The sequence below is a fragment of the Momordica charantia genome (assembly GCF_013281855.1).
Source record: "Momordica charantia cultivar OHB3-1 chromosome 2 unlocalized genomic scaffold, Mcharantia_2.0 BLBB01000002.1, whole genome shotgun sequence".
Lineage (NCBI taxonomy): Eukaryota > Viridiplantae > Streptophyta > Magnoliopsida > Cucurbitales > Cucurbitaceae > Momordica > Momordica charantia.
The window spans coordinates 17,255,454-17,327,542 of NW_028275160.1; the positions used below are offsets into that span (position 1 = coordinate 17,255,454).

At 38.9% G+C, this 72,089-nt stretch overlaps 2 protein-coding genes and 1 long non-coding RNA gene across 4 annotated transcripts; 1 reads left to right on the plus strand and 2 right to left on the minus strand.

Annotated features, from left to right (window-relative positions):
- Window positions 1-3,918: 3,918 nt before the first annotated feature.
- On the minus strand, window positions 3,919-4,569 carry LOC111022005 (uncharacterized). Its single transcript, XM_022299152.1, has 2 exons — window positions 4,437-4,569; window positions 3,919-4,358 (listed from the first exon to the last, which is right to left on the minus strand). Exons 1-2 carry the CDS (start codon window positions 4,567-4,569, stop codon window positions 3,919-3,921), a joined length of 573 nt encoding a protein of 190 aa, XP_022154844.1.
- Window positions 4,570-16,856: 12,287 nt separating this feature from the next.
- On the plus strand, window positions 16,857-46,574 carry LOC111022003 (WAT1-related protein At5g64700). The gene is made up of 7 exons (XM_022299149.2): window positions 16,857-17,037; window positions 17,144-17,206; window positions 17,576-17,692; window positions 29,078-29,321; window positions 29,699-29,857; window positions 45,850-46,001; window positions 46,183-46,574. Exons 1-7 carry the CDS (start codon window positions 16,865-16,867, stop codon window positions 46,358-46,360), a joined length of 1,086 nt encoding a protein of 361 aa, XP_022154841.1. The 5' UTR covers window positions 16,857-16,864; the 3' UTR covers window positions 46,361-46,574.
- On the minus strand, window positions 20,184-43,229 carry LOC148212931 (uncharacterized). Of its 2 annotated transcripts, XR_015789314.1 has the most exons (4): window positions 38,602-43,229; window positions 34,299-37,996; window positions 27,384-27,531; window positions 20,184-20,407 (listed from the first exon to the last, which is right to left on the minus strand). It is a non-coding gene; the product is annotated as an uncharacterized LOC148212931 (long non-coding RNA). The 2 variants fall into 2 exon arrangements; XR_015789313.1 differs by having other exon boundaries at window positions 34,299-43,222.
- Window positions 46,575-72,089: the final 25,515 nt, after the last annotated feature.

Below are 72,089 nucleotides of genomic sequence, written 5' to 3' on the forward strand. Positions count from 1 at the left end.
TCCACCACTAACTCCACCTCAGAACGGTCCAACTCGTCTAATACTGGTCTAGGAGGCACTGCCGGGGGTGCTACGCTCGATGCCCTTCTACTGAGTGCATCGACCACCACATTCGCCTTACCCGGATGGTAATTAATCTCACAGTCATAGTCCTTTACCAGCTCTAACCACCTCCTCTGCCTTAGGTTAAGTTCTTTTTTAGTGAAGAAATATTTCAAACTTTGGTGGTCGGTGAAGATTTGAATCCTTTCCTCATACAGGTAGTGTCTTCATATATCTTTAAGGCAAACACCACCGCAGTAAGCTCCAAATCATGGGTGGGGTAGTTAAGCTCGTGTACGTTCAAGTGCCGCGAGGCATAGGCAATGACTTTCCCATGTTGCATCCGAACGCAACCCAACCCCCTCCGTGAAGCATCACTGTACACCACTAAACCTCTCGTCCCATCCAGTACCGTTAGCATCGGGGTCGTGACCAAACGCTCCTTTAGTTCTTGAAAACTATTCTCGCATCCATCGCTCCAAGCGAAAGTGGCATTCTTACGGGTCAACTTTGTAAAGACCCGAATTTCTGATACGTTTAACGAAGTAACAACCCTATAACGCTTAGTGAACCCTTCTATTTAAGGTAACGAAAAATGTAATGTTCTCTTAATGCAACATACAAAATGGAGGTACACAACAATGGTATATCCAGAAATAATAACCGCCTCAATGGTCAGGGATCCAATCAAAAGAAAATAATCGTTTTGTCTAGTAAACCAAAATACATCAGTAATTCGAATAGTAAAAATATCCATAAAGCAATAAGAGAAAGTATCCTTTGAGTTAACCCAATGTCTAATTCCCCTTTTAATTCATAGTAATAAGATTTTAACGATATCTGCAATGCACGACATTATTCCCTATGCTAACCAACACAGCTAGTGATCCCTCCTCAGTAAATCCTCCTCCACGTCATCACCACGGTCAGCCCTGTTCACACCTGAAACAAATAAGGTAGAGGGGGGTGAGTACATAAAATACTCCGTAAGTAGCCTACCCTAACTAAACATAACAACACGCTCGTAATCACAACCACATCAAAACAAAACAATAGCAGAACAAAAAGATAGGCAGCAAGGGATAATAATAATAGCTTAACATTCCCATACAAACAACCCAACGCCTAGACTTCCGGGACTTCAGCCACACGACCCACTAGCCTTTGTCCCACTTGAACTAAAACTCGCTCTACACCCTATGTTGGTACTCCAAGTCTAACTTTTCGAGGCGTAACGGCTCTTGACATTTATCCCCAAGATACCGACCTCCCTCAATGCTTGGTGTTCGACCTTGCCATTTATTCCCAAGGTCTTGAACTGATACTCATAAGCACCACTCCACGTTAGTCCTCCGAGTCTAACTCTTCGAGTCGTATTGGTTCTTGACATTTCTTCCCAAGACCCCAATACTTCTCCATAGAACCTAATGTTCGGCCTTGCCATTTATTCCCAAGGCATCCACTCAAGGCTTTGAATAACCAAACGACTAGTATGCATCTTCAATTCAGACAACCCCTAGGTTAACGAACCACTAACCCGACCCATCACTCTTGACAATTCCCACTAATCCTCCAAAGACAACCTATAAGTAAGTCTTCCACATTTCAATTCACAGCACAATATACCAGCATGCTTTTCATCATACCAAACAAAACACTAACCCAACAGCTTCCAACAAAACAATACAAAACTAGATAACAGGCTATCAACACATGCATTTCATCTCCGACCTGTTTACAAACGTCATGGGTTAATTACTCCCAACCACAATAATCAGAACTGATCAATCACAACCAACGATAAGAAATCATGCATTCTCATAATGTCTAACAATGACAACAGTAACACGTAACTCAACAACAATCACTAAGAGTTCACACAACCAAGACTAACAATTTCTAATGCACGAAATAAATTATTCTAACTAAAAATCAGCACCAAAACCATTTTGTTAACACTAAATAACGCACACACTCGCCCCGGTGCTACTTACACACTGCTATGCTCCTGTATCTTGCGTCAATTCACCACCTAACCAACAATAAACAAACGAACTGATTAATACGAAGTTTCCAGCCGTCTAAATTCATTCTAAGAGATCTTGCAATGTCCATTACCGCAAAAATCGACTTCGTCTAGGTGCGGGTAACTCAGGCCTAACTCGAATAAATGTGGGTTGCGTATATCGAGCCTCTAATGGTTATGGGTAGGTGTCCTGTCCGGACTATTTAGCAGTAAAAAAACTGACCAAAACGATACCCACGATGCTGTATGCAGCAAGGACCCGCGCCCCGACCCGCTGCTACCGGAATTCGCGCACCACCGCTGCTGCCCAACACCCGCGCACCGCTGCTGCCCGACGCCCACAAACCGCTGCTGCCTGACACCCGCGCACGCCTGTTGCTGTCGGAAAACCGCGTACTCGTCGCTGCCCGACGCCGCTCACCGCCGCTGCCCGGAATCGCCCGCCGTCGTTGCCTGCCGCGCCGCCTGCTGCTGTCAATCGGAGAAGGTAAGCCGCTACGTCGGAGGTCGCCATCCGTCGAGTGCTTCGGGGAGGGTTGAGGCGCCGGTAGAAGAAAGAAAAAAACTAAAACTAAAACGGGGGGGAAAAGAGGTGCTTCACGATTGGGAGGGGTTTTGGGGGCTAGGGTTTTCTTCTTACCTTTCTTTTCTTTTTTACAAAGAAGGGACCCACTTGGGTTAGGGTTTCTCCTTTTCCCTCTTGTTTTAAAACAAGGAAGGCCCACTTACCTAGATACTTAATTTGGGCCCAACAAACAAGAACAATTGTAGAGAAAACAATTTCCACAATAATTAGATACGTAAGTACACGTCAACACTCATAACAATTACCACAGCAGCTTGGAATAAAATGAAATGGAACAATTAAATTAAATAAAAAGAAATTTCTAAGAAAGGAGGCCCCGAGACTCGAGGGTAAACTAACCTGAGTAACGCGGGGCGTTACAATCTTAGTCAAAGGCGCCGCCAATCGGGAGAAATCTTGGACGAACCTTCTATAATAGCCGGCTAGTCCGAGAAAACTGCAGATTTCGGTCACTGTACGAGGTCTTGGCCAACCACTGACCGCTTCTACTTTGGCCGGGTCCACGGCAATACCCTCCTTGGTGACTATGTGGCCAAGGAAGGCCACCTTATCCAACCAAAACTCGTATTTTGAGAACTTCGCATACAGGCTGTTCCCCCTCAAGGCGATAAGGACCTGTCGCAGATGTCCTTCATGCTGTTCTGCTGTCTTGGAGTAAATTAAGATGTCGTCGATAAACACAATCACAAATAGGTTCAAAAATTCCTTAACAACCCGATTCATGAGATCCATGAATGCCGCAGGGGCATTGGTGAGTCCAAAAGACATCATGGTAAACTCAAAATGCCCATACCTGGTCTTGAAGGCTGTCTTTGGTATGTCGGCGTCCTTAATTCTCAACTGGTGGTACCCCAATTGCAGGTCTATCTTCGAGAACACTCTTGCTCCTTTTAGTTGGTGAAAGAGGTCATCGATGCGAGGAAGGGGTACCTATTCTTTGTTGTCACCTTGTTCAATTCTGGGTAGTCAACACAAAGTCGCATAGATCCATCTTTCTTTTTCATAAAAAAGCACTGGAGCACCCCAATGAGACACACTTGGGCGAATGAAGCCCTTGTCTAAGAGCTCTTCTAGTTGTGCCTTAAGCTCCTTAAATTCCGCTGGAGCCATGCGGTACGTTGCCTTTAAAATGGGGGTTGTCCCGGGTAATAAGTCGATGCAAAAGTCCAGTTCACGGACAGGGGGTAGCCCCGGGAGGTCTTCAAGGAACACGTCTGGGAACTCTTTGACCACGTGGACGGAGTCGATACTGGGTGGAATCTTACTAGTGTCGACGACACTGGCCAAATAACCCCAGGCGACGCCTTGCCTTCAATGTCGAAACTGCCTTTGGAACTCCACCCGTAACTCCTTTAAACGTAAAGCTCCGACCCGAAGGTAGTTGGAAGGAGACTTCCCTCCTTGGGCAGTTAATGTTGGCTTGGTTGGTAGCTAGCCAATCCATGCCCAATATGACGTCAAAATCCCGTATGTCCAGCTGGATCAATCTTGCCTTTAGGGTCTGATTGTCAAAGGATAACTTGTCTGCTCTCACCATTTGACTAGCAATCATAACTGTTCCTGATGGCGTAGAAACTGACAACAAAATCCCTAACAGCTCTATTTTGAGGGTTGCCTGACGAACAAACGCAGTGGAAATAAAAGTGTGACTTGACCTAGAATCAAACAATGCATAAGTAGGCACATTATGGACTAAGACCCTACCTGGAAGATAATGCAAATGTAAAGACATAGACCCCGCACGCAATACCCAAAAAAAAACCCAGAGTGAGAAAGAAATACCTGTGACAATGGTTTCGGCATCCGCCGCTTCCTTGCGGGTAAGTGCGAAGACACGAGCCCTCTTGTTACCTCCCTGCGTCAAAATTGTTGAGGGAGCCCTCTGGCCTAGCCTCTGGGTATTCGCGGTTGACATGGGACACTCCCTTGTAAAATGCCCTTCTCTCCCGCACCTGAAACAGCGCTTATTTTCAGTCCAACACTGCCCCACATGTCTTTTCTGGCAGAAGGGCACACGGGCCGCATGCCCTTTTGCTGAGCCTGGCGCTGGGGTGCTCTAAATGCCTGGTCGACATAAGTCAGGGGGGCTTTCCTTTTTACACCTAAAGACGAACTGACTTCTAACAGAGGTTGGGCCTTGTTAGAGACATCCTTATCCATAATTAAGGCGCCCCTAACTGCCTCAGCGTAAGTGGTGGGTCGCTGAAGGTCCACTGGTCCTCTGATCCCCCTACGCAAGCCTTTAATAACAATAGCCGCAAAACATTAGTTCGCCTATGAAGAATGAATAAAGAAAAAGAAAACGTTCCGTGAGTCAACCCAATGTCTAGTACACGCCTAACTATAAGTTTCTAACGCTGCTCGCAATGAACGGCAGTTTCCACCATCCTAACCAACACAACTAGTGATCCTTCCTCGGTCAAGCCTCTTCCACGTCATCACCACGGTTGGAGGTCCTGTTCACACCTGAAACAATTAAGGTAGAGGATGGGTGAGAATATAAAATACTCCATAAGTAGCCCTCCCTAACTAATCACAACAGCATGCTCGTAATCACAGCGACATCAAACACAATAGCAAAAACAAACAACCAGGCAACAAGAGATAATAACAGTAGATTAACATTCCCATATAAGCATCCAAACACCAGGACTCTCAGGACTTCGACTACACAACCGACTAGCCTTTGACCCACTCGAGCTAAAATTCGCTCTACCCTCTACGTTAGTACTCCAAGTCTAACTCTTCGAGGCGTATCGGCCTTTGACATTTATCCCCAAGATACCGACCTCCCTCTACAAAAGCTTGGCGTTCGACCTTACCATTTATTCCCAAGGCCTTGAACTGTGCACCAGTCCTTGACATTTATCCCCAAGGTACCAATGACTACTCTACGTATTGGTTCTTAACATTTATCCCCAAGATCCCAATATTCATCTATAGAAACTTGATGTTCGGCCTTGTCATTTATCCACAATGCACCAATGACTATCGGCGTATTGGTCTTTGACATTTATCCCCAAAACTCCAATACTCCTTTATAGAAAACTTGGTGTCCGGCCTTGTCATTTATCCCCAAGGCCTTCTACCCCCGGAGCCTCGACATCTAGTAGGAACTTAATCGCCTCGTCCATTGCCCACGAGGCCACAACACCGGTACATCCACTTTCATTACACGATAAACCACGGATTCGCAACATCGTCATTCGCTAAAACTTTACCACATAACCCCCAAATCATCCACTACAAGGCCTTGAATAACCCAACGACTAGTATGCGTTTTCACTTCCGACAACCCACATGATAACAACAGCTAACCCGTCCCATCACTCTTGACAACTCCCACTAACCCTTCCAAGACAACCTATAAGTCACCCACATTCCAAGTCACAACACAATTTTCCAGCATACTTTTAATCGTACCAAACAAAACACTGCCCAACAGCTTCCAACTAAACGACATAAAACTAAATAACATACAATCAGCATAAGCATTTCATCTTAACATGTTTCCAAACGTCATAGATCAATCCCTCCCAACCATAATAATCAGAACTGATCAACCACATTCAACCACAAGAAACCATGCATGCTCATAATGTCTAATAATAGAATTAGTAACATGTAACTCAACAACAATCACAAGGCAGTCACAAAATCAAGACTAACAATTGCTATATGCACGAAATAAATTATTTTAACTAAAAATCAGCACAAAACCATTCCATTAACATTCAATAACGCACACACTCGCCCCCTGGTGCTACTTATACATTACTATGCTCCTAGATCTTGCGTCAATTCAACACCTAATCAACAATAGACAAATAAAAATAATTAACACAAAATTTCTAGCCAACGAAATTCAATATAAGGGATCTTGCAACGTCCGTTACCGAAAAAATCGCCTTCGTCTAGGTACGGGTAATTCCGGCCTAAGTCGAATAAATGTGGGTTGCGTAAATCGAGCTTCTAATGGTTATGGGTAGGCGCCGAAAGCAAAAACTGCTGCTGTCCAAGCTACTTTATCAACAAAAACTCACCAAATCGATACCCACTACGCCTGTGTACAGCAAGGACCCGCGCCTCGATTTCCAACCACCAAGGGAGACTGAACCCGCTCACGGGGGGGGGGGGGGGGGATGCGCTGCCGAAAACGCCCCGGAACCGCACCGCCGCCGCCTGCTGCTGCTCGACACCGCACGCACGCCCGCTGCTGCCCGAAGCCACGCGTCCATTGCTGTTCGATGCCACGCGCCGCCTGCTGCCGTCCGCCGGAGATGGGCGCCGCTGTGTCGAGGTTGCCGGCCGTTGAGCTCGCTTCGAGAAGGAATGAGTTGACGTTAGAAGGAAGAACGGAAAGAAGGAAAACGGGGGGGGGGGGGGGGTGGGTGTTTCACAAAGAATGTGGGTTTGGGGGCTAGGGTTTTCTCTTCCCTTTTCTTTTGTTTTAAAACAAAAACCCACTTGGGCTAGGGTTTTCCCTTTACTTCTATTTTGTTTTAAAATAAGGAAGGCCCAGTTACCGAATTACTCTTTGTTGAAACAAAACAAAGCCCACGAACAATAAATTAGAATCATATATCCAACATCATTAAGTTTAATTATATCCAAGAATAGAATTATGTAGTTGGTCCAACGACCCAGGACAATTGCCAAAAAAGCGTACTCCTCGTTAAACAGTAATTAAATAAGTACATACACGCCAATAACTCACAACAATTTCTGCAGCAGCTCAAAATAAAATGAAATGAAACACTTAAATTAAATTAAAAATATTTCTAAGAAAGGAGGCCCCGAGACTCGAGAGTAACCTAACCTGAGTAACGCGGGGCGTTACACTATACTAAGGACACATTCCATACGAGTACAAATGACCTTCCACATCGCATGGTTGTTTCCATATTAAGTTTTGGCATTTCCTACATGGGCAACGTGTAAACCCTCTCTTATCGACAATTGAACGAATGATCTAATTTCTTCCGTATATTCTTTACTTAACCTATCCGGATTTTTTATCCAATTTTTATCCATAACATTTCCTAGTCAAAAGTATAATACAATTAATCACTAACATAATTAAAAAAATGAAAGTACAAAATTTATATGAAAAATATATCACAACAAAAGTATAAATCTAACAATCCTAAACTTTTTTACTCCAACCCTATACAAATTCTAATATATTTAAGGTCATCGATCATTTTCTACCAAACAAAAGCAAATATATTAGAAGTATAATTTAAAGCAAATTTTAAACAACAAAACTAATTTCAAACATATTTTAAAGAAAATTTCATTATTCCAATTAAAAAACCTACAAAGAATAATTTTAAAAAGAACTCTAAACAAACATATTTCATTAAGAATTTAACTTAAAAATAACTTGATAAGAACATTCTTAAAATTAATTCAAAGCAAATTCTAAATAAAATTTTATGCCTATTGTTTGAATTTATTTATATATTACGTTTGAAATTTAAACTAAATTTCAAACCTAATATATAAATAAATTCAAACAAAAGGCATACTTTTTCAATGCACATGAACGATCTTAAACTTAATTCCAATCAAAGTCTAAACAAAATCAAAAGTAAATTTTAAACATATATGTTTAACACAAATTTAATTATTGGACCCTAAACAAAACATGCATAACACAATAAATCAATTGAAACAATAAACCTACTTTAAATAAAATGAAAAGAGAAAAGTTTGTACCAATATGCTAAATCCTTCAATGCAAAACAAGGATCGATGAAAGAACTCCGGCGAAAAGAAGTTCCAAACCGTGAGGGTCGATTCACATACAAAATAGAGCATATAAGGTATAAATGAACATAAATGAAACTCAAAAACCAAATATACTTACCTAGGTATTGAAACGAACCAACGGCCGACGATTTTGTTGAAGAAACCGGCGGCAAGGACGACCTTTGAGGCGGGCGGCGACGTTGGAACACGAAAATGGGGGAGAGAAATGGAAGAGGCAGAAACGTAACAAATGAGGAGAAAGGGGAGGGATGGGTTGTTTTGGCGCCCACTTCAATTTTGCGACGAAAGTATTTTCCTTACTTCTCCAGCGACGCAAAACCATTTTCGTCGCTAGTTTGCGACGATAAATTTATTTTGTCACTAATTAATGTCGCTAAAGACCTTTTTTGTTGTAGTAGTGTTTGGAGGTATGTTGAACCAGGCTGGACTGAGAATTGTGTTTGAGGTCAACAAGGTTATCATCACCATAAATTGTGACTTTGTTGGTAAAGACTATTTAGCAGACAGTTTGTTTGTTCTTGACACTTCTTCTATACTAATAAAATTGTTTCTCGTTCTGCTTACATCATTGAGTCTCTTGATATATGGCATGGTAGATTGGGACACGTGAATATTGCATCAATTAAAAGGCTTAAAACTCTAAATTTAATAAATGCCTTTGAATTGTCTGGAACTGTAAAATGTCCTACTTACGTAGAAGCAAAGTTCGCTAAAAAACTTTTTAAACCAATCACTACAATGAGTAGTAAACTACTAGAATTGATTCATTTTGATTTAGTTGATTTCAAAAACACCACTAGCAAAGGTGGGTAAAATTACTATTTCCTTTGTTGATGGTTTTTCTAGATATACGAAGATATATCTCCTAAAATCGAAGGATGAAACAAGTAGTACGTTTCTAAAATTCAAAGCTAAAGTAGAAAATCGATGAGATAGGAAAATAAAAAGGTTAAAACAAAATAGAGGTAGTGAATATAATCATAATTCTCTTAAGGAATTTTGTGAGTCAAATGGAATTATACATGAATTTACTCATCCTTGTTCACCTCAACCGAACGGAATAGTTGAACAAAAAATAGAACATTAAAAGAGATTATGACGGCCATGCTATTAAGGCTTTGAAAAGGATATTCACCAAACTTGAGCTACTTAAGAGTGTGGGCGTACTTAGCAAGAGCGCACATCAAGCATTCAAAAAATGTATGGTTGGATCTAAGACATTTGATTGTATTTTCATTGGTTATGATCATAAAAGTTTTGCATATAGACTAATGTGCTTATGTGATAAATCAATCTGTGAATATAGAAATGCTGCATTTTTTTAGAATATCTTCTGCATGTGTCTGAGCTTTCGTGTTATTTTTATCTTGAGATTTAAATTGGGCCTTTGGATTTTTTTTCCCTAAGCTAGTAATTAAATTCTTGGATTTTCTAAATTCAGAGTTCTAATTGTGGGTAAATTCGAATTTAAGTTTAATATATTAGATAAGATAAATTAAGTTTTCGAATTATGGAGAAGATTTTTAATTAAATCTTTAAACCAAGGTTTTGGAAGTTAATTTTAACATATGGATTTTATTTTTACATCTTAAAAATTAAGTTAATATCTTAAATTCTTTCCACTTTTAGGATTTTAATTGGGTTTTAATTTTGAGGAAAATATTGGGAACAATATCTTCTTCTCATTTTTAAGTCATTAGCCTTATTAGTTTGTTCAATCACCCTTTTTTTTTAATGAAAAAAGAAAAAAGAAAGAAAATGCAAAAGAAACGGTAAAATCCATCTTCTTCTTCCCCTCTTGTAGCAGCTGCCTACCCCCCTACCCCGTCTTCTTCTTCTGCTTCTGTAGCCCTCGTCTGCGACACTAGTGGCGACTCGAACCAGCAGCAACGACAATGTGTGTTTTGGATGGGTTCTCGATGTCCTCCGGCCTCGGACTCACATATCTTCAACAACCCATGTGATTTCAGACCTCACCCTTTGCTAATCGGAGTTGTTGGAGTTTAACGGCCGGTGGCAATCTCTGATTAGAACGGGGGCACGATGACACCTTTACAACGGTCCACAATAGTTCGAGCTCTGACCCAGAAGCGGCGACGTGTTTTCCTTCACAACCCGACACTACTAGCTCCTGTCGACGAGGTTTGGCGAGTCTCCGACGGCCAGTGGTGTCTTTGTTCAGATTTGACGTCCCACGAGCAAATTACGTTCAGCTGTAGTGTTTTCTTCTACCCACGATCTACAAACCCGTAGCCAGCACATGATTCAACGCTTGGGCAACCCATTTTGCGATTCCAACGTGAACAGTAGCATTCTGGTGACTATCGATACTGATCCACCCTTGTTCGGAGCAGGTTTTGAGTTACCCACCCTTCAGCTTCTTTTCGGCGCTTACCCACTCTCAAACGACGATCGATTGAGTTACACATTACTTTTCAGTGTAGGACCAGCAAGCCCGGACCCCTTCGACGTCGTTTCTACAGTGTCGAACCCATTCGACATTGATCCAGCAAAGACCCACTCGTTTCAGTAGAGATCAGTGGATAACGACCTTCTTGAACATCATTTAATAATTGTTTGTTGTGGTCAGAATTTAATTATAACATGCAGTTTTATTTTTGTTGCATATGGGTTGAACCAAACAATAGCTAGGAGCCCTTTGGCGTGTTTGTATGTAAGTAGTACCAGGGGTGGGTGCGTGAGTGATTGTGTGTTGATGTTATTGAATAAGTCCTTGCATTGTTGTTTTCATTACTCTAAACTTGTATGTCTGCTTTTATTAATCGTTGCAGCTTTTGTGCCTTGTTGTGCTTGACTCTGGAAATGGTCCTATTATATTTGTCAATATGGGACTTGGTTTTCTTAATTGTTGACTGCTATTGTTGAGCTAGGTTAGTTGTGGTTAGCTAGAATGTTGTGAGGCATTCGTTGGATCTTATGTTTTCTGAGTGTGACTGGTGTGTCGATTTTCTTGGATATGAATGATGATCCGTTATGGCTATTCCTAGTTTGATAATATGTACTAGCTTATTGTGGGTTAGTGTCATGGAATGATCGCTGGACATAATGCATGTATTATACTCGTCGGTTAAAATATGTTGGGTTTGCTTCATCTTTTAGCATGATGGAAAGTGGTGTGTTGTTGCTAAACATGATGGAAAGTGGTGTGTTGTTTCAAAACATGTAAGTAGAATGCCTAATATTATGGAAAGACTGATTGTGGTTACGTTTGACTTGATATAAACATGTCATATTTTCTTGCTTTGACTAGCATGATGTGATAACTTGTGCGAGGATCCTTATTGGAAACTAGGATTGGGATGTCGGTGTTAGTTGCTACGAAAAGGATCTTGGATCAGTATTAGGGTCCCTAGTGAAAAAGGTCGGGGACTGATACGTCACTATTGGGTGTCGAGGCTCCGGGTGTAAAAGGTCGGGGGTCGATACACCATTTTTGGTAGAGATTAGTGTTGAGGCTCCGAGTACTAAAGGTCGAGGGTCGTCATGATGAGTCTATTTGATGATGAGTATTGGATCTTGACGTGGTGGCCGTCAAGGACCAATACGCTAGTCGTCGAGGCGTTGGGTACAAAACGTCAAGGGTTGATGCACAGTTCGAGGCCTCAGGGGCAAATGGTCGAGGCTGTTACGTCACTACTGGGTGTCAAGGATCCGGGTTCAAAAGTTCGGGGGTCGATAGGCCAGTCTTGGTAGATATGAGTATTGAAGCTTTGGGTACAAAAGGTCAGGGGTCGGTATGGTGAGTTTATTTGATGAGTAGTATTGGGTCTTCACTTGGTGGCGATCAAGGACCAATATTCCTAGTAGACGTCGAGGCCTTAGGTACAAAAAGTCAAGGGTCAATGTACAGTTCGAGACCTCGAGTATAAAGGTCAAAGTCGAACAACATGCTTTTGTAGATGAGTGTCGGGGCCATGGGTACAAAAGGTCAAGGGTCGATACCATCTGATGAGTTAGACTTGGAGAACTAACATATTGTGATGGGTTAGAAGTAGCTTGAAGGAGCTAGAGACCAGCGGTCCTTGTGGTCGAAGTTATGCGAGTCTTGATATTTTGGATGCCTGTGTGTGTGTTGATTAATCGTTATGACCTATCGATGCATGGGTACTAGTTATCTCATTTTAATGATTGATGTGAATACGAGCATGTTGTTTGGTATATAGTTAGTGAGGGCCACTAGCAGGCCTTATTGTCGGGGTTTCTTTAACTACATGTGTGGGTTAATGAGTGTTATGATTTATGGATGTTTGGAGGATAGTGTAATATTTTGTAACGAATGTTGTGTGCTGAGCATGTTGTTTGTGTTTTTTGTGGTGGTTTTTATTTGCTTAGTTGATTCGTTATTGCCTTGTAGGGTTATGCTTTTGTCGAGTAGGTTGTTCATCTATCGTCGTTTACTTGTTTTGGCTTTGCTTGACTTAAACAGGTGAGTTAGGTGTCGCTTGTCCACAAATGACAAGTTATTTTGTCCATTTGATAAGTGAAATGTTTACAGGTTTAAGTTGAGCAAATAAAAAAGTTGAATTATCTAGGTTCATTTAGTAGTCTTTATGCATTGGGAGGAAGTTTAGCACTCGTACGTTTAGTAATGTTTCCCATGAAAGTTACAAAAGGTCGGGGGCATTACAATATGATTAAAACTACTGGTGAATTTAGTGGGATTTCAAAGCAAACATGCATGTCTATGCCTTATACTTATAATGATAGCAATAGATAGGACCAATGATGCAACTGATTTTGAATCTTGGAAAAGTAAAAGACAAAAGGTTAGTAAAAGTTCCAGACTTGACTTCCTAACTATCTAATTAGTGCAAAACTTTGACAAGATCTGATAGACGAATATACTAAAACCTACCAAAAAGCTATAAGTTCTTAAATTCTAACTTATGGAAACAAGCAATTAAAAGTGACTACACTCCATAGTTATGAACCAAACCTGAAAAGTGTAGACTTAGCCATGGGAAACAACCCTATTAGGTGTAAATGGATATTTAAAAGAAAAATGAGACCAGATGGTACGATAAAAATGTACAAAGCTAGATTAGTGGTTGTGGATTACACACAAAAATATGGTATTCATTACTTCGATGCGTATTCTCATGTAACCAAGATATCTACTATTATATCTCTGATAGATCTTGCTATTCTTTGTAGCTTAATTAATACACTAGATGGATGTAAGAAGGACATTTCTTAATGAGGATTTAGAGAGATCTATATGACACAACCTGAAGGCTTTCTAGTTTCTGGTCAAGAAAATAAAGTATGTAAGCTTAAAAGGTCTCTCTATGGTCTTAAACAAGCTCCTACACAATGGTATGAAAAACTTAATGGGTACATTAATAAATAATGTTTATAAAGTAATTTTTTTTAGGAGCTGATTGTGTGAGTATCTGCTTATATGTTGATGAAGTGCTTATTTTGGGTTCGAACATAGATGTCATTAATTAGACCAAGTTACTCAGATCTTTATATTTTGAAATGAAAGATTTAGGAGAAGCTGATGTAATACTTGGTGTAAGAATAAGGAAAAATGACAATGGATTTACCTTATTGTCAATCACACTATATTGAGAAAATGTGTTGAAGAAATTTAATCATTATGATAAATCACCTGTAAAAACACATTATGATACTAGCATGAGTCGTAACAAGAATCAGGACGATAGTATATCTTAATCTAAATATGCAATTTTTTGAATTACAATAGACCTGATATTGCATATGCTGTGAGTATATTGAGTGGATTATACACATAGCCATGGCAAAGAACATTGGACTACTTTACATCGTTCATTAAGGTATCTTAGAGGTACGATGGAATATTATTTGTATTTTAACAAGTTTCCTTTTGTGCTAGAAGGATAATGTGATACAAATTAGGTTACAGATAACGATGAGGTAAGCTCCACTAGCGGGTATGTATTTACTTTTGGAAGAAGAGCTATGTCATGGAAATCAGCAAAGCAGTCCTGCATTGCTCATTCCACCATGAAATATGAGTTCATAGCACTTGAACTAACAGGCTAAGAGGTTGAATGACTGAGAAGTCTTCTTGGAGACGTACCACTATAGGCGAAATTTGTACTTGTATCCCTACACTATGACTCACAATCTGCCATATGGATTATCAAAAACAGTGTATACAATGACAACATATGCCACATACTCCTAAGACATGAAGCTTTGAAGCAGTTGCTTAAAGATGAAATTATCTCCTTGAAATACTTGAGGTTAAGAAGGAAACTAGCAAATCCCGTCACTAAAGGCAAAACGAGGAGGGAAATTATGGAGTCCTTATGAGGTATGGGACTCAAACCATGATATTTCTCACTTATATGAATACATAGCCATTATTTTGGGTGGTCCAGGTATGGACTTGGTGGATGATTGTGGAGCATTATGTCAATCCATAGTCGTTTTTGGATAATTTTCATATGGACTTCATGGATTCAGTGAAGCATTATGTGAATCCATAGGCTCTTCTTTGGGTTGTCCATGTATGGACTTGATGGATAACACTTGAAGAAAGGTTTTATAAGCAGAAACATTGTAGTGGGCTTATAAGCTTGGTTTGGGGTAAGTCCAGACCATGACCCACACTCACGCTCTACCAGGCAATGATAATTTTCTTGACTGTTCCAATTTTGACCCTACCTTTTCCAACAATGTTTAACTTATAATTTTGGATCCTGAGCTTGGAATGCCTATATTTACTTCGACCATGGCAAGAACGTCGATGTTGTTAACTAAAATCCAACTATCTCGATTTTCAACAGATGAAACACAAATCTTGTTTGAAGTTGTTGCTTGATCTAAACACAATCAATTATGATGCTCGGTAGTTCCAAAAGGTCGTGTCCCTCCTCTAGTATGCCTCTTTTAAATCCTTATTTTCATTTTTTTTTCCTTGTATAGAGTGAAGACAAGGGAACTTAGCTACTCATATTCAATGTAAGACAACAAAGTTCCAAACAAAGGTCCACGACAAAGTACAAAAATCAAGGGGAAAAAAATAAACTAAATATGTTGTGTCGATTGATCATCTCGACTCAATCTCCATGAGTCCAAGCCTTTACAATCCCTTCTCTAAGCTCATCGATGTTCATTTTCCCTCTATTTTCAAGGTATCTAATGTCTTCTATCCCAAAGGAAGTTCCCCTCGGCAGTTGAAAAACTTAGTTTTATAAAATAAATTGCACGATAGCACTATGATACCAGAAGTTCAGTGTCATGGTGTAGCACAGGAAAAAGGCATGCAAAAAGAAAGTTCAGAGTGCCGCGCCAACGGCCTCTCGGGTTAAATTTTCCAGCTTCACTCTCTGTTTGCTCCAGGTATTGTGACATATTTTAATTTAGGGCACCTCGGCTCTGTTCTCTTGGTTATTCGAACTCCAAAAAGTGTCGTAATATATCTTTGTTGCTCGTTCGGGTTATTATTATCCTCTCAATTTTATTCACTTATGTCTCATTTTCTTTGGATACTTCATTCCGACAAAATGTCTTATGTGTGTAAATCTGTCATAAAGAAACGAAACTAACAAACAATTCAATATAATCTCATGAAATCTAGCTTACAATGTGCGAAATGAATCACTCAACATTAACCTCCAAGAAAAATTTATCCTGTGAAACAGCATTAAGTTTGTATTTAAAGAAATAATTAATGTGATGATGTAAGTTGTAGCTGATCCTCACTCAACTTTTTGAACCATAGTCCTATTTCTAAATTCATTTTGTTAATTACTTTTATAAGACTTTGTTAAATGTTGAATGGTATACAATATATCTCAACATAAAAAATTAAAAAAATCGTCAATTAATAACTCCACATCAAATACTTAGTGTACCATAAGTTATCAACACTAGGAATAATTAAACTCGTTTATTTGTGTGTGTATATATATAACTGTATGGAATAAGTACTTGTTAAGTATCCCACATTTTAAAGAAAGGGATCTAACAATGGTATATAATATACATGAACTACTCCTTTAATTGCCAATTGGTTTTGAGATGGAACCCATGGATATTTATGGTATCACTGTCTAAAGTCAAACGAACGTCCGATCCGCCAAGATCGTTGAGTCAAAAGAGCCACGATCCCGATGGGCATGTTAAAATCTTAATCATGAGCTAAAATCTACTATATTTTCAATTACACTCATTATTATTACTATTAGTATTATTATTTGTGATATTGATTACTTTTTTTAAGATACACATAGTTGTAAAGATTTTAGAAATCAAAATACAAAGTTGCTGGCTTTATTTAATTAAGTGGTGAATAAACTATAGTGGCCACAAATATATGCAAATATTAATTTTTTTTTGCCAAAGTGGGAATCCCACTGAGACACTATAAATTTGTGCAAAATATTCAATAACATTGTTATTGGCGTTTAGAGTAGAAGATGGAAGAAAAGAAGGTTTATTTTGCTGTGTTTGTGAGACAAAGCATATATGCAGGCATGTTTCTTCTCTCCAAAGCTGCATTTGATGGTGGAATGAGCAACTTTGTGTTTGTTTTCTATAGGCAAGCCATAGCCACACTCTTCATATTTCCTATAGCTTTCTACTTTGAACGGTAATTAGTTACTTTAATTACTTCATTAATCTTTTCCTTTATTTTTCCCTATTTTCTTGGTGAATTTTCTTGCCTCTCCCGCTTAGGTTTTCGGGTTGTTTCTCAGGAAAACTGCGCCGCCTCTTTCGTTCAAGACCTTCTGCAAGATCTTCGTGCTTTATTTATTTGGGTACGTGTTAACTAGATCTCGAACAATGATGGATTGAGAAGATTGGATTTATCATAGTCTAGCTTCAATGCTTTTGATATCCAAAGATTCATTCTCATGATCAAAATCCTTAAACACTATGAGTAGTCTACATATCAAGACTCGTACTTTTTTCGAAAATCTAGAGAGAACATGCAATCAGTAGTATTATCTTTCTTAATCTTCCCTTTTCTTAAGTTAAAGGAAATGTTAAGGTACTCAGAAATTGTATCAAATCGTAAGAAGAATAATATATTATTTAACTGATAAAATGTAACTCACTTTTTGGTCGTCTATCGAGATCGATTTCTCAATGAAAAGCTTGAATTAAAGGGTTTGATGATTTTGCAGGATAACCATAAGTCTAAATCTTCATGGGGTTGCTCTTATCTATACATCAGCAAGTTTAGTGGCAGCAACTGTAAATTGTATTCCCGTTTTTACCTTCCTTTTCGCCCTTCTATTCAGGTACGCTGTAGGATATAATAGCTATATTTTTCTTTTCCTTTTTATTTTGTTAAAGTTTTTAAAAATCAGTTAAAAAAAATCGAGTAAAATTTTCAAAATAGAAAAAAGGAATATAAGGTTGATGTGATATGCATGAAAAGTAGACGTATATATTCATGGAACCTTTACAAAAAGTCGATCTTTTGTTTGCCTTTTTTTTTCTTTTTTTTTCCCCACAAAACTTTTGTTTTTTTTTCTTATAAATTATTTTTTTCAAGAACTTTACAATCCAAACTAAATTTAAAAAAAACTAATAATAATAAAATGAAAATAATAGTTTTAAGAAGAAGTTTGGGTAAAAATTTTGTTTAATAATTTCAAAAGTTTTTAATAATGCAGATAAAATATAAAAATTATGAGTTAAAGAACTTCGAAAAATATTGGATTTTTTATTTATTTTAGTTTTCTACCCTTCAAAAAATCATGCTTTTATATTAACATATTTTTCTATTTTTTAAAATATTTTAAAACCCTGACCAAATTTGAAAAAACAAGAAGTCTATTTCATAACTGACTTTTCAAATCATGCCTTGACTACACTGAAAAAAAAAATTATTTGGTATTCTATCTTTACAAATATTTTAAAACCTGAGCAAAATTTCTAAACTCTAGGAAAAAAAGAAGTTGTTTTCAAATTTTCCTTTTGTTATTGGAATTTGTGAAATTTCTCACAAAGAGCTAGAAACGGATGTTAGTCGCCTCCACTCTTTGCCTTCGGAGCAGGGGTGTTGAAAAAAAAAAGAATTTGATAACCCGACCCACGATTTGGGTTGGGTTAAATTTTGTGTGAACCGAACAATAATTCGGTTCGGTTTGTAGGTTCGACCACAAAAATTTCGGTTCATCGAAATCGAACCGAATCGAATTATATTATTATTATATATTTATGCATCTAAGGTTCCATCTTTTTCTTTCTGGCCACCTCTTGAGTATTTACATCTCATTCTCTCACCTTTATTTTTCTCACCTATCTCATCTTCCATCTTACCATCATCATACCATCATCATGTCTATCACGTTTTCGTCCCTTAATCTCGATCTCACCTCTCTCATCTATCATGATTTCATCTCAAATTTCATCACTATCATCCTTCCTTTTTCATCTCACCTCTCTCACGATTTCATCGTCCGTTGCCACATGTCGTTACTCGTCGCCCATCGTCCATCACTACAGCCCTGTCGTCGTAGGTCGTTCGTCGTTCGTCGTCGTAGACCATCGTTCGTCATCGTAGGCCGTCGCTTGTCATCGCCACCTTCGTTGCCGTCTATATATTAGTAGCTATTGTGTTTGAGTAGATGTTAAGTTAGAGATTTTTTGTATTTGGACTTTTCTATTCTATTTCTTTCTATTAATTTGTTTGGATCCGGAAGTTCAAAGTTTGAAATATATCTCTTGTTGTGATTGTTAGGGTTTCTAGATTTTCTCTCCTATTTTCGTTTGTTTGGATCTTGAAATTGAAACTAAGAATAACCTGACGATCTAACTCGACCCAACCTAAAAATTTTGGGTTGGGTAGGCCGTCACACTCGGTTTTGCTGGTTTTCATATCTGATCAACCCGAAAATTCGACTTGGTGTAAAAAATCCCCTTTACCCAACCCAATCCAATCCATGAACACCCTTACTTGGTTTTTAAGGTTTTCAAAACCTACTCTTTTCAGTAGTATATCAGATATATATCACATATATATGGCACAAATACTCATATCACTAGTATATTAGGTGTATATCACATACAAATGACATGTATATAAGATACTCATATTAGTAGTAGATCAGATGTATATCACATACATATATCATATATTAAAGATATATTATAGAGATGTATCATTTAGGTCAAGTTATGAATTTAAAATTGGACCTTGATTTTTTTAAGTGGTATATTTGAAAATCTTAAATTTCGTTGCTATTTTGCTAATCTCACAGCTGTAGATCATAGGATTGTGAAGATTTTTAGAATAATGTTGAGGTCATATTCAAAATACTCAATTGAGTTTCCGGATCCTGGTCCAAATTTTGAACTTAACCTTTCAAATATATATTGGTGCAAGACTGCTCATAATTTGGTGGGTCAATAATAAACAAGTATAACCTTAAAACACAGAATATTATATAACATATATTATAATAACCCTGGCACTAAAAGGTTAATATGGATGGTAACCGAGAAAGCAGGGGCCATCTCCATCACCATTCTGTTGATTTTTTCTTCATCTCCGCCCTCATCCCCGAAATTTGGGGGCCGGGACGGACGTTCCCTGCGAGAGGAACCAGTCCCTAATTTTTTTTATTCTTATTTTATTTTATTTGAAAAAAATAAAAAAATTTAATTCTTTACAAAATATAAAATTTTCTTATAGAATAATGTAAAATTTAATTAAATACAACTATAAAATAAAAAAAGTATTTATAAAAAATAATATATATTAATATTTTTTTATATATAAAATATTAAACGGGGCGGTGGACCTCCCCCATCCCATCTCCATCGAGAATCTCGATTAGGATCCCGATTTGACTCCTATCTCCAGTCAAACCAAAAATTTTCGGATCGACCAGATTGGGTACCCATGAGGATCGAGGCATCCATCATCTAGTGTTGACAGACATTGCAGGGGCCTCCATACCCGATCATATCATCTTGTACTTTCTGGGCTTAGCCCCGTTTCTATCCTTAAAAAAAAAAAAAATTCAAAGTTGAAACATTTTCTTGAAAGTATAGGAGGGATGACAACATACATTAAAATGACAACATACATTAAAATGACAACACATTACAGCATTTAATTCCATAAAATAAAGTTGAAAAAGTAGACAGCAATAATATTGTATATATCTCCTAAACCCACTTTTTATTATTATATATATTATTCTCAGACATCACTTTTATTCAAACTACAAATTACATCATGAGTTCATTGGTTTTTTTTACCATTTTTCTTATTACTATTATTATTTTTTGTTTTTTTAAGTATTAAACGGAAACTTAAGCTCATTTGGTAACATTTCCGTTTCTTGTTTGTCGTTAACAGTTTTATTAAAAAATCTAAGTATTTGTAAACTTTTTTTATGTTTATAATTTCTCAATTTCTAGAAACATTCTCAAGATTGTACATAAATTTTGGAACAAAAAACAAATTCTTAATAACAATAATTTGTTTAAAGATAAATAGAAAAAATTATTTCGTCATTCTTGAATTGATGGGTGTTGGAGGTCATGCAATTATATTTTTCTTTATTATAAAAGAAGAAACTGAAACGTTACCAAACGAGTCCTCAGGTGCACTTTTCTTATTCTCAATATTTGCATCAAAATTATACTTGGCACCTTTTATATTAGTGAAAAAGGTACTTTTGAGTGATTACAATAATTTTAAATTTTATTACAATAAAATGTAATTTTACCATGTAGTTTCCTCTTTTTTATTTTTATTTTTATTACTTATCTAATTATCTTTGTTTTAAAATTACGTTCTTAATGTCCACTCCTATATACTCTTATATTTGTATGTTTTACAACTTTTCATTATAAAAAGAAAAAAAGGCTCATTCAAATTTAATGAAAGGACGTTTTGAAGAGCATCCAGTATTGCAACTGCCACTTTAGCTTTTATAGGGGTGATTACTAAAGAATAACTGCTTAATTAATTTTTTTTTTTAAAAAACAAACTCTCCTCGGACTAAGTGACTAAAAAATCCTAGGTTTGAATTCTCACTCCTACATGTTTTTTTATTTTTTTTATTTTATAATGGATCCTACTTCCACGTGTTGTTGTATTAAAAATGAGATATACCTTATCCCATCAAAATAGAAATCCTTTTTCTAAATAAATCTTTCTACTTAAGAAAATGGGAAAGCATATTAATGAAATGTGATGCGATGTTAAAATATAGGGCTCTTTTTTATTATTATTATTATTTTTTTTTGTTTAAGTTTAAGAGGGTTGGGAGGGGTTCGATACTCCAAAGTTCAGCCTTTAGCGAGGTAAGTGATGTTTGAACCAATTGCACTATGTTCTATGCTTTGGTCGATAAATTTGTAATATGAAGTGGACATATCTCACTAGAAACCTACAAATTCATCCATATGGAATAGTTATGCACAACTCAAACCCAGTTAAAACTAACACATCTGGAATAATGAATAAATAACATAACTCGTTGTCATCCAATTGATGTTCTCATTCTCTAATTATCAACCGTTAAATAAACGAAGTAAGCTCAAAACAGTAAAATAAAATACAAAAGTGAAGAGATCAAGAAAGTGTGAGAGACCAAATGAGGAGAGTTAAAATCTTCAGCCAATACGTTGTTGGAAAAAAAAAGTAGATGAGTTTACACGTATTGGGAGACGGGAATTTTTATAATTAAAAAGATATATATTCTTTGCTTTACGTATGAATATTATTTTTAGATATGTATTGTTATTTGGTAAAATCGAAGTGTCTCGCGTCAAAAAGCCAACTGAGCCACAACAGTTAGGTAAAGAAACCAACATGATCGGCATGGTTGAGCACAACGAAGGAGATTTGAGCACACTGGGAATAGGGTCGAGTGCTAATGACCTTGTACAGGGGACAGCCAGCAGGCAGGGTGTTCACACCCTGTACCCAAACTACTATCTTCCTCAGAGGATCACCCAGGTTGTTGTCCAGCCCCCTTTATGCGAAACCGTGGGAAATAAAGGATGTCGATGGTCCTTGCTGGACCTTTGGCATGAGACATCCCATTATAACTCTTCATCACTCTCGATACATAAGGAAAAGAGATACCTTAATAGAGGTAAATCGCATTCCCCGACACAACTCTTTATGAGAAATCAAAACACATCCTCTAGCAGATTCCCGTCCTTTAAATTACTGCCCTTTTATTCTTTATGCTCCATGCTCATTCCTCTCCACTTGAGTTCTAACTTAAACATCATAGTGAATTTGATAGAATATGTGGCACCTATGTGGAACTCACCCAGAAATGAACAGCAACAATTGGTGCCATCTATGAGAACAAGTTGATAGTTGAGCGACTTTATCCCCTTCCAACGTTTGTGATTAGGGATGACCCATGAGTGAGATACCAGCGATGTCAAAAAGACGACCCCATAAAGATTCACACCCGTAGAGGTGCCACCCTCAGAAGAACCATGAGCTCGAAGGGAAGAGAACTAGCAAGGTTCCCCCATCGAAAACCTAGAGCTTGTCGCCTTTCTGATGGAAGAAAAGAAAGTCAGCCTTGGGATGAAGTTGGGGTCCGACAAGAGGGAAAGCCACATAAAATTGCTAAGAAATAACGCAGATGTTTACGCGTGGTCACATGAGGATATGTTGGGAATCAACCAAAAAATCATGGTACACAGACTTAACGTCGACCCGAGTATAAACCTGTGAAGCATAAGCCGCCGTTTATGGACACTAAACACAGCGCAGCCATCGCAACAGAAGTCGAGCAACTTCTAAAAGTTGACTTCATATGCGACGTGCATTACCTGCAGTGGCTCTTTTAACGTCGTCCTTATAAAAAAGGCCAACAACAAATGAGGGGTATGCATCGACTACAAAAGTCTAAACAGGGTCTGCCCTAAGGACAACTTTTGCCTCCATCGAATAGACCAAATATTTGATGCGACGGTCGGCCATGAAATACTGAAGTCATGGATACATATTCTGGCTACAACTAGATCCAAATACACATCTCGAACAAATAGCACACCTCCATTATAACAGATAAGGGGCTATACTACTACAAGATAATGTCTATTGATCTGAAGAACGCTGGTGCCACTTATCAAAGAATGAATAGTAGGATGTTAGCCTACATCACGGAGGTGTACGTTTTGACATGCTCGTGAAAAGCAGGAAAGCTACCCACTATGAGGCAGACCTCGCTGACCTTTAACGTATTGAGAAAGTACAATATAAAGTTGAACCTTAACAAGTTCATCTTTGGTGTCACCTCGAAGAAGTTCCTCAAATTCACAGTTCACTAGCATGACATAAAATCAAACTAAGACAAGATATGAGCGGCTCTAAAAATGGAATCACCAAAGAACTTAAAACAACTACTGATTTTTAATGGCAAAATTACTGCCCTGAACTACTTCATATCCCTGGCTACCGACAAGTGCCTCCCTTTCTTCAAGATCATTGGGAAAGGCACGAAGTACAATTAGATGGATGGCTACGAGATTGACTTCACTAAGCTAAAGGAACGTCTCACAGCAGCGTCACTTTTGTCCAAACTAACTTTTGGCAACAAGCTTTATTCGACCTAGCAACGTCAAGCACAACTGTCAGCTAAGCACTTGTCAAGGATGACGGCGGCCGTAAGGCTTCCATATAATACACCAGCAAAGTGATGATTGACGTTAAGATGTGGCACCCTTAAGTAGAGAAGTTAGTACTTGTGCTTGTCCCTTTAACACGGAGATTGCAACACTACTTAATAGCACACAAGGTAATCATTCTAATGAGTTTTCCTTTGAAATAGATACTGTAGAAGCTTGAAGCATCTAGGAGATTGATGAAGTGCATGATAGAGATTAGTGAGTACAATGTAGAGTTTTGATTAAGCACTGTCATGAAGGGACAAGCAGTAGTAGACTTCATTGTTGAAATGATGTGTAAGGGGACGATCAAATATGAACATCATTGACACCTTCCTTGGACCCTATTTGTTGACAATCGTCCAACGAGAAAGGATGTGGGGTCGGTCTCCTACTCAGGTAACCGGCCACGAGCGCTTTGAATACACTATGTGATTCTCCTTTTGGACATCAAACAATGAAGCTGAATATGACTTGTTAAAGACGTTTCTAAGGGTCACCATTAAAATTGGCATTCGATATGTGTCGATACTAAGCAACTCTCAACTGTGGTCAACCAAGTACTAGATGAGCACCAGGTAAAGCAAAATATAATGGCGAACAACCTAGAAAATGTGAAAAGCCTACTTAGTTTTTTTAGAAGTGGGAAATTAAGTAGATCAAATGATCATGAAACTTCAATGTAGATGCACTAGCACGCCTCGTTGCCGCTTATGAAACAGACCTGTCTTGTGCTGTGAACATCAAAATCCTTGCTTGATCGAAAGTTTCCGAACTAGAGGTCGTGGATCTGAACAAAGCGAGGAAGTCACGTGCACCTTGATGGGTCCCATAAGTCGTTTCTTATGGGATAAGGATCTCCCTGACGACCTCTTGAAAGCCCGACGTCTCTAGATGCTAGTTGCACATTATAATTCTACAAAGGAAGGCTATGTCGCCATAGCTACTCGCTCGTGTTACGCTCCCAATAATATCGTCTATGTCATGAGGCAGTTCCATGAGAGAGTATGCGACAACCATTTGAGTGTCTGCTCCATCCCAATGAAAGTGATTAGACAGGGGCATTATTGGCGTACCCTACATGAATATGCAAACTATTCACCTGAAGGTGTGATCACTACCACAAAGTTGCCACCGTACATCCCAATGAAACTACTCAGATTGCTAATAAGCACAGCCAGCTCTTGACCGTCATGTAGTGGAGCTTCGACTCGATTGGAACCCAACCGCAAGGCAAAGAGCGAACCAATTATGTGCAGTGGCAGTCAACTCTTACACCAAGTAGGAAAAGAATCAGAACCCTTAGCGATGATCAATGTGCAAAAGATAACAAACTTTGTGTGGAGAAACATAGTGTGTTGGTTCTGCATACCCTACACCTTGGTATCTAACAACATGTTGAAATTTGACGACGCCAAATTTAAGGCATTCTACTCAAACCTAGGGATGAGGCACCATAGCTCACCGTCCACTCACCCCCAAGCCAACGACAAAGTCGATGCCGTTAACAAAATTAATAAAAAAAAAATAAGTTCAAAGCAAAGCTGAAAGGCTAAAAAGGGGCATGGACAGAAGAGCTGTCGAGTGTGTCGTGGGCATATCGAATGACTGCAAGTATCTCAACACGGAATACTTGGTTCTCTCCAACCTTTGATGCTAACGTGGTGGTCCACGTTGAATTTGGCCTCCCCAAATCTAGAGGGAAGAACTTTTGACACGAGAGGTAACAATGAGATCCACAGGCTAAACTTATACCTCCTAGAGGAATTCAGAGAAACGGCAGACCTTAGGGTTGCTGAGTAGACAATAAGGATCGCCTGGTACTATAATACCAAGTGAATCAGATATCCTTCAGGGTGGACGACCTCATGTTTGAAAGGTCATGCAAAACACTAAGGAGATAGCCAACAGAGCGATAGGCAAAACTTTGGAGGGTCCCTACCTAGTGAATAAAGTTGTTTACCAAGACACGTATACGCTCATAAAGTTAGAAAGGAGATAACTCTCCCACCTTTGGAACATGAGCACCTGCAAGCATAGTCCTAGTGAAAAAGGTAAGGACGCGCACTAAATGTTGGGTTTGTAAGGTGATTGCAAACAAAGTCCCACATTGACTAGGGAAGAGAATGATCATGGGTATATAAGAGAGGACAATTATCTCCATTGGAATAAGGCCTTTTGGGTGAAACCAAAAGCAAAGCTGTGAGGGTTATGCCCAAAGCGGACAATATCATACCATTGTTACCATTGTGGAGATACGTGGGGTACTCTAGATACCGTTGTCCTTAATAAGTAAATGCATTATCATTTTTTTTTCACAACACTAAATGTATGAAACTCCCTTGAACTAGGTTGTAACTTTTCCTTCTCTTAAATTTGCATTGAACATTTGAGCAAATAATCAAAGATTACTCCACTCAAATGCGGTCAGAGGATAAAAGAGAAATGGCAGGAAAGTAAACCGACCAAAGAAGCCTAAGAGTGAAAATCCAAATGGTGCAACGACAAAATAAAAAGGGAGAGCTCTTAGTTGAGACACCCTCCTCCACTATAAGCTGGAGAGGTGGGCCTCCCCTCGCAAGACTGAGTGAGACCTACTTAATAAATAGCCCAGAGGAAAACTTTCAAACCCATAAGCTGCAGGAGAAACGTAGAACCCACGATTGAAAACGTTTGTGCCCACCCAAAGCCTTTGCTAGGGTAAAGGTCGGAGGAACAAGCACTTCAGTCGACCAAGGAAGGCCACCCTTGCCATTGGCTCTAGGGACAACCTCGGGCCAAGGAAAAAAAAGAAGAGAAGTTAACTGGAAACGTAAAAGAGTAAGGCTAATATCCATGGTTGTTCATACATAAAAAGCCCCATCCCAATGCGATAAAAAGAGCCCATGATCAAGGCCTCTCACCTTTAATCGGAGCCTCGGGGACAAAAAATAGAAGGTAGGCCCCTAAGCTGGGTGCGGTCACGTCTGCCTAATATTCTTGAAATAACCCTACAGCCCGAAGGAAAAAAGATCTAACCATGTATTGACGAGGGCAACCCCAAAAGCTAAAAACTAAAAAGAAAAGCCTTGGCTAGAGAGTCAAGCTCGACCCCAAAACATCGACCATAACCCACGGGACAACCCCAAAGTCAGAACCGAGCGTGGGTACTCAATGAAACAAAGTTTGACCTCGTCCAACTCTTGCAAAAGGTAACGATAAAGCCAGTTAAGGTAAGTCTAACTCCCTAATGAAAACAAAAAATGATGGAACAAAATAAGTTGGACAAAAGAAGTCGAGACAACAATAGAATGGTCATAAAACACTATTCATTTTCTAAGAGCTACTTACAAAGAAGAAAATGCTTAATTGGCATGCGAAACTTGACCCCACTGATTAGGGCAGTCTGTAGTCCAAGGCAAGCCTAGCAACGACTCGCTCCATGTCTCGGATACTCTCATGAAGCTTCCAGCGTGAGAGACGTCTAAGCCTTTACTATCTGTTATATATAATTGTTTAGTTCGATTATATGGTTTAACACAAGAGAGTTTATCAGAATTACTTAATATATGTGTTGATGCACAAAAATCTGTATACAAAATTGGATTTGCTACAGCCATTGATAAAGCAGCCCTGGCCTTTGGTAGTTCTTTAGCTTGGTAAGGATGATCAAATCTCTTCCAACATTGACGTATGGAGTGATAAAATTTCCAATTTATTTGGCATTGCACACTTGATTGTTTGATATTTGAGTTATTGTGTTGTACTGTTGGGCTCCTTTTTTCAGGAAGTTACTTTGTGGTGATTGGCTTGGGGATGTGATTTATTTAATATAGGATTCCTTCCTTGATATTTACCTCTTTCCTTTGAGTTGTAGCTCCTTCCTCCCCTCTAAAGTTTCCTTTTTGAGCATGGAAGACTTGACATTGATTAGTAGTATTTGATTTTTCTTCTTCTGCAGTTTCGAATATAAGTTTGAGCTCATTGTTCTTCAATGCAGCTGCAAATTAATTATAAGTGGGAAAAGTGGATTTCACAGCATAGCCACCCTGAAATCCTTGTATTTGTTTCCCAAGCCCCTTATCAAATGAAAGACCTTTCTTGTCTCGTCTATAGGTTTCTTCAAAGCTGTTCAACTCATCACAAAAACTCTTGAACTGTTTCATGAAATAATCAAGGATGAGACATCCCATTCACTATAATCTGAGTAGTGCTTCATTAAGATGAAGCTTTGTTTCTTTGGTGAGAGCGAGCAGCTGTTCTTCCAGAGATTTCCATATTTAATGTGACGCGTTAGTGTTTTCAAGCATACTTAGTACCTCCTTCAAGATGTGAGCAGTTCGTTGTTGTTTGATTCGGATTATGTGTTACGGATTTTTTGCCTTTTCTCCTTGATTGTCCATATAACATATTCTTCTGATGGATGATCACTTAATAAAAATGTTGTTTGACTCCCATCGAGATGAAGGAATATTGAGATTTCCATAGAAGATAGTTGTTGGAGTTGAGTTTGATTGATGTTAAACTTGAAATTGATTAAAATATTTGCAGTGTGAGATTGACTTGAACTTTTTATCCAAATTAAATATTTCCATACAAGATATTAAGCTTGAGTTTCATTTGAGTTCCTTTAATCAAAATTGAGTTCAACTATACAACCTGACTTCCTTTCATATAATTCGGATTTAATCTAAAATTTCTCTTTACTTAAAGTGAGTGGAACGAACTCCTTTTAACGTGTGAATTGTACTCCTTGAATGATTCATATAACAATACATAATTAACCATACTCGGTAAGAAATTAACCTTATAATTTTTTTCAAAGTAATTATATACATAAACAATAATAGAAGACTTTGACTTACAAAACTACAAAAAACGACCAATATCATATCATTTTATAGCTATGTTGATCAAGTCGACAACTAGTCTAATTTTTTTTTGGTTCATTTTGTAATCTTTGTATTATCATATCTTATCTCATTCAAATCTACTATTTTAAGAGGCTTGATTAGTGTACTAATTAAGAAAATAATCTATGGCAGGGTGGAGGTATTGAGGTTAAAGTCAATGGCAGGAGTAGCAAAAGTTGGAGGAATAGTTATTTGTGTGGGTGGTGTAGTGATGTTGGCATTCTACAAAGGCCCTCAACTCACATTCTTTAACAATCATCACCTCTTTCATATCCACAATCATCATCAATATCCACTTCATCAAAACAATTGGATTAAGGGTTGCTTCTTCATGCTAGGTTTTAACGTCTTATGGGCATTGTCACTTGTTCTTCAGGTAATAATTATCTTGAATTCTCTCCCAAAATTTGCTTCCTTTTAAGCCTTGGTTGATAACTATTTTATTGTTGAGATATCTCAATTCATGAGTTTAAGTTTTTAGGTAGAGTGGTGATTTATTTATCTTTAAGATGGTATCAGAGTGGGAGATCATGTTCTAAATCACTAATCCATGAGCTCAAGTTTTTGGGTTGAATAGTGGTTTGTCCATCCTGTTTTTGGTTTTTAATTTTTTTTTTCACCTCCTTTATAAACATCTTTTAATCCTAGCAAAATTCTAAAAATAAAAACAAATTTTTTGAAACTATTTTGTTTAGCATTCAAGATTTGGCTTAAGAATGTTTCTCTTTTTCTGTTTGTTTTTGTTGAAAACAGGCCTTTGTATACGAAAGTTATCCTTCAACACTTCTATTCACTAGTCTTCAATGTCTCGTAAGCTCATTTCAGTCCTTCATTATTGCCATTGCAATGGAGAGAAACCTTGACCAATGGAAATTGGGTTGGGATGTTAGACTTCTTACAGTAGCATATTGTGTAAGTCTTGCCAAACTCTTTCTTTTATGTCTCTCTTTTCTTCCTTGACTATTGAAAATAGATCTCATATATAGAGATTAAATGTCGTGATTGCAATAATCTATATGAGATGTTAAAATTCTACTACCAATCATTTTGATTCGGAACATGCATAATCATATAAAAATAGTGGAATCTTAAAAATTTTAACTAATACCAATTTGGTATTTGCTAAAACACTCCAACAAACAAGTTAGGTGGTTGATGTTGAAAAGAGAAAGGATAATAGCAAATTAGCATATTTAAGAGCAAAAATGCATATTTTGGAGTAGGAAAACGCCTTGATGTGAGGTAATATAGAGGGTTTGAGCCAAGCACTAAAACTTAAACAAGTGACTTAGTCATACAATATTTGAGTAGCAAAGTCAGATTTGAGAATTTGCCAATGGAGTTTGAAAGCCTCAAAGTCAATGTTTGACCTCAAAGTCAATGACCATATTGCTAAGTCTCTAGAGCACAGGAGCATTTAAGGCTCTTCTTGGAACTAAGTAGTATTTAAGATTTTAATAAATGAATCTGAGAGTCTAATTAGACTTGGTTAAAATTATCTTAAGTTACAGAATAAGCCCTAGAATTTAAATTGTGTCATTGAAGAACTTGCACAATCCTAAAACATTCCTAATTTATCAATGATCCGAAGGAAGTTACAAATGCAATGAAGTTTGGAGAATGGATTCATGGCTTTGGGAGCAAGGGTTTGAATTCTATAGTGACCACCTACTTACGATAAAATCGTATTATTTTTCAACCACCCTAAATTGTAAAGTATTGTCGTCTGTCCCGTGTGAGAGTTGTCAAGATGCGCATGTTGACTTCGATAATCATAATATTTAAGAACAATATTTGAAGTTTAGTTTTCACTAGTAGATCCGAAGAACTTGCAATTAGACATAGGTTTTTGGTTCTTACCAAAAAAAGATCTCTCATTTTCTTTTTACGAGACAAAACCGATAGCTAGATCTTTTAGGACATAAAGTTTCTGTTGGGGGTAAAAATATAACCTATCATGTGGTGAAATATAGCCGAGCTCCTAAGCTCATCTACCGTCGAGCTACTACGCTCATCTACCGTCGATATCCTAAGCTCATTTACGGCCGAACTACTAAGCTCATCTACTGTTGAGCTCCTAAGCTAACCTACTGTCGATTCCCTACGTCGAGCTATTAAGCTCATCTATCAATGAATTCAGGCCCCTGAGTTGTAATGTTCGACGATCTTGTAGAACAGTATAGAGTGGTTTAAAAACCTAGGAACAGTCCTATAGTTGATGGGATGGGTAACTACCTAGTCATCTCCTATAAGTGCATCATCACTCCACTCAATAAGGTATGCCATTCTATCCTGAAGCTGAACTATTCATCTCGAACTCATACTAACTTGAGCTTCGTATTTTTTTCCTCCTTTTGTAGACTTCCCTCATCCAGATCGTTCTGTGGCAACTCGCTAGAGTGAAGCTCATGTCAATCTTCGAATCTTGGAAGAAAACAACCTCAATATTTGGCACCATTTGTGGGAATCGAAAATTTGAAGTCATTCCTACCAAACCAAGTTATGACTCGTATAGTTTCTCAAAGTTCTTGTATTTCTAGAAGTCAGGAAGATCTTCAAAGCTCTCAAGATCTTCTACTACCAAAAGATTTTCTTAATCAAGATCTTTGTTGGAGTACAACCTTATTATCAAGGATGACCTTCCCCTCAAGTAAAACCTACTCTAGGAGGAAGACCTTACCATCGGGATGACCTTTCCCTTCGAAGAAGACCTTCCTGTCGAAGACGACTTTCTATCAAGGGAGGCCTACTCCAGGAGGAAAACTTTATAATCGAGGATGACCTTCTCCTTGTTGAAGACATTTCCCTCAACGATGAGTACTTTCTCAAAAGGAAGACCTTATCATCGATGAAGAACTCACCTCAACTAAAACGATGATGAGCTTCCATTGACTCAAAGGACGACGTCTCATGAGAGAGATCCTCTTGGCTTCAAGGACGAGCTCACGTTGCTCACCTAAACCTCAAGGATGAACTTCCATCGACTCAAAAGGTGAGATCTCACGAGATAGGTCATCTTTGCCTCCAGAAAAAGCTTAAGGTAGATAGCTCATCCCCACCTAACGGAAAAGCTGTAATTTGAGCTGATCATTATTTAAAGCAAAAGTTTTCGCTAGATAGGTCTTCCATAACCAATGGACGAGCTTCCATCAGATAGCTCATCCCTACCTAAAAGGAGAGCTTGAGCTTATCACCATCAAGAGGAAGAATTTCCTTCCGATAGCTCATCCCTGCTTAAAGGGAAAGCTTCCATCTGACCTCATCACCATCAAAAGAAAGAGCTTTTGTAAGTTAGCTTATTCTTGCTTAAAGAGAGAACTTTTCATCTGAGATCATCACCATCAATAGGAAAAGCTTCTGTTAGATAGCTCATTGTCACTTCAAAGGAGAGCGTGTAGTTCAGCTCACCGTCGTCTAGAGGAAGAGCTTCCATTAGATAGCTCACCGTCGCTTTAAGGAAAAGCGTCTATTAGATATTTCATTCTAGCTAAAGTGAAATGCCATCAAACAACTCATTTAGGTCTAAAATGATGAGCTCCTATGAGATAGGTCATCTCACCCAAAGAAGAACTTCCATTACATAGCTCCAGTTTGCGTTAAGGAATTCACGAAGAGAAAGCCCATCTCGACCTCAAACCTGGATGATCTATCAAATAAATAACCTCTGCCACAATGGTGAGTCCCACAAGATAAATCACTTCTTGAGGCACGAGCTTACATCAACTAAAAAAGTTGAGCTTTGACAAGATAGGTCATCTCGACCTCAAGGATGACCTATCAGATAGCTCAGCTCGACCTCAATGATGAGCTCACATCATACAGTTCACATTGACTTCATGGATGAGCTTCCATCAACATCAATGATGAACTTTCATCAACTCGAATGATGAGCTCTCCCGAGAGAGAGCTCAATCACATAGCTCACTCGAACTTAGGCATGAGCTTATTAGCTCAAAGGCTAAGCTCTCATTGGAGAGCGTTCACATCACATATCTCGCATCAACCATAATGATGAGCTATCACAAGACAGGTCATCCCAATCTCACGGATGAGCTCTCATCAAATAGCTCACCTCAATTGCATGTATGAGCTCTCATTAACCTAAATGACGATCTCCCACCATATAGCTCACATCAACTTCAAGGATGAGCTCTCATCAAATAGCTCACCCCTGAGCTGTTGGGTTTGTAAGGTGATTGCAAACAAAGTCTCACATTGACTAGGGAAGGAGGTAATCATGGGTATATAAGAGAGGACAATTATCTCCATTGGTATGAGGCCTTTTGGGTGAAACCAAAAGCAAAGTCGTGAGGGCTATGTCCAAAGCGGACAATATCATGCCACAGTGGAGATACTAGGGTATTGGGGGTACCATTGTCGTCAAAAAGTGGTATCAGAGCCACGGTCTAAAAACCTAGCTATGTCGGTGAAACCTTGGGTGTTGAACAAAGAAGTTGTGAGCCTTAGAAGGTGTAGTTATGGTGTAATTCATGGGTGTGCTCTATCAAGGTATGGCGGAAGCCTTGTATAAAAGCAAAACTCTCGTTTCATATCCGAGAGTAGACAAATGAGTGACTATTTGAGGGGAGGGGAGGATCATGGGTATTGTTTGCAATCATCTTACAAACCCAACAATCCTCCCCTCGAACAAAGTACCACCCGAGCCTCCCTCAAGTAGTCACTCACCCGTCTACTCTCGGACCTGAACGAGAGCTTGCTCTTATCCAAGACTCCAAGCACACCTTGATAGACCACACCCACAGATTACACCATTGCCACACCTTCCGAGGTTCACCACTTCTTTGTTCGGTACTCGAGGATTCACCAACACAGCTAGGTTTTAGACCATGACTCTGATACCACTTGTTAAGGACAATGGTACCTCGATTACCCCATGTATCTCTACAATGTATTATATTGTCCGCTTTGGGCATAGTCCTCACGGCTTTGCTTTTGGTTTCACCCAAAAGGCCTCATCCAAATGGAGATAATTGTCCTCTCTTATATACCTATCATCATTCCCTTCCCTAGCCAATGTGAAACTTTTTTTGCAATAACATTACAAACCCAACAATCTCATCACTTCAACTCCCACTGACTCATTCTAAATATCACAAAAACTTAGCTAAACTAGTTCTAAAGTACGAAAATGAACCAAAGAAGCTAAAATAGTGCTTTAGTAATTAAAACCAAAAAATTTATTGGCATGAGTCGCACGGAAAAGAGGATAAGGTGCAAACACATCAATAGCAACACGAAAGAGAGGTAACGATTATAAAAAACTTCATAATTAAATACAGATTTGAATCAGAAAATAGAAATGAGATTATAATAGAATAAATAGAGGCATTACCTTGCAATGGATAGTGATGAGGCACTTCCCTTGCACGATATGTCAATTGCCTGCAAAAAATAGAGAAGTCTTCCATTCTCGAAAATTTATTCAATTCGAAATGTAGAAGAATGTGGAAGATTTAGGTTATTTCAAGGTTTGGATGAAGAAGAAGGAAGAAATAAAAAATATAGCTCGAGATGCTCATATTACTTAAAAAAGATAAAATTAGCGACAAGAAAAGTAAGGTTCATACCTCAGAAGAAATTAAAAAGTGGCAATGAATAATGGCGACAACAGACGAGCACGACAAAGAGAAAACACCTCATGTTTGGAAGGACGAAAGGAGATGGATGGGGGGGGGGGGGGGAGGAAATGGGTGACGAGTGGAGGGAGGAAGAAGGAGGAAGGAGCAACGATGAAGGTAGGGAGAGAGAAATGGAAAAAAATACAGAAATAAAAGGGAAAGGAAAAGGGTTAGGTTAAATTGTAACTGTTAATTAATAAGAAAAATAAAATAATTCTTACTTATCTTTTAAAGAGTTTATACAAGGATATAAATAGTAGCTAGAGCTATCAAGAAGCAGAACAAAACAAAACTCTTTGCCTATTAGGATAAGAAAATATTTTCCTATTTAGAACAAGGAAACCCTAACCTATAAACACAATAGGAAATTAAAAGATAACAAATATAATTTAGCACTCCCCCTTATGCTAGTGAATTGAATATTCTAAATTTCCAGCTTGTTAACCAAATGCTCAAAGTTGTTGTTCAATCATTTCACAAGGATATCTGCTATTTGATTATTTGTTGGCACAAATGGAGTACATCTGAGGCTACTGTCTAGTTTTTCTTTTATAAAATGTGTATCAACTTCCACATGCTTGGTTCTATTATGTTGAACTGGATTATGTGCAATACTAATGGCATATTTATTATCACAGTAAAGTTTCATGGGCCCTTTCCATTAAATTTTCAAATCTTCTAAAATAATCTTTATTAAAAATAATTCGCAGATACCCAATGTCATTGCTCTAAATTCTGCTTTTGAACTGGATCTTGCAACTAAATTTTGCTTCTTACTTCTCCATGTTACTAAGTTTCCACCTAAAAAAGTACAATAACCAAAAGTTGATTTCTTATTGTCTATCGATCCTGCATAATCTGCATCAGCATAAACTTCTAGATTAAGTTTCTCTCCTTTTTTAAACAATAATCCTCTCCCAATGGAGTTATTCAAATAGTGAAGTATCCGGTATACTGCTTGAAGGTGAACTTCTTTTGGACTATACATAAATTGACTTACCACACCCACAGCATACGCAATATCTGGTCTTGTATGAGATAGATATATTAATTTTCCTACTAACCTCTGGTAAGTTTCTTTATTTACTGGAGGACTCTTTTCGGCTGCACATAATTTATGGTTTGGATCAATCGGTGTTCCCATTGGTCTGTTACCAAGCTTTCCAGTTTCTGAAAGTAGGTCTATCACATACTTCTGTTATGACAAAAATATGCTCTGTTTAGAATATGCGACTTCTATACCAAGGAAATATTTCAGCTTTCCAACTTCTTTAACTTCAAACTCATGGATCAAACAATTTCTCAAATTATCTCGTTCTTTATTATCATTACCAGTGACGATAATATCATCTACATAAACAATTAGTGCTGTCACTCCCCCTGCAGCAGAATGCTTTATGAATAAAGTATGATCTCCTTAACTTTGTTTGTAGCCTATCTTCTTCATAACCTGAGAAAATCTTCCAAACCACGCCCTAGAAGATTGATTTAGTCCATACAATGCTTTTTTTAGTTTACACACCTTTTTTCCTGCAGTCACATACCCAGGTAGAATTTCCATATAAATTTCGTCGTCTAGATCGCCATGCAGAAAAGTATTTTTAATGTCATATTGTAACATGTCCCATCTATGATTGACAACAAGAGATAGAAGTATTCGTATTATGTTCATCTTGGCAACAGGTGCAAATGTTTCAAGTTAATCGACCAATACGTTTGAGTATACCCTGTAGCAACCAATCGTGCTTTATACCTCTCAAGTGTTCCATCTGCTTTGTACTTCATAGTATATACCCATCGACAACCTACTGCATTTCAAGATTCATTGCTTGTCTCCATTATTCATATTGTACAACATCCTTATATGTTTTTGGAATATTTACCTGAGTAAGGTTAACAACAAAATACTGACTTGAGAGTTTGTCATAGGATACATAGTGTGACAATGGATACTGAGTGCAAGTTCGTTTTCCTTTCCTCAAGGCGATAGGCAAATCTATATTTCATTCATTATTAACAGATATTGTAATGTCTAGTTCATCATTGAATCTTTTCTTGACAATTTTAGTTCCAGATATATGTTCAGACTTTTGGACTTGCTCAGTGTTCCTTCTTGAATAAACTTGTAATGGTACAATAGCAGGAGGGTTTGATGGCCCTGGTGAGGTGTCTATGTGTTGTGGTAAAGATGAGGAAGATTGACTGGCGTAAATTTCAGTGGGGTTTAGTATTGGTGATGGGTTCAATACTGGTGATGGTAAAGGGTGTGAAGGAAAGGTGATGTTAGGGATGGGTAAATCAACCTTATCTTCCAACAATATTTCCTTCCCCTGAAGATAAGGCAAGGTAAAGAAGCTGATGTCTTCATAAAAGGTAACATCGACAAAGATGAAGTACTTTTTAGAAGGAGGATGATAACACTTATATCCCTTTTGGGTATTCGAGTATCCAACAAAAATACATTTGAGTGCACGTGGATCAAGCTTACTTTCTTTGATAACTATGAATATGGACAAAGGCTACACAACCAAATACTCGAGGAATCAAGTTATTTTTTGTTTGAAAATTAGGATAAAAATTTGATAGGATATTCATAGGAGTTTTCTAGTATAAACTAGCAGAGGATAAACGATTGATTAAGTAAGTGGTTGTTAGCACAGCTTCCCCCAGAAAGATTTAGGAACATTTTTTTGAAAACAGAAGGGCACGAGTTACGGAAAGGACGTGACCAACTTTTCTCTCTGCCACCCCATTTTGTTGGGGTGTTTCCACACAAGATGACTCATGGATGATTCCATGTTCTTGAAAGAAGGATGTTAAGATTTGATTGAAGTAATCTCGAGCATTATCAGAACGAAACCACGGGTTGGATTCCAAATTGATTTTTATCATATTAAAGAATATTTGAATGACAGACCCAACATCAGATTTTTGTTTCAAAAGATAACCCCATGAAGCTCGAGTACAGTCATCAATGAACACAATAAACCAACGAAATTTGAAAATGTTTGGCACATTAGAAGGGCCCCAAACATCACTATGAATAAGAGAGAAATGATTTGCCCCTCTTTTATTAATGAAATATAGATTTGTCAAGAAAATTTGTGTTTAGTTCTGGAACTAAAATTGTCTAGTTCAACATCACTAGATTTCTTGACAATTTGTGTTTAGCAAATTCACAAACATCGCATTGAATTGACTTTGGAGGAATATTTTGGAACAAATCAAGAAACATAATTTTAATAGTTCTAAATGAGGGATGTCCTAGTCTATAATGGTGCAACGAGAGCTTACTTGAAATATGATGAGTTTGTGAAGTGAGAGAGAGTGGAACACTATGCTGACCTTCCTCAAGATAACAAAGTCCATTTTTTTCTTTAGCGAGTCCAATCGTCTTTCCATTGTTCTGGTCCTGCAAAATACAACAAGAATTAGAAAATGTTACTCTGCATCCTAAATCTTTGATCAAATTTTTTACTGAGATCAAGTCAACAGTTAAACGTGGTATATGAAGCACATCCTTTAAAGTAATATTTGAATTTATCTTGATGTTCCCTTGTCCAGCCACTGTTAATAAGGTACCATCTGCCGTAGAAATTTTCTTGTTGCTTGGACAAAGACTATAAGAGATAAAATGATAGCTACATTGGTCATATGGTCAGTTGCACCAGAATCAATAATTCAGGTACCATGTTTAGGTTTAAAAGTTGTGCCTGTCGAAGTTACCGAATCTGTACCTTGACTAGGAGCATTATTGAGAGTTTCTAAAATGCTCTTTATTTTTTTTTATCTCATATTTGTCCAATTCTTTAATAATTTTGGTAGATTGTGACATTGATGCTGATAAAGAGACTAATTTCCAACTTTAAATAAATGAAGACCCACAATAACGAAGGAAATAATAAACAACAGCACTTAAACCGGTTTGAACCAAGACGGGATGCACTGAACCAAACTGAAATAAAGCTTAACCGGGCTGAACCAAGTTGAACCAAATAAATAAAAGGGCGAAACAACCTGGAAAAATAAACTAGCCCGTAAAAGGTTGAACTGAACCAGGAAAGAACCGGACCAAAAATAGTCGAACCAAACCAGAAAACCGAACCGAACCGAGAAACCCTGAATCGGACCAACGATGCTTCTTCTTTATTTTGAAACCCTAAAAAACACAGCAGCCACACAAACTTCAGAAACTTGCAACCATGAATGGTACATCTGGAGTCTGACAACAGCGACAGATGGTGGCGGCAACGACTGACGATGGCGGCGGTGGTGACGGACGATGGTTAATTCGACGACAACTAGCGCGTCGAATCCTTGAAACAGAACGGTTGCGACGATCTTCCACGATATTTCGAGGCGGTGTGAGCTTGGCGTCGGCGGTATAATAGCGGCGGCGACGCAGTAGCAACACGGCGGCGGCGAGCGAGATGGATCTAAATAGGCGGAGACTACGAACGGAAAAAAAGTCAAGGAAAAAATAAAATCTATTGAACCCAAAAAACAGCAGAAAACTTATCAACAATGATTGTAAATCGAAATTGATCGGCAATGAAGGCCAATCGAAAAAGCCACAAGGCTCTGACACCATGTTAATTAATAAGAAAAATAAAATAATTCTTACTTATCTTTTAACGAGTTTATACAAGGATGTAAATAGTAGCTAGAGCTATCAAGAAGAAGAACAAAACAAAACCCTTGCCTATTAGGATAAGAAAATATTTTCCTATTTAGGAAAAGGAAATCCTAACCTGTAAAACCTATGGCGACGAATTAATTCGTTGGGAAAACCTCAAGTTTCATCGCCTTAACTTTAGTGAAAAAATAGGGCTGTGAAATTCCCACTCTTTTCTGAAACTTTTGGCAACAAAATTTAGATTTTGTCGCCAAAAGTATCTTCTGGTGACGAAATTGGGAAATGTCGCCATAAGTTTTAAATGAAATATATCTAATTAGTCAGAACTTTTGGCGACGAAATTGCAATTTGTCGCCAAAAGTTTTGACTACAAAATTTCTAGTTAGTCAAAACTTTTGGCAACGAATTGAAATTTCGTCGCCATAGGTAGTACTTTTGGCAACGACATTTGTTTTTCGTCGCCAAAAGTATCCTATGGCTACAACCCCATTAATCTGATCCCAAATAGTGCATTTGAAGAGTGCATTATCGTAAAGACATCTATTACATCTTCATCGGTGAACTACTTTGCCAATCCTTTATTCTCGTCACTACTTAATTTGAGTGAATGCAATTGAGGATTTTACGGATCTCCTCCACTAGCGGATTATAAGTAGAGAAAATGTCATACAAATACTCAAAATCGATCATTTTGATATCTTACTTCTCTTCTAGATACTTTTAAACATGACAATGACATTTGTTTTCCTTTGTCAACTAGCATTACTGCATAACCATTTAGTGTTGTAAATCTCCCCATTTAAGCAAGTCTTCCAGTGACCTCTATTTCAAATAGACAGCAACATCCTCTTTTAGAAGATCTAATTCTTTTTCTATTTTAATATATCACGTATAGCCACATATACATTATATCATAAGCATGAATATTCCCCAAGGAGTACGATTGCACATGAACATTATTTTCCTTGTTCTAGATAAGACACAGGCATCCGCTATTGTGCTTGCTTGAAACACAAAAACAGGATTCGAAATTCAAGATTCTCTTCATTTCCTCCTCTAGACCGTTTTAATATTTCGTCTCCATTTAGAACACAATTTGTAGTTTTACTATGCGCACAAGATTGCACAGGGACATGTTATTATATACAAGAGAGTAAATTAATATTGTGTAATTCTCATTGTCTTTAAATAGATCAATGATACATGAGATACAAGAAAGAGTTCGTTAGAAACTATGTAACTAACTCAGTAATAATAATAATAATAATAATAATACAGTCTAATACTCTCCCTCGAGATGGTGAATAAAGATCCAGAACGGTCATCCTGAGTAAGACAATAGAAAAGGAAGACAAATTAATATCCTTCGTAAAAAGATCAATAAAAGTTGTAGTGTGTAATGAACTGGTAAGAGCTTAATCATACCAGAAACAATTTGACAGTCAAGTTTGATATGTTTTGTTCGCTCATAAAAAGTCGAATTGGTTTCAGTACGTATCTGCCTGCTTGTTACATGAGAAATCAGCAAGAGGGTGAAAAGGAATTTGTAAATTATCAAAAAGATAAGTAAGCCAAGCAATTTCACTTGTGACAGCTCAAAGAGCTCTATATTCGGCTTCAATAGAAGAGTGAGAAATGGTAATCTATTTCTTTCCAAGACACCAAAAAATACCTAGAAATATACAAAAACCATGGTAGATTTTCCTGTGGCTAGACAAGAAGCCTAGTCAACATCAGCAAAGCCACGCAACTAAAAAGACAAAGAACAATGCAAAAATATACCTTGGGCAAGACTAAAAGAAGATGACGAGCTGCCATAAGACGGGGTGTCATGGCTTGGCAACAAATTGACCAAGTTTGTAAATGGCAAAACTATGTCAGCGCGAGATATGATAAGACACAAAGACATCCGATAAAGACATCTTCAAAGTGTAGGATCTTCTAACAAAATATCATCTAGCATGCAATTTTACATCATGATCAATGGGCAATGAGGACATCTTGGATGGTAAGAAACCCGAATCTTGAAGTAATTAAAGAGTATAACATTTTTTAGAAAGAGAAATACCAAAGAAAGATCGACCTAACTCTAAGCCTATTAAATATCTCAAAGAATCCAAATCCTTCAATTGAAATACACCAGTAAGAAGAATCTTCAAATGCTCAATAACAGAAGAAGAAGCTTCATTAAGAATTATATCATCAACATATACAAGAAGAGCAACAAAAGTATCACTCGTCTTCATTGTAAACAAAGAATAATCAGACTTTGACTGATGAAAACCAAGGTGCAATAAAACTTGAGAAAACACGTCAAACCATTGTCTAAAAGCTTTTTTTAAGAATGTAAATACACTAATGAGGACAACAAGTTTATCCCGGAACAACACCATGTTATAACCTAGAGGCAAGACCATATAAACCTCTTCAAACACATTTTCTACGTAAAAATGCATTATTCAGATTCAGTTGCATAACACTCCAATTGAACGAAACAAAACTTGTCAATAAGACCTTGATAGTAACTATCTTAGCAATAGGAGAAAAAATCTCAAGGTAGTCAATGCCTTCTTTTTGAGTATATATAACCCTTTGCACTTAACCTTGTCTTGTACCTCTAAGCCATCAAAGTTATGGTTTAATTTTTATATCCATTTACAACTAATGGAGTTTTTCCACGAGGCAGAGGTACCAGAGACTAAGTTTTGTTAACCTCCACTGCTTGCAACTCAATACTCACGGCATCTCGCTAATGGGAGAAAGGTACAGCTTAATGATAAACACGATGCTCATAGTGAGAAGATACATTTAGTACAAAATTACAAAAATTAGAATATAGGTTCTTATAAGAGAAGTACTTTTGTAACGGATAATGCCGATAAGGATCAAGTGTGAAAATAGCAGAAGTATTGAGGCCATGATGACAATATCTGAAATATGAAGGCCTATAAAACGATCTGCAGGACTTGCGGAAAGTAGGAACAATATCCTTGAAACTAACCTAAGCAACAGCAGCCAAAAACTAATAAGAACCCAACACATAAAAATTAAATTAGTGTTGATGCTTTTTTTTAATAACAGAATTTTGCTCAGGACGTCAAAAGTGATGAATAATTACCTTGGAGTAAAATAATCAAGTGAAAAATGACTAGGGGCATTATCAGACCAAAAACAACTAATAAGTTTCCCAATCTAAGCGTCTATGAGCTGAAAGAAACATGGAACAATGACCAAAGTATTGGACTTTTGATGCATAAAAAATATCCAAGTATAACGAGAAAAATCATCACAAGAAAGTATCGATAACCAATATGTGTATGGGACTGATACGTGTCCCATATGAATAAGATCAAAAGAAAAGCTAGCAATGTGATTATGTGAACGAAATGACAACTGTTTTTGATTTAGCCGGTGGACAAATAAAAAAAAGTATCAGTATTGGGCATAGGAGAAGTAATATGCAAGGTATTTTTCAAAACCATAAATGCTCAGACGAAAGATGACCTAATCTAACATGCCTAGCGGAATATAGGCCTTGCCAAAGATTACGCTTGCCAATCGTCCTCAAACAATACGCCTTCTCAAGACGACATCCATCAATGAAGTTAACCATGGCCAGGGGCGGATCCAACGTGGGCCTAGGAGCCCCCCTCAAATCTAAAATATTGTGTATTATATAATATATAAAATAGCTTGGTTAATAAAAAATCCTTTTGGTGCAGTGGTACACACGTTGCAACCCCCTAACCATCCCAGGGCTCAGTTCCCTTTACTGCACTTTTTTCATTTTAAATCTTCCCCTCAATTATTTTCTAGAAGTGAGATTTTTCTTTTATCACTTCTACCCGATACAATCCTGATTTTTTAACCTAAAAGAAATTCTTTTCAATTTATGCATATGTATTTATTGTCTTTTTGGTTTAATTATTACGGATAATTTTAAAACTTAATTTTATTTTCAATTTATACGTTATCATTGTAGATATTTTCCTAATAAATTACTGTATCGATATATATTTTTTCTTCTCTATAAATAATCAAATTTTCAATATTCGATTGTTTTTATTTTATATAATTTTTAATTTGAATTTTAAAGAAGTCGACAATTTGAAGGTTAATTGTCTAAACTACATTTTTTCTTCAAGCCCCACTCAACAAAAGTTCTAGATCCACCATTGACTATGGCCGTCTAGTACTTTGTTAAAGCCAAGAACTTGCAGGAAGTAGATTGAACCGAAAAGATGGCACAAACATCACATTATGTAAGATTATGTCGGAATTAAGACGAACATCACCAATCAATTCCATATTTATGCGAGAATGATTAGGCAAAGAAAGAGTCATTCCAGATACCGTTTGTGGAGAAATAAAAACTCTCGAGAAAAAGAGACATGTGCAGACCCTCCTGAGTCGATGACGCAACGATTAGACGAACATACAAAGGATAACATATAGCAAGTACCTGCTACATGAGATGTGCCAGGGTCTGTATCAGTATTGAGTTTGGCAGTAGTCATATGAGACTGAAGTAAAGGCAATAACTCCTGGCATTGATCCGTGGTGAGAGTAGGCAAGAGAATTAGAAATTCCCAAATGTTATCCACAGATGCAACATTATGTTTAATGGTCTTTAATAGACCAACGATAGCTGAGATACAAGAAATAATTAGTTACCTAACTGTGTAACTAATAAGTGTGTGTTCCGGGGAGTGATTGTGAAAAAAAGAAATTTAAGAATAATTGATTTTTTAGGGTTGGTTCGGTAACATTTCCATTTCTTGTTCTCATTTCCAAATTTTATTAAGAAACTTAAGTATTTTGCAACTAAATATCTTTCTTGTTTCTCATTTTTTGGAAACATTTTCAAAATTGTATAGAAATTTTGAAAGCAATCAAAACAAGTTTCATGTTTCTTGTTTCTGTTTCCAATTTCTTACGATACATAAATATGAAATTATTTGATCATTCTTGAATTCATGGGTGTTAGGGCTATACGATTCCGTTTTTCTTTAATAAAAATGAAGAAACAGAAACAGAATCGTTACCAAACGAGCCCTTAAAGTTTGATTCTAAATGAACACAAAACTATCTTTAAATTCAAAATGTGTAATTTAACCTAAAAATATATATTGATAAACTGTTGACCTAATTGTCTGTTGTAAGGGTGTAAATATTTTTCAAACCATATGGTGGGTGGTTCATTATGTAGGCAAAGACAGTTAAAATGTAATAGTTATACTAGTTAAACCGTTACCATAATATCACATACAGAAAAGGTGCGAGAAAAAAAAATTCTCTCTTCTTTATTAAGTTTAACAAATATGCAAATCTAGACGTAAGTGAACTGTTTAAGGCATATATATCCTTAACCAACAGATTGGAAGTTCATATTTATAACTCTAGGTGTCGTTCAACTAAAACAAATGTTGAGATTTGTTACTTGGCCAGCCAAACCAAGTAAATTTTTTTCTTTAATATATTTATTTTAGATGATATGACATTGGTGAGTTGGCATTAATATTGACATATCATCTAAAATTGTTAACTCATTAAAGAATGTTTGAGTCTAGTGACCTTTTAAAACTATTTCCTAAAGATAGAGGAGCAAGCTATCACTTTTTGAAACTTACTATAACGCCCGACCAGAATGAACCAATACCATATCCGAATGAGAAGGATCCTGAGACCATAGAAGTATGGTTAAGAAGGCTTAAAAGAAATGATAGTTACTACCTATACTAACAAGGTGCACCTTCGTTTTCGGTAACTCAATCATAAGAATCTTCGGCTGGGTGACCTCCTAGTTGTTTGTTGGTCTATATGAATAGTCTACGCTGTTTTAAATAGTTCAGAACTAAACGATGATGCGGCCGGGTCGCAGGGGATGTCGGGGCAAAGAGGTGCCAAATCCAAATCCCGAATCTTGGTCCAAATTATGGGCTTGAGACGTTACACTTATGGACCAAATAAAAACTTATGTTCAAACTTAGGGAACGAAAATATATTTTACCCATAATATTATGTTAAAAAGATTAGGTAACTTATGTTATCCAAATGTATGCAAATAATTTATTAGGTTAAATTATCATTTTGATACTTTTGATTTGTGGTTGATTCTAACTTTTTGAAAAGTATCAATTAACTTTATACTGTTTTCTTAAATCTCATATAAAGTTCAATCCTCGTTACAAGATGAAATCATTTAATTTTTTTTCTCTTTTTACGCGGGTGATGATGAATTGACATTTAGTACGAGGTATTGTGTGAAAATCAAACTAGCTAAACAATATTATGGTGAATATATGTATCGGGTTTCAAATAATTTACGTGTCATCTGTTCTTTATATTTTTACCCAGTTTAAACACTGATATATTAAACTTGTTTATCGTCCACACGTATACTTTACAAGTGAATATCAATTAATGTCTATATAGAAAATGTGTCGCCAAAAAAAGTTGTCAATTTATAGTAATGATGAAGTTTCAAGAAACTAAACCAAATCGCAATGACCAACGTAAAGATCTTTAAAATTATAAGGATCAAAATTGAAATCAAGCATAAACCATTAAGAACAAAAATAATAGTTTACCAACCATAACGGTAATTGGTAAGTACAATTTTGGTGCAGGGAATAGTGGCGACGGGTGTTTCATATGCTATACAAACATGGGTTATCAAGAAGAAAGGACCCGTTTTCTTAGCCATGTGGACACCCATAATTATGGTCATTACAACTCCTTCTTCTGCATTCCTTCTCGGCGAGAGTATCGGTCTCGGAAGGTAACTTGAATACTTGTTTGAAAACTATTTTATTCTTCGTACTAAAATTATGATTCATAAATAGTGATTTATACATATACATGCATGGTAACATTATAAAATGACTAAACTCTCTCTTTTACTTATGAAACTATATATATATGATAATTCATAAAATTTATTTGCTCATGGGTTTTTGTAGTGGTTTGGGAGGGCTATTATTGATTGGAGGACTCTATAGTGTGCTGTGGGGAAAGAGCAAAGAGCCAAAAGTTAGTGAACGATTGAAAGAAGTTGACAAAGAATGCAGTTTGCCAGTGAAAGAAAGTGGTACATTTTCTAATGATAATCCACAATCTTCATTGGTTAAAAATGTTTGAACTTTGAGACTTTTAAGTTTAAAGAGTTTTCTTTTTCTTTGAAAAATAATGTACTTGTCACTTAGAAGTGTGACAAACTTGTTTCCTCTTGTAATAATTTAGTCTCTAAATCTTACGAAATAATTGTCAACGATCCTCTAAAATAATACCTTATTGGTAGGTCTTATAATTAAACATAAAATTTGTCTAATAGAAGAGAAAAAATTATACACCAGTAGTTTGTTGATCTAATTTTTTTAACTTAAAATTGTGTTAAAAATATAACTCGTTTAACGGATTTTATGTAAACGCAAGTGAACTTTGGTTTATGAAGTACGTTGTCAACAATAGCAATAAAAATTGAAAATTTTATTTTAATTTGATGTTTCGAGATCCCTACAACTCATAGTGGGTTTTCGTACGATCGAAACCTCACGCAATCCACGCACCCATGAATATCATATTTGAATTAAGAACAAACTAGAATTTTAATCTAAAGGACCGAACTCGACTTATTTTGCAACTAAAATTGCCACCTAGGATCTTGCTCAATTTTAAGAAAAATATCAGGTCATCAATCTCTTATCCTCTTATCTTATTAAAGGTGGACTCAGTGTAAGGACCCAAATCAACACTTTTTTAACTCAAAACGTTAGAGGGATTAAAGGAGTATTTTAGCATAATCTTAATACATAAAATGTGAGAGGGTTAGTGCATGAGAGCCACGAAGTCAGATAGAGAGACAATCCAACGGCAGAAATGGGAAATTGACTCAAATAACCTTCCTATAAAAATTATTTGCTCAAATAACTCATTCCTCAAAATTTGTTTTAAATGACCAACATCAGTTTTTTCTGATGTGTCAGTGGAAGTAAATGTACCGAACTACCCTTCGTTCCCAAACTAATTTCTCGGGCGAGATTGGAACTTTCACGGGCGAAAAATGCGAAAAATATTGTTGTTGGGCGAGATTTGGGAGAGAAACATGCTTGACCTACGTTAAATTCACGGCCGTGAAACGTAATTGTCCTGCCCAAAAATTGAAAATTTTTCAATTAATGAAAACACCTAACTTCCGCACACATTTATTGTTGAGCTAACCATTCCTAGGAAACTCTTTTCATCCGTGCATTTTGTACTGAGCTCTCAGAAGAACAAAAAGAATATTGTACATTATTGAATCTGAACCTAGTTTGTGGTTCAATAAATTTTTTTCTCCATCAACGAGGTAGGTGATATTTCCTTTAGAAACAATGATTTGTTTTCGTGTATAAAATCGCATATATGCATCTCTACCTTTTATATATATATATATATATATATATATATTATTTGTTTTGTGGAAATAGAGTGCATCTGTGTTTTCTTTGTTTTTCCCTTGTGTACAATGTGTTTGTTTTGACCTCTATTGCTGAATTTTTTGATGATTCTCAGGCGAATATAAAAGTATTTTCGTCGTTACCGTCTAATTATAAAATCTAATCTTGACGATGTAAGTCGTCGTTACCGTCCAAATGATATTGTTAATGACATTCGGAAAAATTATGGCGTTAACATCCGATATAAAAAGGCGTGGCGTGCGAGAGAAAGAGCGTTGGACCTACTAATGGGATCGCCAAAGAAGTCCTACATTCGCTTGCATAAATATGGCGAGGCCTTAAAATCAGTGAACTCGGGAACTGTTTTTTGCATGAAGCTAAAAGACGATAAATACTTTCAATATGCTTTCATGGCTCTGGGCTGCTCTACCAGAGGCTTTAGAAGTTGCATTCGCTTCGTACTTGTCATCGACGATGCACATCTGAAGGGAAAGTATAAGATGTGATACTTATAGCCTCTTCTTTTGATGATAACAATCAGATATATCCACTGGCATTCGGAATTTTGGATATGGAAATGGACAGCTCATGGACTTAGTTTTTGGAGTGAGTGAAGAGTTGTATTGGAGACATTAATGGATTGATTTTCGTGTTCGACCGCCACCAGACTATTAATCACTCTGTAGCTGCTGTCTTCCCACTACTAGAAAACTAGCTTTCCATGACAGTTATGAATAGTAAAACATGATTGAAAAAAACGATGGTTTACGGATTTTTTAAAACTTATGATAGTTTATAACTGTCACGAAAGTTGGAAAAAAATGGTTCAATCAATGACAGTTATAAATTGTCATTAAACTATGGAGGCACGATTTTGGTGGGGAAAAATGGACTTTTACAAACATTTTTTTTATCAGTAATGACAGTTTATAACTGCCACGAGAATTTGAAATAATTGTTCAATAAATGACAATTATAAATTGTCACTAAACGATGGAGGCGCAATTTTGGCGAGAAAAAACAGACTCTTACGAACTTTTTATCATCCATGACAAATTTTAACTGTCACGAAATGTACTGAATTTTTAACTGTCATGAAATGTCACATTTTTATAAATTATCAATTTGTTTATTTAATTTAAACTTTGTGGTTTTGTATGAGTTATTTATTTATTTACTTATTAATGTTCTAGAATTATTATGTGATTTTCATGCATGATTTATTGAGCTTCAATCGATCCGATACGTTTAAAAAAACAATGAGCATATGTTACAGTCTAGTAACACAAAATCTTGATTAGAATTCAATTCATTGATTTATTAAACTAAGATCTCTTGATTATAATTTTTATTTTGGTAAAAAAACACATTTGATCTCTGTAATCTCAATAAAATAACCATTTAGTCCTTAAATTTTAGTTTGAACAATGTAGTTCATGTATTTGCAAATTGATAACTATTTTAAATTCAACTTTATTGTGTAATAATTTATGACTCGTTTGATAACATTTCTGTTTTTGGTTTTTTAATTTTAGTTTTTGGTTTTTGGTTTTCTGTTTTTAAAAAACAAAAATCATGTATGTTTGATAACCATTTTTTGTTTTTTGTTTTTAAAAAACAAAAACCAAACATGTTTGGTAACCATTTATAGTTTTATGTTTTTAAAAAGTTAAAAAATTGAAAATACATATTATTAGAGTCATCAAACGGGTCCTTAATTCCTGTAGTTTCAAATTTCTAACAATATAGTCTCTCCTGTTTGATGGGGATTCGAATTCACATCTGTTCTCTTGCAAATATAACCTCGAATTATTGTTTCCTTCCTAATTGTGAAAAATATATATTTGTTTTGAAGCCTTAAATTCAAATTTGAAATCTAAATCATTAATCTCACATGGAAGTTTGAAAAGTCCAAAATCTCCTAAAATTTATCATCGTTTATTTGAGGCTTTGAAATTTTGGTACTTTGAAAAGAAAAAAAAAATAAAGAAACCGTCGCCAAACTCCTTCATCTTGCACGTAGATTATTAATTATTTTAAGATTTCATGGTTGCAACCAGCATAGATTTATGATTATTAGTTTCCAGAAAAATACCCCACCAAGTAGTAATTTAGAACTTTCAATCTAATTTGATCAATAAGGTCGTGAAGAGTTCGAAATCTTGAAGATAGGAACAAGTTCTCTTTTCTTCTTGATCTTTGATCATCTTACCAAGCATAAATCTGTTTAGCTTTCTTGGGGTTGGTTCATCATCTTGTTATTGAGGTTATTGTTGTTATTGTTGTAGGGGTTCACCTTGAATAGGGGAGTTCTCATGGATAGTTCCTTTATCAGGAAGCGTTTTTTATTGCTTGTTATGTGCTCTTGGGATCAAAAGATTGACAATTTGACATGTCAAGGGTTTTTTTTTTCAATATTTGGGTTAAGTTTTTTTTTCCTTGCAATACTTTAATGACGACTTTCTTGAATTTCCTTTTCCTATTGTTGCTTGTTAGGTAATTTTCTCTTCTTCATTTAGCTAACTGTACATTGTTTTCTTTTCTACATGTTGCACGAATCTAAAAAAGTTAAAAACCATGGTTACAACTAATTGGTTTATGGACTTTGTTGGGTTATGCGTGAAACATATTCACATATATATGTTAGTTAGATCTAACATTTGACATCTCAAAATTTATATGTTGTGATTTGATATTTGATATTTGTATAGGATTGATATTTATTGTAGTGAGTACTTCACGTTCGTATATTTATGCAGTTGTTGTTCTTTTTATCTATATCATTGATTCATCATAATGATTTTTAGAGAAGTTGTGTAATTAAGGCATTTAATGATAGTGGGTGCTGCATTTTGTATCCGTGGAGGTCTTGAAAGAGAGAGTGACCATGGAGGTATATCGTTCAATTATATTTTTATTTTATTTTCACTCAAAACTAGAATTTATTTCCTCGCCCTTTTGAAGCTGATTAGTATTTTTTTTTTCTTTATGTATTTCTGGATTTCTATCATTTAGTTAGTGACATTGAAGAATCATGACAATGAAAATTATTTTTTGTCAGTTGGATGGATATTGAAGCATCAAACAAGATCAAGGTATGTGTAGTGGAGTTTTTTAAATTTTTGGAAAAGAAAATTAGTAAAACATTATGCTTGTTGACATGGTGTACTAACCATCAGAATATTGACAAGTTTTAATGGCCACAAATCAGATTGACATTCTTGATCAAGCTCTTCTCAGACCTGGACGAATTGATAGAAAAATTGAGTTCTCAAATCTAAATGAGGAGGTACAAAACTGTGTTAAATATCCTGGATCAACTATTTACTCTCTCACATTTTGAAGTTGGGGCTTTAGCTTGATTTTTTCTCAATATCTTTTTGTTGAAACATGGAATCAAAAATTATTTTTATGAGTAATATGTTTGATCAAACTTAAATAGAATTGAGTTTTTTTTTTTTTTTTTTTAAGGTAGAGTATGCATTCTATTTAGTTCCAGTTCTTCCAACTTGTGAGAGATAATTCTTGCAAGTTCTTCTTTAGTGAACTTTTTCTTTTGGTTTTTTATCTCTGCATTTAGAAACCTCATCATCTGAAAGTCATAAAATCCAAAAAAAATTAAGTGACTAAGTTTTTTCTTGTTATTATATTTGCTTCCTTAAGCTTTTGGTCATTCTTCAGGAGCTTGAAGAAACTACTTAAAAGGAAAAGTTGGAGATAGAGAAGCTTTTTGGCACGACACAAAGAACTGCCATTAGATGTGCGCTCACCAATCACATCCCTTGTTTAGAAAGCTTATAAAGTTGGACCTTCACCATACCTAGGTTGGTTTACTCCTTTATCTTTCCTTTTTACTTGAAATTTCAGCGCTACCTTAATATATGTGAGGTTTGATGTTAAAATTTAATGATCAGGTTAGTTTGAGTTTACATATGAGTTCATTTTCACATAATATATAATTTTCTCTTATTCATTTAGCTAACTTGATATTGTTTTCTTCTTTACATATTGCATGAACTTAAAAAAGTTAAGGACAAACGGAAATTCATTCCAATATTCTCAACATGGTTAATTTTTTAATGGCCGTTGTGGCACTCATAATTGTTAATTCACATTTTATCATAAAATGTGACTTAATAAAGTTGGGACATTTAAAATTAAATACAACATATTTTCTTTTCAACCAATAAAATAATGGGATCATTTCTAACAAAATTTAGTAACCGTTTTCGAACATGTTGTATGACGCCAACACCTTCCCTATGCTTAATCGACTCCCGAACAAAAATTTTTTTTTTTCAGACCAAATATTTTAAATAGGTGACCAATCACACCTCGTAGATGATTAGAGGAGACTCCAAACCATATCTCGAAAGAGACCCTTCAAAGAATGATGTCGATCGCTCCGCTCGCGATGACGTTGCGGCAACATGTATTCTTTCTTGCCCTTTAAATTTTTAGCAGATATTTTAGTGCTCTGAACATGTGAAAAGGTGAAAAAAAAACTGTAAATTAACAAGTTTAATTAGTTATTGAGAACAATGAATTATAGGCACGAAAACTGTTATGTAGTGAGATCTCCATTTACTACATAAAATATAGGTTTAACTTTGGTTACCTGATTCAAGCATAGGTAACGTAGATAAGACTGTTATTACCGTCTAAAAGTCTAAAAGTTAATGGTTCGAGCCATAACTTTGTCCGACATTTTTTGTGTCAGACAAAAAAATAAAAAATTCTTGTAGTGTCTTCCAATGCTTTTTTAACAACATCGGGACAAGTCTAATTTCCCCGACGTTTGTTAGCATACGCCGGGAGAAGTTTTGTATCTGCCCGACATTATTTATTTTGTCAGGATAATAGCTTTTACCCGACACCTTTTTGTGTGTCTTGCTAAAAAAACGTCCCAAAAGTAAAAAATTATTGTAGTGGTTGTTAAGAATCCCAGATCGAAAAGAAAAGAGACCTAGTTTATAATAAACATGGTTGCTCATCTATTTTCCAATTGGTTTTGAGATAGAACTCCATAAATATTTATATGGTATTAGAGCTCAAAATGCTCGAGCAATCGGTCCAAAAATGGAATCTAGCCAAGATCGATGAGCCAGAGGAAAATTAACTTTCAATCAAGTTTATTCATTTATAGTTTTTGTTGTTAGTGAATTGTGAATTTATGCTTCTATAGCATTGTCATTTCAAAGGGTAGTGGGAGGGTGTTTTCCATATGTGGATTCCAAATCCTTCGGCCGAAAACAATATTTTGTTTTTTCTAATTTAAGCATAAACTTCTCATAAAAGTTAGAATTTCGAATATCTATCACGACCCACCTTTTTTTAACTTTAAAAAACAAAAAGAAACCATTCCAATGAGAAAAAACAAAAAATACCAGTCTAAATATTTAATTTTTCTCACCTTTTTATTTCTTGAGAATAGAAAACCATAAAAGATTGAAATATTTTGAGGAACTACATAAGTAATAAAAGTGTTGAAGGTTGTTTGGGGGTAACCACACCCGGGACACGTGGAGGACCCTTATTAGTGTTTGAAGAAACCGAATAAAAAGGATTGCTTAGGTCCACCTCGGCCCTGCCGAGGAGACCAAGTTTGCCAGCTGTAAAAGACTAAGTGTGGGCACCAAAGTTCGACCTGACTAGGGTCCGACCTGCTCGGAACCCGACAGGCCCGATATGAGAAAAAGACATGTAACCGCCGGTCGTGTGTACTGTCGGATCCACTACCTATAAATAGAGGAGTTCATTTCACACTCAGGTATCGAATCTCACCTCGAACTAAATAAGGAGTCCGATCTATACTGACTTGAGCGTCGGAGTGCTTACCCTCTTGTGCAGGTCCACTCTAGTGTTCAGGTCGGAACCGGAGACCGGGTTCGAGCTCGATTCGTGAAGAACCGTTGTGCAGATTCTTGCATAAACATTTGGCGCCGTCTGTGGGGAAGGACATCCTAAGTCATCCCGATCTAAAAAAAAATATATGCAAAGATGGTGCATCCAGCAAACTCTGCCAATACGACAGAACAGAAGGGTGTGAACGCTGACAATGGCCCTCAGCGAGACCTCGGTGCAAGAATAGTCGAGGACCAGGTCCGAGCAGGGCAAGAGGGAGATCTGCCGCGCAGATCTGCCCGCCATGGGAATCAAGAGCTACCACCTGCTCACCCGAAACCCTCAAAAGCCAACAGAGGCCGAGGAGGGACGTCGAGAAAAACCTCCCAAAGGACCAATTAGGAAGCAGACCCCGAAGCTCTGTCTACTCTCCAGCGCGAGTTGGATGATATTGCGCACAACAGAGGCAACGCGTGCTAACCGAACTGAGTCTCCCTCTATAGCTCCGGGCGCACCCGGAGAAAAGGGAGCTCCATCTATCCAACCTGGCGATCGCGAGCCCATTCCCAACGATGGAGGAGTGGATTACAACTTGCGGGATAACGATCTGAGAAAGCATCTCACTGAAAAGAAGAAGAGAGCATCTCGGGAGTCGGAAGACTCTCCTTCCTACTCCCGAGAATTCTCCAACTCGAACGTAAAGGCTCAATCAAAATACAAGCCTCTAGCATCAGAAGCTGTGATCACTAGCGAAGAGTTCGACCTGTTGAAGCACAAGTTCGATGAGCAGGTCGAGGCGCTTAAGGCCAGGTGCGAGAAGAAAGACTGTTCGTTCGACGATGGCGACTTGGGAGAATCGCCATTCACCGCAGACATCCTGGAGGCTCCAATCCCTCCGAAGTTCAAGACTCCCGCCATGAAGCCCTATGACGGGTCTAAGGACCCTAAAGACTATGTTGAGGTCTTCAAGGGCCTCATGGACTTTCAAGCGGCGACAGATGCGATCAAATGCCGCGCCTTCTAGATCGCGCTTACCGGCAGCGCGCGCCTGTGGTACCGAAGACTGTCCGCCAGGTCGATCTCGACCTACTCCCAGCTAAGGAAAGAGTTCATCAGTCAGTTCTCCTCTCGGCATTATGACAGAAAGATAGCGACTCACCTTGCCACCATCAGGCAGAGGGAATGAGAGACGCTGAGAGAATATGTCACAAGGTTCCAGGAGAAGCAGGTGAAGGTCGTGCACTGCTCCGACGACTCGGCCATGTGCTACTTCCTCACAGGCCTGGCCGATGAGACCTTAACCATAAAACTTGGAGAGGAGGCTCCAGCCACCTTCGCCGAAGTATTGCAAAAGGCGAAGAAAGTCATTGATGGGCAGGAGCTCTTCCGAACCAAGACTGGCCGACCTGAAAAGCAGGTCGATTAGAAAAAACTAAGCCAGGAGAAAAGGAGGACTGATGTCAGGTCCAAAGATAAGGGACCATCCTCCTACAGTAGCAGAACAGAGTACCGTAGGACGGAGAGCGGCCCTACCCGAAGCCGACCTTATGAACGGTACACCCCAACCACCATCCCCATCTGCGAGATACTCACGAACATCGAGGAGAGCGGGATGGAAAAACTCCTCAAAAGACCTGAAAAGCTCCGTGGAAACCCAGAAAAACGCAACAAAGATAAGTATTGTCGTTTTCATCGCGATCACGGCCACAATACGTCAAGTTGCTGGGAGTTAAAGCGCCAGATTGAAGACCTCATTCACGACGGCTACTTCAAAAAATTCATGGGCAAACCGAGATCTAACTCGGTCGAAAAGAAGGAAGAGAGGAAGCGTTCAAGAACGCCGCCTCGACGAGAGGATCGACCTGCGGTCATCAATACTATTTTCGGAGGTCCGAGCGGGGGCCAGTCCGGAAACAAGAGAAAAGAGCTAGCTCGCGGGGCCAGGCGCGAGGTATGCATCATCAGGGAGTAGAAGCCCACTTGCTCCATCACTTTCAGCGACGCCGACCTGGAGGGGGTCCACTTGCCTCACAACGATGCACTGGTGATCGCCCCCTGTGATTGATCACGTCCTGGTCCGAAGAGTGTTGGTTGATGGAGGCGCATCTGCCAACATCTTGTCCCTCCCAACATATCTAGCATTGGGATGGACCAGGTCACAATTAAAGAAGAGTCCAACACCTTTGGTTGGATTCTCTGGAGAATCGGTCTCCCCAGAAGGGTGCATTGACCTACCGGTAACTATCGGACGAGATGCTATCCAAGTAACGCAGATGGCCGAGTTCGTGGTAATCAACGGCAAGTCGGCCTACAATGCCATCTTCGGGAGACCCATCATCCACTCATTCCGAGCCGTCCCCTCCACATTGCATCAAGTATTGAAGTACTCAACCTCGAATGGGGTGGGCACGGTCCGAGGTGAGCAAAAAACCTCACGGGAGTGTTATGCATCCGCGCTCAAGGGGTCGGCGGTATGCGCCCTGAAAGAACAAACCAATCGTGGCAAGATTTAGGAGTCAGAGGCCAACCTGCCAAAGAAAGGCAAAAGGCAGTTCTCCCCGCCAACAGAAGAGCTCGAGCTTGTTCCTTTACTTAGCCCCGAAAAACAAGTAAGCATAGGAACCAAGCTGGGGGCCACTGACAGGGAAGAACTGATCAACTTCCTCAGTTCTAACTCGGACGTCTTCGCATGGTCTCACGAGGACATGCCTGGTATCGACTCGAAGATCATGGTGCATCGCCTCAACATAGACCCATCATTCCGACCTGTAAATAAAGAGAGGAGTGATGTAATTGTTGAGGAAGTAAACAAACTCTTGAAAGCTGAATATATACGAGAAATTCTGTATCCTGAGTGGCTCTCTAACGTTGTATTAGTTAAAAAATCCAACGGGAAGTGGAGGATGTGCGTGGACTTTACAAATCTAAATAAGGCATGCCCAAAAGATTGCTTACCCCTTCCGAGGATCGACCAGCTCGTGGACGCAACAGCCGGGCACGAGCTACTCACCTTCATGGATGCCTACTTCGGATACAACCAAATTAAAATGCATTTGCCAGACCAAGATCACACCGCGTTCATAACAGACCAAGGTCTGTACTGCTACAAGGTGATGCCTTTTGGCCTAAAGAATGCGAGTGCGACCTACCAAAGGATGGTGAACAAAATGTTTGCCAAGCAGATCGGTCGTAATATGGAAGTGTATGTGGACGACATGATTGTCAAGAGCAAGCAGTCAAAGTCGCATCTTTCCGATCTGACCAAAGCCTTTGGAGTGCTACGCAAGTACCAAATGAAGCTTAATCCGACCAAGTGCGCCTTCGGAGTCTCCTCGGGAAAATTCCTTGGTTTTATGGTAAATAACCGTGGGATTGAGGCTAACCCAGAAAAGATAATCCGTGCTCGAGATGGAGGTGCCCAAGACTCTAAAGCAGCTTCAGTGCCTCAATGGCAGGATCGCAACCTTGAATAGGTTCGTGTCAACATCGACGGACAAATGTCTTCCGTTCTTCAAAGTTCTTAGGAAGAAGGGACCGTTTGAATGGACGGAAGAGTGTGAGCAAGCGCTAGGGCAGTTAAAAGACTATCTCTGCTCGGCACCTCTACTCGCAAAGCCATTACCAGGGGAAAAACTCCATTTGTACCTGGCGGTATCTGCTAGCGCCGTCAGCTCGGCACTGATCAAGCAGGAGGGTGCGAGTCAAAGCCCCGTTTATTACACCAGTAAGGCCATGACCGAGGCTGAGACAAGATATCCCCAAATGGAGAAGTTGGCCCTCGCTTTAGTCACCTCGGCCCGAAGACTTAGGCCGTACTTCCAGGCGCACACTATTATTGTACTTACAAATTTACCCCTCAAGAACATCTTCCTTAGGCCTGAAACTTCAGGACGTCTGATGAAGTGGGCATTGGAATTGAGCGAGTACGACATCCAATTCGAGCCCAGAACTGCATTGAAAGGGCAAGCAGTGGCCGATTTTGTCGCAGAGCTCACTCCACCACCTCTCTCGGCCAAGTCCGACCTTCCGTAGACGATCTACGTTGATGGATCTTCCAACGAGATGGGGGTGCGGGGCAGGAATCCTCTTGCTCGCACCAGGAGGTGAGCAATTCGAGTATGCTCTACGATTCAACTTTCGGACGTCAAATAATGAGGCCGAGTATGAAGCACTCCTAGCAGGCCTGCGCGTTGCCAAAGGACTGGGGGCCAATCACATTAAGGTTTTTTGTGACTCCCAGCTAGTTGTAAATCATATCAAGGAGGAGTACCAAGCGAAGGACCCCCGAATGGAAAAATATCTAAGCAAGGTCAGATCGCACCTCGCCCAGTTCGGGACTTACGAGGTGAGTCAGTTTCCACGATCTGAAAACTCTAACGCAGATGCCTTAGCCAAATTGGCATCGGCATACGAGACCGACTTGGCTAGATCAGTCCCGGTCGAAATCCTGGACACTCCATCAATCTTGGAGCCAGATATGATGGAGGTTGATACTCCGTCACCCACTTAGATGGACCCAATCGTGGAGTTCATCGAAGGAAACCCACCGCAAGATCCGAAGGAGCAAAAGAAGATGGCGCGAAGAGCAGCTCGGTTCACACTCCGAGAAGGAATGTTGTACCGACGAGGCTTCTCCCTGCCTCTCCTCAAGTGTGTGACTCCCGAAGAAGGCCTTTACATTCTTAGGGAAGTTCATGAAGGGGTGTGTGGAAACCACTCTGGCGCCAGGTCGTTGTCGGCCAAGGTGGTTCGACAAGGGTACTATTGGCCCAGTGTCGAGCAGGATGCAAAGCAGTTTGTGAGAGCTTGCGACAACTGCCAGCGTTTCGCAAACATTATCCATCAACCTCCCGAACTGCTCACCCCCATCTCGGCCCCATGGCCATTTGCGTAATGGAGGGTGGACATCATAGGTTCTTTTCCTCTGGGCAAAGGACAAACAAAGTTCGCCGTTGTCGCTGTGGACTACTTCACTAAGTGGGCTGAAGCCGAGGCACTATCCCACATCACAGAGTCCAGAGTCACGTCGTTCGTATGGACAAACATTGTGTGCCGCTTTGGCATACCCAATGCTATTGTGACGGACAACGGAAAACAATTTGACAATGCAAAGTTCAAGGATTTTTGCAGAAAACTTGGTATAAGCCACCTCAGTTTGTCCCCTGCGCATCCAAAAGTGAATGGACAAGTTGAAGCAGTAAATAAGATCATAAAGCGAGGGCTCAAGCTAAGGTTGGACTCCAGAAAAGGAAGATGGGCCGAGGAGCTACCTGAAGTTCTGTGGTCATATCGAACCACCCCAAGGGAGTCAACTGGCGAAACTCCGTTCTCACTAGCCTTTGGTTTCGAAGCTGTTGTACCAGTCGAGATCGGCATACCAACGGACAGGGTAGAGCAGTACGAGCCAACGAGGAACGAGGAAGAGCTACTCCTTAACCTGGACTTATTGGAAGGGAAAAGGGAAATGGCTCAGCTGCGCTTAGCAGAGTATCAGAACAGAATGGCCAGACATTACAATGCCCGAGTGCGACCTCGAAGTTTCCAAGTCGGACATTTGGTCTTAAGGAAAATTCAGAGTCATGTTGGCACCCTTGACCCAAGTTGGGAGGGACCATTCGAAGTAAAAGGTATAGTCCGACCTGGAACTTATATGCTGGCCGACCTGGAGGGAAGAGTGCTTGCGTATCCATGGAACGCAGAGCACTTGAAGCGCTATTACCCCTGAAATGTCAAAATAGTCCCAAAATGGGCTTGTAAAAATTTTCAAGGGGCGGAACTTTCAATAAATGGGGTTATTTAATTTCATAACTCCGAGTTCGATTAGAAATTAAATGGGGGCCACGGACTCCCGCAAGGCTTAAAATCGGCAACCTCAGAACCCACGGGTTCGAGGTGCGATGTCAAAATCAATTACGATCCAAAATTCAATCCTTTGAACGCTTAAGTTAAAGGTGCGATGTTGAAGGTTCAAAAAATTCAATCCTCTAAACCTACGGGTTCGAGGTGCGATGTGAGTATTAATTATGAACTTAAAATTCAAACCTTGGAACATTCAAGTTCAAGTTAAAATTGCTTGATTTCATCTTTGGACTTCCGAGTTCGAGGAGAAATGTTAAAGTTTAATAAAAACTCTCAAATTCAAACCTTAGGAGAGAGGTGCGATGTGAAAAGAGTTAGCCCAAAAGCCTTTAAACTTACCCAAAGTTATAGGCTAGAAGTGCGAGGTGAATCTGTTCCTTCATAAGTTCCTATTTATACAAGCCAGTTTAAAAAGATTCTTAAAGTGAAAAGCAGAAAAAGAACAGACAGAAATGGAGCAATGAAAGTTTCATTGACTAAAAAGGACAGAGCCAAGGCTTATATACCTTGTAGCTCTGCCCAAAGACTTATAAGAAAAAATATATATAAAGATAGAAGGAAAGAGAGCCTCAGCTACTTCCGAGGTGGGAGGACAGCTCGCCCTGGGAGCCTAGAAGGTTAACCTCCTGAGATCCGTTCTACTGGGAAGGAACCTCCTCTTGCGTCGTGCCGATCTCATTGGGCTCTTGGCTAGGAGCATCCTCTTCTTCCACGTCGGAGTAGTCAGAGTCCAGCTCCCCGACGTACTTGTCCACCAGCGATTGGGGGCCAGGAGTCCCATTAGGCCCAGAAGCCCACTTCTCAGAATATTTCTTCTTGAGATCGCTGAGATCGATCTGAAGGTGGGGCATGTCGGCAGCAATGCCCTTCATCAGGAACTTGAAGCCGGCGTCGCTGAAATCCTTGGCAAACCCATCGAAGCCGGGTGTTGCCTGAACGCCTCCTCCAGCAGAGACCCATCGGTTAGGTGCTCCTTCAAGTCTTTAAGCTCGGCTGTGAGGCGCCCTATTGGGGCATCCTTCTCCTCAAGGACCTGAGCGAGATCGTCATTCTCCTTCAAAAGTTGGAATTTCTCCTTCTCCAGCCCCTTGGTAATCGCATGGGCTGCTCGGAGGTAGGCCTTGTGCTTTTCACCCTTCTTCTTCAAAAGCTCGGCCTTGGCATCCACCTCGGCCCTTAAGATACCCACCTCGCCTTGGGCCTTTAACAGCTCGCCCTTCAGCATGGTGGCAGCCTCTAAGGCAGCAGAGGAGTTCTCCCTCTCCTTTGCTGCCAAAGCCTCCCTTCCATCCATCTCAGCCTTGATCATAAGAGCTGAATGAATGGAAGCGACAAACGCCTACGAAAGTTAAGGAACGCAATGACTCACGAACTTGGATGCTCTCCTCAGGCTGCTGTCTAAGCACGTGGCTGAGATGCGGGACACCTGGTCCTTCACCCCAGAGCTTGACGGTTGCATCCTGAACCGCATTCGCACGTCGGATGTTCCCCCCATCCGAGCTGCGGGGTCATCCACCAGGTCAACATGGCTCGCGGGCAGAGTCCCACGAGCCCCAGCCTCCGAGAAGGAGGAGGTCTTCTTCTTATTTCTTCTTCTCCTCAAAGGAGACTCTCCCCTCACCTCGTTCAGGGGAGATACATCAAGCGCCTCGGACTCCTCCCTTGAACGCTTCTCTTCAGATCGACCCCCAGACAAGTCCAGTTCGATCACGGGGGTGGGAACTGCAGAGGATGGCCCAGAGTTACCCTGAGCCTCAGTCCGTGGCACCGTAGGCGTCACTGGTTCAATGCTCACCACGGTCTTGAGGGCGTGAGCACGATCCTTGGACTTGCGCTTCACACTTCCAGTGAATCCGCACACCATTCCTGCAAAATAAACAAGCATAAAGTTAGAGATCAAAGGAAAGGCAAAATTGCGATCGAGATTGAACGTGACTTACCGAGCTCGGAGTTTGGCCTTGAAGCTTCGATTGGTCGAACTAGAGGGTTGTAGTCAAGAAGCCCCGACTCCAAGAGAAGCTTGTTAGTGACTAAGGTTCCGATCTCCTGCCCTTGGGGAAGTTGTCCTTGAAGTACTTGAGGGTGTCAAAAATGGCTTAATCGAGCTCGGGAATCGACTTGATCAATACTGCACAAAGTAAACAAAAAGTTCGAGTTAGATGTGAATATCAAGAAGCTGAAAGAAAAAAGAAGACAAGAAAGACTCCATACCTAGGTTCCTAAACCTAGCAGGCACGTCAAAGAAGGGACGACCTGACTCATCCCACTCTCCCGAGGCAAGAACCACTTTCCTACCCATCTCTTGATGGAGGTCGGCCCCTTGACTATACCACTCGCGCCCTTCCTCGCACACATATAGTATCGACCAGGTTTTTTGGCTATCCTCTTAGCCTCGAAACACCCAAGGAGCTGATCAACACTTAGCAGCTCGGCCTCGTCCTCATCCCGAGCTCGCAACCAAAAAAGAATGGCTAAAGCAAAAATGACACCCCACCCATTGGAGGCCACTTGAGTAGGAGCCAGTCCAGTTCGGTTTAAGAACTTCTGGGCAAAGGGGTGAAGAGGAAATCTGAGGCCGTACTCAAACATTTTTAAATAAAGAGTGACCCATCCCTCTGGAGGATTGTCAGCTCTTTCCCCTTCCTCCGGAATCCTAAGGAGGATGTGGTTCGGATGTTAAACCCCCTACGAAGGGGTCCAAGATAATGCTCGGGCATCCTAGAAGGGTACTCCAGACCCTGGCCCGAGGTAGAGGTGTCACTATCCTCTCCATCATCTGAGAACCTAAAGTTATCTATTTCTTCAAGCTCGGACTCTAACCTACGAGCTAAGACCTCCTCAGAGTCACTTGGTTTGGGGGGCGAACTACTTATCGTCCGACCTACACTACCCAGGCTATCACTATTGGAGGGGGAAGATAAGAAAACTACCATGTTTGAAAGAGGAGTAAGAGCAACGAGAAATGACTGACCTAGAGGAAGGGTTCGAGCTGGTTTCAGATCGAACTCCAGAAATTCAGGAAACGTAAGGTTTGACCTGAAGTTTCGGGACTATTTATAGCTGATTGGAAAAACCTCTACGCCGTACACGTGTAATCAACGAGCGGCTGGGATCTTCTCGGGATACGCAACGGCGAAACACTTGAGTGCTCCGACAACCTGGCAGGTCGAAACATATTCCGCAACGGTCATATTCCCTCTGCAAATGGAAAGTCGCCACGTGTCCAAAATAGATTCGAATAAACTTCTCTGCCAGGTCGATATCGAACCTGACAGAGAGGGGGCCAATGTTTGGGGGTAAACACACCCGGGACACGTGGAGGACCCTTATTAGTGTTTGAAGAAACCGAATAAAAAGGATTGCTTAGGTCCACCTCGGCCCCGCCGAGGAGACCAAGTTTGCCCGCAGTAAAAGACTAAGTGTGGGCACCAAAGTTCGACCTGACTAGGGTCCGACCTGCTCGAAACCCGACAGGCCCGATATGAGAAAAAGACATGTAACCGCTGGTCGTGTGTACTGTCGGATCCACTACCTATAAATAGAGGAGTTCATTTCACGCTCAGGTATCGAATCTCACCTCGAACTAAATAAGGAGTCTGATCTATACTGACTTGAGCGTCGGAGTGCTTACCCTCTTGTGCAGGTCCACTCTAGTGTTCTGGTCGGAACCGGAGACCGGGTTCGAGCTGGATTCGTGAAGAACCGTTGTGCAGATTCCTGCATAAACAAAGGTGATACAAAGAATGAAGCGCAATGGTAAGATTAAAAAATTATATAAAAATTTAAATATTTAAAGTTCTCTAGTTTCCTCATTTTAAACTTTTTTAGAATAAAAACGTTATATATGTAATAAACTCTTCAAGAAATTGAGAGTGCTCTTCATTGATAATAAAAAAGAGCTTACAGAGAGTATTTATAGAATAATACACATGTAACAACTTAACAACTTCATAACAAAAACTATAACAAACTCATAACACAATCTAAATAATAATATAGCAATAAGTTAACATGCCCCTTCAAACAAAAGGCAGCAAGTCCTAGCAAGCTAGCATGAGTTTGGATCGTAGAAAGGTATGTCGAGCAGTAGTCAAAGGCTTTGTAAAGAAGTCAGCTAGCTGATAAAGAGTAGGAATATACTGAAGAGATATATTCTTCCGAACAACACGCTCCCGAATGAAATGAAAGTCAATCTCCATATGCTTAGTCCTCCCATGAAACACTAGATTTCGACCAAGTTGGATAGCAGAAACATTATCACACTAAATAGTAGGAGCCTCCATTCCAAAAATGCAAAGATCTCGAAGGAGTTGCCGGACCCAAAACAATTCAGCTGCTATAGTTGCCAAAGCTCGATATTCAGCCTCGGTTGAGCTTCGAGAAGCAGCCGACTGTTTCTTGGCACCCCAAGAGATGGGATTAGAACCAAGAAAAATAACATAGCCCGTAGTTGAACGTCTATCCAAGCTGTTTCCAGCCCAATTAGAATCAGAGAAGGCATTAAGATGAAAGAAAGTAGTGTTTCTTTTATGAAATAACAGACCAAAATGACTTGAACCACTGATATAGCGTAAGACCCTCTTAGCAGCCACTAAACTTACCAAAGAGGGAGAATGCATATGTTAGGATAATTTACTTATAGAGAATACAATGTCACGTCTGGTAAAAGTGAGATAGTGTAAGACTCCAACAATAACTCGAAAACTACGAGCATCAGTGTTCGAACATGGAGAATTGTTCGAAGTACTAGAGAGAGCTATAGGTGTAGCACACACGTTTCCAGTAAGCATCCCAAAACGAGTCAAAATATCTCGAGCATATTTGGATTGAGAAACAAGAAGGCTAGATGTTGTGCGATTTATTTCAAGGCCAAGAAAATATTTCAAGGCTCCAAGGTCAGTCGTATTAAAACGAAACCATAACTGATCCACCAAATGATAAATATACAGAGAGCTACTGCCGGTGACAATAATATCATCCACATAAAGAAGTAAAAATGTAGTAGAACCAGCAAGATGGCGCACGAATAAGGAAGAGTCAGCTTGTGAAGCAACAAAGCTAGGGGTGAGTAAATGACTAGTAAAGCACTCAAACCAGGCTCTTGGTGCCTGTTTCAGTCCATATAAAGACTTCAAAAGCTTACAAACATACTGAGGATGAGACAGATCTACAAAGCCCCGAGGTTGCTGCATATACACTTCTTCATGAAGCTCACCATCAAGAAAGCTGTTTTTGACGTCTAGTTGACGAAGAAACCAATCAAATTGAGAAGCCAATGATAGAATAATCTTAACTGTAGATTTCTTCACAATAGGGCTGAAGGTCTCATCATAATCAATGCCTTCTTCCTGATGATAGCCTTTTGCTACCAATCGAGCTTTGTACCCAGCCACACTGCCATCGGGGTTATGTTTGATGTGATAAACCCACTTACAACCGATTGTATACTTACCAGGTGGTCGAGGAGTTAAAGTCCAAGTCTGTTGCTTTACTAAGGCAACATATTCCTCACTCATTGCATCACACCAAACAGGAAGTGTGGATGCTTTAGAAAATGAAGAGGGTTCAACATTCGACTGTGATACAGTAGAGGCCACAAAGATTTTCCTTTTAGAGATACTATACTTACTCCTGGTCTGCATGGAGTGTGTACCAAAGAACCAGAAGAACCAGGATTTGCAGGGCCATTAGAAACAAGTTGAACTGATATAGGAGCAGTAGTAGGTAACTTAATAGGTACTGAGGAACTTACTGCAATATTAGAGGCTGCATTGGGAGCACCAGATGCTACAACATCAGAGACAACAAGATTATTAGAGGCTGCAATATGAGAATCACCATTTGCAGACTCTATAGTAATAAGGGATGCAACATTTGAATCTGCAGAAACCAAATTAGGGGCAACTACGAATGATGGGGAAGTTGATGAAGGTGATGTAGGAGTAGCAGTCTCACAGCGATTAAAACTATCAGTTTGTGGTACAAATGCAGAGAGTAAGAAAGGTAGAAGAGAAGTATGTGATGAGGAAGGATTGGATGGGATAGGGGAGGGAGGAGTACATGATGAAGCAAAAGAAAAGGTAGACTCATCAAAGATGACATGTCGTGAAGTGTAAAGATGTTTCGAATAAATCTTATAGCCATGTAGCCTTTTGAGTCAAGAGAGTAACCAAGGAATAAGCATTGAGTGGTTTTGGGTTGTAGTTTGTTGGTGAGATATGGTTTTAATGGGGGATAGCAAGCACAACCGAATGATTTTAAGAATGAATAATTTGGAGGATGATGAAATAGAAGTTCAAATGGGGATTTATAACCAAGATAAGGTGATGGAAGTCTGTTAATGACAAAAACAGCCGCAACAAAGGCAAAAGGCCAAAAGGAGATTGGTAGGCAAGATTTTGACATAAGAGTAAGAGCGGTTTCAATGACATGTCGATGTTTGTGTTCAGCAACAACATTTTGTTGAGGGGTATAGGCACACGACTTTTGGTGAAGGATACCATGAGTACGGAGAAAGGAACCAAGGGAGTGATTAATGAATTCACCACCTCCATCACTATGAAAGATTTTGATACGATATGGAAGAAGATTTTCAACTAAATGCTTAAAGTGTTGAAAGACAGTAGAAACATCAGATTTTCTTACCATGGGAAACAACCAAGTGTATTTAGACATGTCATCAATGAAGGAAACATAGTAATTAAAGTCATTAACAGAGGTTTCAGGGGCAGAAGCCCACACATCACTATGTATAAGTTCAAGAGGAAACAAAGAGACAGTAGATGATAAAGGAAAAGGAAATTTATGCATTTTGCCACGTAAACAATGCTGGCAGATACAGTTTACATAATTATTTGAAGGTAAATGCATAGATTCGAGAACAACAATAAGAATTGTATTACTAGGATGTCCTAACTTGTCATGCCAGATAGAAGAAGAGGTTCGAGAGCCCACAAGAGCCACTGGTAAAGATGCAGCAACTGATCCTGAAGGAAGATCAGCAGAGGAAGAGATAGGATAGAGGCCATTGACACTAGGACCTCGAAAGATTATCCGGCCCGAAGATTTGTCCTGGATAAAGAAAAAATCAGCAGCGAACATAATGATACAATTGTTATCCATACACAATTTATGAATGAAAAATAAGTTAGAGGAAATATTTGGAACTCGTAGGAGATTAAGGAGAGGCAAGGAAAAAATAGGTGTGTAAATTATACCACAACCTGTATGGGTTATCCGAAGTGATTGGCCACTCCCAACAAAAATTTGATCATCACCAACATAGTTAATAGCAGTGGAAAAATGACCCATATCTACTGTAACATGAGACTTACATCTTGAATCAGCAAGCCAAGTGGAACTAGAGGAGTTCGTAACAACTTAATTCTGTGAGGCTACCATAGCAGCCAATTGTGTAGAAGGGTGGCGGCCTTGAAAGTTGTTGTTCATTCTGTTATAACAATCAATGGTAGTGTGACCAACCCGTAAACATATCTGACACACAAGTCTGTGAGAGGAAGAGTCAGAAACAGGACGAGAAAACTGAGAACGAAACTGATTACTGCCAACAGATGGAGATCGACCACGAGTACTGGTAATTTTTCCACGACCACTATTACCAGAAGCCTTGGCCTTTCCACCAGAATAACCTCTACCGCGACAAACATTTGGATTAAAATTCTGATTTTGAGGTTGAGAACCAGAGTTAGCAAATAAGGCAGTTGGCGAAGGGAAAAGATCATCGCGTTTAGACTGTTTTTCGATGGCAACTTCTTCGGATACCAAAAGAACATGAAGTTTAGCAAATGATACAGGACGCGAACGAGTATGCATAAAAGTTCGAAAGGTATTAAATTCCGATGGCAAGCCATTAAGAGTGTATATAATCATATCTTCGTCCTCAATAATCACATAAACATTTGCCAATTTGTCTTTCAACTCTTTAACATGTTGAATATATTGATGCACTGGTTCAGAGGATTTTTTCAAAATTGATTGTAGATCAGTCTTCAAGTTGACCACATTGGAGCGCGAACTAGAAGATAGTGTTTGACAAGGGTGTTCCAAACCTGTTACGAAGACTCACAGCCAACGACGTAGGTGAGAGCAACGGGCGAAAGCGTCGCATTGATCAAAGTCATTAAGGCGTGATCCTTAGCAATCCAGTCGTCGTACTTCAGATTGATTTCTTTAATAGTAGAAGATGTAGACGACAAAGTCGAATATGGTGTAGCAACCAAAAATTCCCCAGGTTTTGCGGTGGAGCTATTGACAAAACCATATAACTTGTGAGCCTTGAGGATTGAAGTCAACTGGAACTTCCAAAGGAAAAAATTGGACGAATCGAGTCTGATGGAGACAAGATTGCAAATATTGGACAAAAGAAAAATTGGTGAGCTAAGATCCTTTGGAGTAGATGAATCCGCTAAGGAAAATTATTCAAGAAACTTACAAGAATTTGCAATAAAGAGAATGAAGAGCAAGATGCGTGTGCCATGAAAGGAACGCGTGGAAGCAGGATCAAAGGACATTAGTCAAAACGCTTTGATACCATGTAATAAACCTTTCAAGAAATTGAGAGTGCTCTTCATTGATAATACAAAAGAGCTTACAAAGAGTATTTATAGAATAATACACATGTAACAAGTTAACAACCTTATAACAAAATCTAAATAATAATATCAGTTAACAATCAATTAACAATATATACTAAAAGTTAGAAGGTAACATTTTGTTCCGTGATCACGACATGGGTCAATTTTTGAAGAGAACATTTCACTGTTATTATTTGTAGAAACTATCCTATGAACCTTCAGCATAGCTCAAACTTACAAAATCCATACATCAAAACTAAACAAACCAAGCTCCCTCAGCTTTTCTCATAAAAATGGCCAGCCGATCAGTCAACAGTCTCTCATTCTCTTGGGAAGAAATGAAGAAAATCTACCGTGATGAAGCTCGGAGACGAAGAGGTCGGGTACGCATCAGCGACATCATCTGAATCCTGGATTTCCTTATACCTTGCATCCCTCAGTTCTTCTACTCTGAGTATGGCCCAAAACCTGCCAATATTGATACTTGTAACTCTGGAAAACGGAATCTGCTAAATTTTTTCTTACATTGAATCAATCATTTATATATGGTTGGATATTGATAAGATATAGATTTTTTTATATGGATCTATTTGGTTCGTTTAATTTGTGCTCGAGCCGGATGATGAAAATTTATCATGTCCGGTTCCTTCAGCGGATGAATCCATAATAATTCACCTATCCTAATAACAAAAAAACCTGATTTGGATGATCCTGTATTAAGAGCTAAATTGGCTAAATACCTATGATTGCAGCATGGGTTCTGTTGGTGAGAATGATCAGATGCCTTTATATTGTAAGGCCAACGGTAGCTATAGCCATGGCATGCCTTATGGCAAAGCCAATTGTAGTGTGGCAACTCGACTCGTGCCGATGACTATAGTGACCGCGTCATTTCTGAGGACGAGTTTGACAGGCTCCTCGACTACGTCGAGCAGTGCAATGCCAATACGTCTTGATGAATAGTAACAAAACAATACCCTATGTTGTACTCTATCGTTTTTTAGCTTTGAAATATCAATAATAAATGAGAAGGATTGGCTTGCTAGTCCTTCGTTTGCTTTGATCAACAAGGTAAAGCTCCCATGTTGAGTAGTTGAAAAAACATAACGCTTAATTTCATACATGATATTGAAAAATCAGTTAAAGTATGTTCCGGCGTTATAGTTTTCTAAAACAAAAGGTCATAGTATAAATTAAAATCATCCTTATGTTTTTGTTGTGATTCACCTCATTCGAAGAGAGATTTCAACCATGGCAGATGAAACGAACTGGCTAAATGACATAGCATCTTAGCCCTCTCGTCTTCTCGATATCTTTCAATCATCTCTAAGAATTGTAAGAAACCAGCCGATGCTCTAGCGAAATTTGGTCTTCGGAATGTAGTCCGGAACTTTTAGATTTATGATTTTACGTTTTGGCTGTCAAATGTAATTGAGAGTGATTATCCTTCATCATCAATCTGTAGCCCGAGTGGCTTTTTCTATGCATTTAATTAAAGTCCATTTTTCCAAAGAATAAAAAATAAAAAATTGAATCAAGTACTTCTTTTTAACGCTAATGGAATGATTAATTAAATGATATTGGTACTTTATTTTATATTCGTAAATGTCTAGATTAGCTTGGACGTACCTCGACTAATCTTGTGGGACAACCGCCCGAGTCTATAATATTTGGAGCCGAAAAATACATAGGAATTAATTCCTAAGGTAGACCGTCATTATGGAGTTCTTAAGTACATAAAGAAGGTGGTTTAGGACCCTTCTATGTTGGCACCCACAATTCTCAATTTTGTTTTTTTTTTTTATATTTCTATTTATGACCCAAATATGTTATAATACTTTATTTGTATAGTTCGAATTTTCGTGCATTTCTATTTAGTAGTAACAATGTTGGAGGCGAATTTGAAACTGTCACGTGTCATGATCAGAGAGGTAAGCCGAATTGACGTGTGGATGAAATTAGAATTTCATCCTAAGGTTGTTTAGGTCGGCGGTCACGGACTGAGCTAAAAGGACGAGCTGACCTTAAACGGAGTCCGTAAACGTGTTTCTTCCAAACCCGACAACACGCCGTATTTTTAGGGTGTGTCAGAGTTCCTCTCGGGCCCAGTTTCTATAAATAGAAACCTTAACCTTAAATGCAAGGTACAAATCCCAGATTGACTCAGCAAGTTAGCTCGGACCAGAACTGACTTGCTCGTCGGAGTGCTAACTTTGTTTTGCAGGTCTCAAAAGTATTCTGGGAAGGTGTTAAACCGTTGGCCGTAGTTCATCCTGAACAGTCCGAACTAAGACTTATCCGAGCTCAGCAATTTCGAGCTCAAACATCTGGTGCCGTCTGTGGGGAACGACACATGTAGAAGTCAGTCTCACCTTTTGCAACCTGTTCCAATGGCTCTGTAATGCCCCGAGTCCCTCAGGTTAGTTAGTCTCGAATCAGGAGATTTTTCTTTTAATATTCAAAGTGAATGTTAATCGAATTTATTTATATTTATCGGGCTCTAAAATCCAATTAAATTAATATTTACCGGATCCCGTGTGGTGGATCTTGTTTAGGAGGGGGGTAGATTTCTTATCTTTGGGCTTGGACTTATTGGGCCTCCTTTGGGTTATTTTGGTTTTAAAACAAAGGGAAAAAAAAAAGAAAGAAAACAAAAACAAAACCCTAGCCCAAATTCCTTATTTTCTTCTTTTTTTCTTCTTCTTCTTCTCCCTAGTCGCCCCCCCCCCCCCCCCGTTCTTCTTCGTTCCCAATTCCCGCCGCCCCTCCCTTCGTTTTCCGGCAGCCCCTCTGACGCTCGACGCAGCACCGGAGCGGCGCGTTTCCCCCAGCGTCGGCAACGAACCTGTAACGCCCCGTGTCCCTCAGGTCAGTTAGTCTCGATTCGGGAGATTTTTCATTTAAATTTCAAAGTGAATGTTAATTTAATTTATCGATAATTATCGGGCTCTACCAATCCAATTAAATGATTATTAACCGAGATTGGTATGTTGGGTATTGGGTTGAGGGAATGGACTCCTCCTTCTTTGGGCTTGGGCTTGCATGATTGGGCTTAATGGGGAAATTGTTTTAAATCAAAACAAAAGGGGAAACCCTAACACTTTTCTTTTTCCTCTTTTCCCTCCCTTTGTTTCTTCCTCATCTCTAGCCGACAGCCCCCCCAAGCTTCTCCTTCTTCTTCTTGTTCAGCCGGCGGCCCTCTTCTCCGGCGAAGCGGCACAGCACTCCCCCACGCCGGGTCCTCCTGCAGCAGCTCGCGGCGACGCACGACTCTCCACGGCGGCGACGCGTTCCGAGCAGAACCGGACGCCCGACTGCTGCTACCTCCGGAGACGTGCGCAACCCCCGGCGGGCCTTCTCCACGACGGCGACGCATTCCGAGCAGAACCGGGCAGCGGCGGCAACAGGTCCGACGTCGTTCCTCCTGTGACCCCGCGCCCAATACTGCGACGCCAGCGAGCTTCGTGACGTTTCCTTTCCTCGGTTGGGTGTTATCCAGCCCCTCCGGCAACGTTAGACGATTACCCACACATAACCGAAGCTTGATTCTTGATACCCACTCCTTACGGCATTGGGTTGGCATTGAACCACCTTCAATCGGACCCAAATCCATGTTACCCATCAGTTTTTGACATCGTTTCAGCAAGCCTAAGGCCATTCGAAGTTGAATTTTGGAGCTAGAACATCCTCGGCGTCGACCCACTTCTAACCTAAGAGGTTTTGGTGTGAGTTAGTAGGTAACAACACACCTAAATTTGGGTTCAATATTATTTAAATGTTTCCAATTGGCTACTAACCTCGAATCGTACTTTTTCCTTGTAGGAAGTGTTTGACAAGCTTAGGAGCTTTAGGACTTTTGGTAGTAAGTAGCACGGGGGCGGGTGCGTGTGTTGGTGTTTATTATTTGGTTGTCGATGTGCTAGTTGTGAAGTTTAATAATGGTTCTGATACGATGTTGTGCGGTGTAACTCTTGTTTATGTTAGTTTGTATGCCTAGGTAGTGTTGAATGTCCGTTGGTGATAATAGTAGAAATTTTGTATTGTTGAGCTGCTGAGATCTGTTGTGGAATGACGTGTGGTTGCAGGGAATATTCGTTAAAAATGAATTTATTGTGGGGATGTTTGTTGTCTGAA

Coding starts and splice junctions, on each gene's coding strand:
- LOC111022005 (XM_022299152.1), bottom strand. CDS start 4,569: ATGTCAACCGCGAATACCCAGAGGCTAGGCCAGAGGGCTCCCTCAACA. Junction 4,359..4,436: donor TGCCGAAACCATTGTCACAG/GTATTTCTTTCT, acceptor ATTATCTTCCAG/GTAGGGTCTTAGTCCATAAT.
- LOC111022003 (XM_022299149.2), top strand. CDS start 16,865: ATGGAAGAAAAGAAGGTTTATTTTGCTGTGTTTGTGAGACAAAGCATA. Junction 17,207..17,575: donor TTCGTGCTTTATTTATTTGG/GTACGTGTTAAC, acceptor ATGATTTTGCAG/GATAACCATAAGTCTAAATC. Junction 46,002..46,182: donor GAGAGTATCGGTCTCGGAAG/GTAACTTGAATA, acceptor GGGTTTTTGTAG/TGGTTTGGGAGGGCTATTAT.